Genomic DNA, 72089 nt, shown 5'->3' with positions numbered 1-72089 from the left:
CGAGCTCCTCCACCCACGCTCCCCCCGCGGATTCCAGTTTCTTTTTCAGACCGCCCACGATGGTGCGGTTGGCATTTTCCACCTGGCCATTTGCTTGAGGGTAGCACACGGCCACCCGGCTGTGAGTAATGTGCCATTCTGCACAGAACCCCTCGAACTCTTGCCCCTCGAATTGGCGTCTGTTGTCGGTGATGAGTTGTATCGGGACCCCAAAACGGCACAAAATGTTTTTGTACACAAAGTGCTTGCAACGGGCACTTGTTATGGTTGCTTGTGGTTCCGCCTCTACCCACTTGGTGAAGTAGTCCACTGCTACTATGAGGTACTTCCTTTTTCCCGACCCCATGGGCAGAGCTCCTACTATGTCCACTCCCCACCTGGAGAAGGGGATGACCGAGCTGATGGGGGTGTAGCTCGTTCGGCCGGGGTCGACTTGGAAGTGCTGGCAGGTCTCGCAACTCCGGGCGTAGTCGGCGCACTCCTTGACCATTTTGGGCCAAAAGTACCCCTGTAAGATGGCCCTCCGGGACATGGCGAAGGCCCCCTGGTGGGCTGAACAGGTCCCTTCGTGGATTTCTTTCATGACTGACCTGGCTTTGTCTGGGTACAGGCAGCGCAGCAAGGCGCCGTTATAGGACCTCTTGTAAAGTGTGTCCCCCATGACCACGTACGTGGGGGTTCGCCGTTTCACCAGCTTGGCGTCGACCTCGTCGGGAGGTAGCGTACCTGTCTTCTTGTACTCCTTGAGGTGGTCCAACCAGCAGGGAGGTCGGATTTGCACAGGTAGGACCGGGTAGGCGTCGAGGCTCGACCTCTTGAAATCTTCAATTCGGGCTATTTTTGAGATATGTTTCGGGGCCCCTTGGGCGAGCTTGGATAACATGTCAGCATCTGTATTCTGGTCTCGGGGTACCTGTAGGACGTCGTAATTGATCAGCTGCCCCAGTAGCTGGAGCACCACGTCCCGGTACCTCCTCATTCTTTCATCACTTGCTTCAAATTCACCTGTGACCTGTCCCACCACGAGTCTAGAGTCACATCGGATTTTGAGCTTCTCCACCCTCATATTTAGTGCGAGGCGGAGCTCCCCCAGGAGTGCTTCATACTCGGCCTCGTTGTTGGATAATTTAAACGCGAAGCGGAGGGCGTAGTAGGCCCGAAACCCCTCCGGTGTTATGAGGACGACTCCACCCCCGCAGCTTTTGGTGCTAGAGGACCCGTCCGTTGAGAGGGTCCACCACTCCTCGTCTTCGTCCCTGACCCGCTCCGTTGCCTCCCGGGCAGTGCACTCGACTATAAAGTTAGCCAGCGCCTGCCCCTTGATGGCGGGTCGGGGCTTGAACTGGATGTCGAACTGGCTCAGCCGCATGGCCCACCTGACCAGCCTGCTTGCCGACCCCGAGGCCCTCAGTACTGCGTCTAGCGGCTGGTTGGTGAGGACCTGCACGGGGTGGGCCTGGAAGTAGTGGTTCAGCTTCTTTGCCGTCGCATCTACTGCAAAAATGGCCTTTTCCACGGGTGTGTACCTGATCTCTGCTCCCCGTAGAGCTCGGCTCGTGTAGTATACGGGCCGCTGGACCCCCTCGTCGTCCCGGACCAGCACGGAGCTGACCGCGGCCTGCGAGATGCCCAAGTACAGATATAGGACCTCCCCCTTAACGGGTTTGGCCAGGGGGGAGCGACATCAGGTACGTCTTGAGGTCTTCGAACGCCTTCTGGCACTCCTCGGACCATTCGAAGCCCTTAGTCTTTTTGAGGACTCCAAAGAACGGCAAAGACTTCTCGGCCGACCTCGAAAGGAAACGGCCCAGGGCTGCCAACCGCCCGTTGAGGAGCTGGACCTCCCGGAGGGACCTCGAAGGTTCCATGTCCAGGATGACCTTGACCTTGTCGGGGTTGGGCTCAATGCCCCTCTTCGAGACCATGTACCCCAAAAATTTCCCCCCGTGCACCCCGAAGGTGCACTTTTTGGGGTTCAACCGTAAATTGAAGCGTTGCATAATTGAAAATACCTCGGTAAGGTCATCTGTGTGGAGGTCGGCGTCGGTGCTCTTGACGATCATGTCGTCGACGTAGGCCTGGAGGTTGCGACCGAGGACCTGCTTGAACACCTTGGCCACCATCCGGGTGTAGGTGGCACCTGAATTTTTCAGTCCGAAAGCCATAACCTTGTAGCAATAGACGCCCTCTGGCGTGGTGAAGGCTGTCTTCTCCTCGTCAGCCTCCTCCATGAAAATTTGGTGGTACCCCCTGAACGCATCTAGGAAGCTCATAAGGGCACAACCTGCAGTCTCGTCCACCAGCTGATCGATGTTGGGGAGGGGAAAGGGGTCCATAGGGCAGGCCTTGTTGAGGTCGGTGTAGTCCACGCACATCCTCTAGGTGGGCGGCTTTGGGGCGAGGACTACGTTGGCCAGCCAGGTGGGGTATATGACCTCCCTAACATGACCAATCTCCAGCAGTGTGTCGACCTCCTTTTTGACGAACTCCATCCTCTCGGCGGAGAGGTACCTTTTGCGCTGCTGGATTGGCCTGACCGCGGGGTCGACGGCCAACTTGTGTGTGATCACGTCTCGGCTGAGGCCCGGCATGTCCTCAGGACCCCATGCAAAGACCTCCTTGTAGCTCCTGATGGTGTTGATTATCCGTGCCCGGAGCTCGGTCGGGAGGCCGACCCCTACCTTCACAGCCCGGTCGGGTCGGCTGAGGTCGAGGATGACCTCCTCTGTCTCGACCACGGGCTCGGCCCGAGGTCGACCTACCTCCTCCCGAAATGCCTTCTCGGCGATGGTATGTACCTGGAGGTCCTTTTGACCAATCTGGCGGCACGCCTTCAAGTAGCAGCTGCGGCTTACCTTTTGGTCCCCCCGGGCGACCCCGACCCCAGCTGGTGTTGGGAACTTGAGGCACAGGTGCTCCATGGAAATTACGCACCTGAGGTCTTCTAGGGCGGGTCGACGGAGTATGATGTTGTGGGTGCCGCTGATTTTCACGACTACGAACTCGACTTCCCACCTCCTGGTGTGAGGTGGGGTGCCTTGCGCTCCTCCTGGGGTGCCTTGTCTTTTCGACCTCTTCCTTTTACCTGCTCCTTCTTCCTCTTCTCGGCAGCCTCGGCGTCAGCGTACCTTGCTCCCTTGTCCATCAGGTCGGTGTAGGTCCTGGGGGGGTACCTGATGAGGTCCTGGTGAAAAGCGCCCGACCTCAAGTTGTTCCGGAAAATTACCATGGCCGATTTCGCATCAAAGTCGGCGACCCCCATGACCTCTTTCTTCCACTTGCTGAGGTACTCGGCTAGTGATTCCGAGCTCCCCTGCTTCAAATCACACAGGTCGGCAATTTGCTTCTTCCGTTGTATGCTGGTGGCGAAATGGGATAGGAACTACCGGGTGAGGTCCGCAAAGGTGGAGATGGACCCCGCTTGGAGGGATCCGAAACAAGCATGCGCCTGCCCGTCCAAGGTGGCGAAGAACCCCCTACACAGGATGGCGTCCGTTGCCTCGGTGATCATCATGGCGGCTCTGTACCTGGTCAGGTGTGCCCGTGGGTTCGTGGTCCCCGAGTACGCTTTAATGGTGGGAAAGCGAAAATCTCGAGGTAAGGGCTCCTCCATGATGGCGTTTGCGAACGGGGAGGACAACACATCCTGGAGCTCTGGAGATCCGTCCCTCTCGTCGACCTTCTTTTGGAGCTCGTCCATCCTCATCCGCAACTGCTCGACCTCTGCCCGATGGGAGCTCGGAGCTCTACCATTCGTTTCCCCTGATCGTTCGACCCAGGAGGCCTGTGCACGCCGAGGTGGGACTCGGGTCCCCCGTCCTGGTGACCTCCGGGTGGCTGATTGTCGTCGTGCCTGCCTGCGGGAGCAGGATTCTGTTGGTGGAGGCTCATTAGCGGCAGGCCTCGGGCCCAACCTCTCTCGGGCTGGCACCCGGCTACCCAACCTCTCCGTGGCGGGCCTGGTCTGGTTTGACCTCCTTCCGTGGTCCTCCTGACGTCGGTCGCGTCGTGAGTCCCCTCCTCCCCGTGTGTTCGTCCGGCGGGGTGAATTGACCTCCCCCTGGGTGACAAGTGCCTGGGGTGGTCGGGTGCTTGGACCGCTGCGCCCCCGGGTGGGGGGGGGGGGGTTGAGGAGGTGCAGGCAACCTTCGGTTGACGCCTAGGTCGGCAGGTATACGCGCCCGGAGGTCCGCCACGACTCGGGCCAACCCTGTGGAGGCTTGCTCGAAGACCGCCATCCCCTCCCAGATAAGGTCCAGGTCCTGAACAGGGGGGCGGGCGGTGGAGCTCCGCCACTGCGGGGGTTGGTGAGCTGGGCCCTCAGATCTCACTCCGACCTGGTGGCGGCGGCCGGTTGGATGCTGAGGGCGGGGTCCCGTTGAGGCCGTTCCCGTTCGCGACGAGCTGGGTGTCGCGGGAACCGTTGGTGTGGCGAGAGTTGGATCTCGATCTCGTCATCGCTGTGGATGAATGATAATGGGGAGAGCGCTCAAGCTTGTACAGCAGCTCTCAACAAGAGCACCAATGATGGATTTAATTAACCCGGGGTGGACCCGAATCAATAAATCCGGATAAGAACGTAATATAATAAGAATAATAAGCGAATAATATAGAACGATGTCGTAAAGGTCGCTGGGGACCGTATATTATATTAATTGCCGTAGTATTTGGCTATTACAAAGATTCGGTAGGACAAAGTGTGTAATAATCGTATAATGTGGAATGAATTGCCCTTTGTTAGGACAAGGAGGGGGGTTTTTATACAAGCAAACCCCCCAACCGCCTCCCCCTAAATCGGGGGGGGGGGTGGTTAGATCTCACTTTGACCGGGCCCGGGCGGACCGGGTCGGGTCGGGTCCCGAGCTCGGGTGGTGCCGAGCTCGGGTAGGACCGAGCTCCCCGACCCGAGCTCCGCGTAGGTCGGCTCGGGTCGGGGCACCTCCATGGTGCTCCGGGTCCGTGTTGGCCTTGGGCACCTCCATGGTGCTCCAGGTCCGCGTTGCTCTCGGGCACCTCCATGGTGCCCCGGGTCCATATTGCTCTTGGGCACCTCCGTGGTGCCCCGGGTCCGCGTTGCTCTCAGGCACCTCCATGGTGCCCCGGGTCCGTGTTGCTCTTGGGCACCTCCGTGGTGCCCTGGGTCCGTGTTGCTCTTGGGCTCCACCATGGTGCCCCGGGTCCATGTTGCTACCCCGGGTCAGGTCGTGGGTATAATATATCCATCAGTTATAAATAACTAACAAAAATAATAAAAAGGAGAATTACATACGACGCGCTAATGAAATAATCGACATTGTATAGGGTTATTATTTATTTATTTATTATGACATATTAAAAATAATTATAAAATTAAAATGTTAAGCGTTGTCTTTTTAGTGCGAAAAAAAAAAAGATAAACTGATACAACGTCTGTTTTGGTTATTATCGACATCATATCAGTTAATAATTTTAAAAAATTAGCTTACAATGTCAGTTATTCGTAATAACTGACGTGGTAAGTTTTTTTTTTTTAAAACCGTTTCTCTCGTAGCACGTCACACAGCCCCACACCCATTTTCACCTCTTCTCTTCTCCGTCGCCCCCACACTTTGTGCATATCTATAGCTGTATGCTTGTATATATTTCTACAGATTTTCAAGAAGAAATTCAATGGTGTTCTTATTTGTTGTGTTGGTTTCTTCCAAAATCTCAATAAATATAATAAAGCCATTTGAATATGTATTATCTCAAAGATTAGTTAACATTCGATTTTTAAAAAACTTTCAATATTAAAATGACTTTGCAAAAACAAACCATGTTTATATAGCACATGTATGTATAGTAGTACAGTGGTCCATCAATAATTGCTCATTTCGATATTATGATGCACCTACCATTTCCAATTAACCTGCACAATAACAATGAAGAGGGGGTGAGAATACACAAAATACTTGCTTGCATGAAATGTATAAATTATGAATTGCATGTCTATTATGCAAATAAAAACAAATCTCAAATATTTATGAATGTTCTATTGGTGCATGCTTATTAGCTTGTCCATTTCAATATGTAATCTCTTGAAAAAATAGTTTTTCTATTCCGGAGATCAGAGAAATGTATTATGTATGTGCAATTAATATATTATGTATCTTTATTAGTTAATAAATTATGTACTTGTGTTTTGGTCTCCTAACTATTGATTTTGTACCTAATTTAGTCCTCCTGCTTAATGAAACTCACTAAGTGACTATTAAATTTGAGGGTAAAATTGAAATTTTAACTGTTAAGGGACCATTTTCTGCATTGTTTCAAAAGTCAAGGGACCAATTTGAGAATTCGCTTTTTTGTGAATTTTATTATATCTGATTTTTTTTTTTCCTTTTTAATAGCCATTTAACGGTTTTCATAAATTAGGTGCTAAATCAATACTCAAAGGACCGAAATAGGTTAGTTTTAAAGCCAAAGACAAAATTAGGTAAATATGCATAATTGATGGACCTAGGGTAAAATTGAAATTTTAATAGTTGATGGTCGTCGGTCGCTGATATTTGACCTAACTTGCCGGAATTGAATTTGGTCGGATGTTTACCGGAGGTTCGCCGGAGTTGGCTGAAATCCTAATTGACCTGCAATTACAGGTCTCCAACATGTTAGTGCGTTCCATTGCTCAAAAATAACATATTTGTGGGTTTAATTAATTACAAGTTTGAAAAGTTTAAAGACCTAATTAACTTTTTGAGTAAAGTTTAGGGGCTTATTTGACCATTTTTTCAATTTGTCATTTACCAACCACCTCTAGAAAGCACATGTTTGGTTGTAGCATAGTGCAGGCACGACACTAGTCATTACACAAGGAGATGTGCAAAAATGCATGAAAGAGATATTGGCCATTCTAATGATTTAGCATCCAGAAGTATTTATATATGTGGATATTAATTAAGTTGAAGAGTTGTGGGATGAGAATCTAAACATTTTATATGTTTATAATTGAAGTTTATTATATAATGTTAGTTGCCACCTCTCTATTTCCACCATGGGGAGTGGCCGTTAACCAGGGAGCGTTATGTTGTGCATGGTGCATACGGATGCAAAAACGACGTTGTTTTGACGTCTAACTTAAAAAAAAAAAATCAGAATTGCATAACTACACATCCATAATTTCACTACACTTTCATAATTTCATAACTATACATCCAGATTGTATAACTACACTTCCAGAATTGCATAACTACACTTCCAGAATTGCATAACTATAATTCAGAATTGCATAACTACACATCCATAACTTCATAACTACACATCCATAATTGCATAACTACACTTCCAGAATTGCATAACTACACTTCTAGAATTTCATAACTAAAAAATCCAAAACGAATGAACTAAAAATGAATAACATAATGTTGTTGCTGGGAATCGAAACTGATTTTTTTTTTTTTTAAAGTAGGGCGCACGTTTTATACAAAGCGACGTCGTTTTTGCATCCGTATGCACCATGCAGGGTGCATACGGATGCACGGCATAATTTGCCGGTAACCAGGTGTTGGGGATTTAAGTTGGTTTTTGTTACATGTATGTCACATTCATCTTTATGTTGTGGCAAACTGATTACACATAATAAGATTATTTAATTCATATTATTGGTTACCTACTGTACACCTTTCGATAGTGATTGCGAGTTTTTTTTATCACTTAACATTTTTTTTTATAACTTAGATTTCTCGACTTCATCAGACTATATTTGACTTGGACCTCAAGAAGGTCACTCTACTACTAGGGGTGAATCCAGAAATCTTTTGAGTGTGAGCAAAAAATTAAAACTAATGAAATATTTTGAAAAAAAAAAAAAAAAAAAAAAAAAAAGAACACTTACAGACATGCGAAACCATAAATATCTTTTCGGGAGGGGGCGTGGCGCGGGGGGCGGGGGAAGAGAGGTGGGGGTACCCCTCACATTAACACTAGTTTTCGCTCACTCCCTTCCTTCTAGGGGCAATTTTTGTAATGCCATCCGCCGCGGCAATTTATATCCTACACCACGGCGCGCGTTGCACTATGCGCCCAGATGCAAAACGATGTCGTTTTAATTATTATTATTATTATTTTTTTTTGAAATTTCCCGCCCTAGTGAGTGACAGTAGTTTTTACTTTAAAAAAAAAAAAAAAAAAAAAACCCGCTGTTCAAGAATGTACATAATGTTATACTAGAATACACATAATTGTATACATGAATGTACATAATTATATAACAAAATATACATACTCTTTTTAAAAGATAATACACATAATCTAACATAATACATAATAAACATAAACTTTTAACATAATACATATCAACTATTAACATAATACACACAAATTTTCTGATTCGGATGTACATAATTGTATAAAAAGAATGTACATAATTGTATAAAAAATGTACATAACTGTATGAACCAATACACATAACTGTATGAACAAATACACATAACTGTGTGAACAAATACACATAATCCCAGCAACTTCCTACCACGCCTCCTAAAACGACCCCAAAACGACGTCGTTTTGAGAGGCGCGCTGCGCACAGTGCTATGTGCGCCGTGGTGTAGGGTATAACGATTGATCTGCCGCAGTGTTCCCGTCACGAGAGATGTGATCAATGCAAACCTCCTAGTCTTCCGCCAACAGTTCCTTGCAGTACTGAATGAGCACTCTGCATGGTCCCTTAATTAGGGTTTGGACCATTGTTAATCCAAAGAACAACCTCCTTAGCATCACTCTTGTTAAAATGCATCAAAACGCGATAAAAATTTCAAAATAAAATATGAAACATAATTAATGAGATAAAATAGTTTAAATAAAAAAAAACACATTATAAATCTCGCATCTCACTATTAATATTTAAAAAAAAAAAAAACACACACACACAATGTTACAAAATAAAAAATTCAATTAGAATTAGAAATAAACATCATAAATCACGATTATAATCTCACTATTAATAATTAAAAAAAAAAGTCAAAGAAACAAAATTTTAAAAATTAATTAATAAAATGAATGTCTTAGGGTAAATCTAATAAAACATAATTATAATCTCACTATTAATATTTAAATTGAAGGCCAAAAAATGAAATTAATAAAGTTTGAACTTTAAAGTTTGTTAGTAATATTATATTTTGTGTTATATTATATAGTTATTTATTATGTGGTTTATAGTGTAGCTGACTTAGCTTGTTATGTCAGTTAGATTATTGTTAGAGTTTTGTTATAGATAGACTCTGTATGCCTATTGTTGTGTTAATGATTAACGATCCTTTTCCAATTTGGTATCAGACGCATGTTATCGGATCAAACTCCACCACTCAATCTACCCCCTCTCTTCCCTTTCGTCCGCCATGTCGTCGAATTCTTCCGAGCATACACCTTCGGCCGCCGGTGTCTCTTCGCCGGGAACCTCCAACCCATTAGCCGGTGCACATAGTGATCAGGGGCCTTCGACCGGAGCTCAAATCCCTGGCCACGTCGTTGACGGCGTCCGGCGCGCCGGTGACCCTCTCCCACATGTCGGACTACCTCTCTGCACACGAGTTTATACTCGTTGATGACTATCCGACCGGGGATAGCAGCTCCTCCCATACGGCGTTCTATGCAGGTTCAGGTTCTGGCCGTGGCTCAAATGGAGGAGGTGGCCGGAATCCGCAGCGCGGCTCGAACAATCGCGGCGGTCGTGGCAGTAATCAGCATCGTGGCGGCGGTCGCGGAGGTCCGAGGTGCCAGATATGCCGGTCTCACGGTCATTCGGCGCTATATTGTTACAAACGGTACAGTACTCCCCCACCGGCTCAAGCTCACGTGGCCGTGTCAGGTGAAATCCCGTCCGTCCCGCAAAATATTCCCGGTGATGGTTGGTATCCTGATACGGGAGCTACAGCACACGCCACACCGGATGCCAATATGATGGGTCAATCTGATGAATACACCGGCCCGGACGTTCTCCGAGTGGGCAACGGAGCAGGTTTGGTTATTTCACGAATCGGTCGTGCATCGATCCCTTCCGAGTCAAAATCATTAAGTTTAAATAATATCCTACATGTCCCGAGTCTATCTGTGCCTTTGTTATCTGTTCATAAATTCACTATGGATAACAATGTTTTTTTTTGAATTTCATAATAATTGTTTTATTGTGAAGGATTCCACAACTCGGGCAGTTCTTCTTAGGGGATATCGATGTGTCGATTTGACCAGTGGAAAGACTTATATCTGCCGTCACGTCCGTTTTGACGAGACTGTGTTCCCTTTTTCTACAGGCAGGTCACAACAGGTGTATACACCACCGGCTTTACCGTGGGCAGCTGCGCCCATCACTCATCCACCACCGCATATTCACCCGACACCCGCCCCGGCACAGAGTGAGAGTGAACCCGTTCCCTTAGCCCGGGACCCTCCACAGCTAGCTATTACTCACACTGCACCGGCTCGGACCCGCAAGCGGCGTGCTCAGCCTGAGACCCGAGATCATGTCATGCGCTTACGTCATATGACGAAGGGCACCTCTGAGCCATTTCATGCGCTCAATACAGTTGTTGATCCTACTTGTTACTCTCAGGCGGTGGGCCATGCACATTGGCGTGAGGCCATGGACCAGGAGTTTAATGCGTTGCTGCATAATAACACCTGGAAACTAGTACCTCCGGAACCACACATGAATATAATTGGGTGTAAATGGGTCTTCCGCACAAAGCGCAACGCTGATGGGAATGTTGAACGCTACAAGGCTAGGCTGGTTGCCAAAGGGTTTAACCAAGTCGCTGGCGAAGATTTCTTTGACACCTTCAGCCCGGTAGTCAAACCGACTACGGTACGGATGTTGCTTTCATTGGCTGTATCCAACAAGTGGACCCTCCGGCAACTGGATGTTCACAATGCTTTTCTGAACGGTCACTTAGCCGAGACCGTATATATGAAGCAACCCCCGGGGTATGAAGACCCCACTGTACCGGGACATGTGTGTCACCTTCAGCGTTCCTTATATGGCTTGAAACAGGCCCCCCGAGCCTGGTTTAAGCGGTTACATGACTTCCTGTTATCTGCTGGTTTTAAGTCATCCAAGACGGATGTCTCGCTTTTTTACTTTGGTACAGGTGATTCCCGAGTATTCTTACTGGTCTACGTGGATGACATCATTTTGATGGGTAATGATGCCAATCTCATAAACACGGTCCTGCGAAGTCTCTCTGCAGCATTCAAGATCCGCGATCTGGGTACTCCAGGGTTCTTTTTGGGTATTGAAATGCTCACGGCAGGCAACGATGTTGTGTTGTCTCAACGGCGGTATATGACGGATCTTCTTGGACGTGCGGGCATGGCAGATTGCAAACCACTATCCACTTCGGCTGCTGTCACTAAAGCAGCCACACCACCGACAGACGCTTTTGAGAACCCGACACAATACAGGCGTGTTGTCGGAGCCTTACAGTACCTCACTATTACCAGGCCTGATTTGTCATATGCAGTTAACAGACTGTGTCAGTTCATGCATTCACCGACGACGGAACATTGGGGTCTTGTGAAGCGAGTGCTACGTTACATAAAGGGTTCCTTGGGCTATGGACTTCGGCTAACTCCGTCCACCTCATCCAGCATACATGCCTTTTCCGATTCAGACTGGGCCGGTTGTCCCATTGATCGGAAAAGTACGAGTGGTTTTGCGGTCTATCTTGGTTGCAATCTAATTTCCTGGCTCTCGAAGAAGCAACGCACTGTAGCACGGTCTTCTACCAAAGCTGAGTATAAAGCTTTGGCTGATGTGTCTGCTGAAGTCACTTGGGTGATCTCCTTACTACGTGAACTCGGCTTACATTCTGGGGAACCAGCCATGCTATGGTGTGATAATCTGGGTGCGACTTACTTGTGTGCTAATCCCGTGTTCCATGCAAGAACCAAACACGTGGAAATTGACTATCATTTTGTACGTGACAAAGTGGCCTCCGGGGATTTTGTTGTTAATTATGTGTCCACGACAGATCAGCTAGCCGACATCTTCACCAAACCACTACCGGCGCCTCGGTTCGCAGTTCTACGTGACAAGCTCAATGTTGTTCTTCAACCACCTTGCGCTTGAGGGGGTGTGTTAGTAATATTATATTTTGTGTTATATTATATAGTTATTTATTATGTGGTTTATAGTGTAGCTGACTTAGCTTGTTATGTCAGTTAGATTATTGTTAGAGTTTTGTTATAGATAGACTCTGTATGCCTATTGTTGTGTTAATGATTAACGATCCTTTTCCAATTAAGTTTAAGTTACTTGCACTCTACAATATTGTTTCTTGAACTTTAAAGTTTGAATTATTTACAAAAATGATACTATATATATATATATATATATATATATATATATATATATATATATATATATATATATATATATATATATATTACTATAATTGCTTCAAATTCGTTAGTCGAATGTGCAACTTGTTGTGCAATATAGACCCATACGATCAGGGACGGAGGCACCTTAGGGGGTAGGGGGGCCTTGGCCCCCCACCCCCACCTCCACCCCGCCCCTACCCTCATCCTAAATTTTTTTAATAAATATGTATGTATATATTGATGTAGTAGGGATAAAATACACTTTTGGCCCCCCTCTAATTTTTTTTATAAGAAAAATCTATTAAGTTTATATTAAATATTAAATAAACTCAAAATATATATTAAAATTCAAATTTATTAAATAAAATGAAATAAATCAAATAATTAAAGTGACCATTTTTTTATATTATCTTATTTCTTTTATCAGGATTTTAATAATGAATGGCATCAAGTATACATTTTAATTTTTTTTAAAAAATAGTTATATATGTTGATTAATTAATTAGGGATTTATTGTGTGTTTTAATTATTTATTTACATTTTTAAAATGTACATTTACTAGTTTAAATGATTAGTTTCGAAATTGACAAAAATTAATATTGATTATTTAATTCATCTTGATTTTTGTTTTATCTATCAAATTAGTTAATTATGAAAAAATTTGGTGATAAAATAATTGACAAAACTTTTTATTTGATGTTAAGTGACAATCTATATTTAAATAAATGTTGTTGTTATTGTTATTATTATATTTTGTGTTATGTAAAAAAAATTCTAAAGTAACGATCGACACCTGTGTCGATCGTACTCATATAATTATGTATTTTGTACCTTATTACACATAGTATAATTAGAAATCATTATCAATAATAATCACAATAATGTATGATATATATATATATATATATATATATATATATATATATATATATATATATATATATATATATATATATATATATATATATATATATATATATATATATATATATGGTGCAATTAATTATTATGTGGACTAATAACATTGTAAATTTTCTCTACTACATTGGCCCCCCAACTCAAGTTTTCTGCCTCCGTCCCTGCATACGATCCAAAAAGTGAACACCGCACCACCATCAACAGATCCATATATTCCTTAACTCTCAAACCGACCATACCATTGGGTTCGTAACTCAAGCTCTATAAGTCAAAATGTCGATTATTATAAATAAAAAGAATTGAATAGTAATTGGGTTCGAGCCTCAGTGGAGGCGTTATTGGCTCTTTGTGTTTCAGTAGGTTGAGAAAGTATATGAACAGATACTACATTGTAATAGAGTCAGTAGCATTCAAAAAAGAATAGTAATTTTTTAAATAAAATAATAAATTTACTTTGACAAATGCCGTGAAATTGTTTCTCACTCCTGGGATCGGACAACGGGGTATGATTTTCTGGCACGCATAGACTGTTGTGGACGGGATATATGGCGGTGGGGGAGGAAGTATAATAAGGAGTTTGCACGGAAAATTGATGTATGTAAGTCCAGATTGGAAGGCCTTCGTACACGAAGGGATGATGATGGCATGGCTGAATATGGGGATACAGAGCGCGAACTGTTCTTCTTGCTAGAGCAGCAACATATATACTGGAAGCAACGGACAAAGGAGCACTGGTACAGAGGAGGTGATGTGAACAGTAAGTTCTTTCATACCTCGGTAAAAACGAGGAAGCGCCGGAATACAATCACTAAGCTCCAAACCGGCCATGCACCAAGGAGATCCACTGTCCCCATATCTCTTCCTTTTGATAGCAGAAGGGCTTAGTTCCCTGATTGAGAGGCGTGTGCAAACGGGCGAATTGCATGGGGTTCGTGTTGCACGGGGAACACCGCAAGTATCACACTTGCTCTTGCGGATGATTGCTTCTTGTTTCTTCGTGCTAGTGTCCAGGAAAGTGAATGCATGATGCGAGTTTTGGATATATATTCAGGAGCATCTGGTCAAAAGATCAACTACGATAAATCTATGGTTTGCTACAGTACGAATCTAAGGCAGCCTGACCGACATGCCGTTAATCAGATCCTTGGCGTAACAGAGGGTGACACTACTGGGAAATACTTAGGGCTGCCGTCTCTTGTAGGGAGGAGAAAGAAGCATATTTTGGGTTTCTTGAAGGACCGAATACTGACCAAGATTCGCAGTTGGAATGCTAAGTTTCTGTCATAGGCTGGGCGAGAGGTGCTGCTAAAAAACGTTATCCAAGCTATGCCTAGTTATGCAATGATGGTGTTTCTGCTGCCAGTGGGTATATGCAGGGAGATAGAGGTTCTCATGAATGGGTATTGGTGGCAGGGATCAGTGGGTTCTGGCAGGGGTGTGAGGTGGAGATCCTGGGATGTTTAGCTGTTCCGAAATCTGCGAGAGGAATTGGTTTTCGCAAACTGCGTGAGATGAACATGGCATTACTTGGTAAGCAAGCTTGGAGATTAATCAGTACGCCAGACTCCTTGGTAGAAAAAGTGTACAAAGCCCGTTATTTTGCAAACTCCTCATTTTTTTATGCTTCACCAGGTAGTAACCCATCATTCATTTGGAGAAGTCTGCTTGAGGTCCAGAGCGTTATGCGTGGTGGGTGTAGACGTAGCATTGGGGACGGCACTAGCACAACGATTGGGGGGCATGCATGGCTACCGGTAGAGGACGGACCATATATCCAAACTCATTTAAGTGCCGAGGAATATGAAGCCCCGGTAGCAAGTCTTTTTAATACTCAAGGTACGGGATGGAATGTGAGTAAAATTATGAATACTTTTGAAGCCGGTGATGCTAATTTGATTTTAAATGTTCATATCTCCATGCGTAAGCCACGAGACTCGTAGTACTGGTATTATGATAAAAAAGGCTAGTGCACAGTTAAATCGTGCTATAAGCAGTTGTGTGGTATGGTGTATGATGAAAGGCCCTGGTCTCGTGTTTGGAATTTATTTGTGTTAGGAACTCTTGTATTAGGATTTTGATGATACCAATATAACTTAGAATGTAGACCCCTAACTTTCGTTATTTCCATCGCTGCTTTCATCCTAGACGAAAGTTGCCATAACTCATCTTGTAATTCGTGTTAAAGTTAGACAAACACACGAAAACGAGTTATGTTTCTTAGTTGGGTCTGTCAAAGCGAAAAGAGACAAAGAGCACGAGATCAAAGGCTTCAACAACGAAAGATCACCTCAGGTTATCAACCATCTCGACAAGACAGTAACCTTTATGAAGATTTATCAAGACACTCATTCTCTCCCATGACGAGAAGAATGTCTCAACTGTCTGAGTTGATTAACCATCATAGGGACAAAAAGGACCTTAAAGTGTGGGACACATATACCCAGGAGCATTAAATGAAGTTGTACTATTCTTCAGAAGCTAAAAGACAAAAATCCTAAGGTTGTTCATGTCTACAACGGCTACATGTTACAAACCGCATTAATGGAGCATTTATTGCGCCAAGCTCTCCGGTCCTTACCCACTGGATAATAGGTTTGAAATTTCATCTCCCTCCAACGGATGAAATTTTCTACACCTATAAATGCCCACCTTCATCAACTTAGAAGGTGCTGGTTCTTTTCACTCGATCAATACTCTCAAGCAAAAGCTCTTGTATAAGCTCACTTTCTTACCAAGCTTTTGTGAACCAGTTTTCAAGGGGTGAAGATTTCTTAAAGAAGTTCATCAATCTTCATCTTCCACCTTGAAGAAGTCTTGCATCTTGTACGAAGCAATCATCCATCATTCAGTCAAGACTTCACCGTGTTGGAGAAATCAGAAATTACTTTCTACCAACCCCAACTCTGAAGAAGACGTTGATAGAGGCGGAGTAAACTCGCGAAGTTGAAAAACCTACAGGAAGCTGTCCGGCTTAGTGATCAAGGAAGCTTTCGTGTGTATTTGTACTAACGAGTGATAGTGCAAACCTTCCATAAGTTGTAGAAGTAGAGTGGAGTAGGCAAAGTTGGCCGAACCACAATAAAAACTTTCATCTCTCTATCTTTTTACTTTCGTGCTTTACTTTTCAGCATTGCATTATCATTCGTCCAAACCGAAAGTAATCTTATAACTTCAAACTGTGCGAAACTAAAATCAATTTAATCTATCCGCTGCGTTACAACCCCGAGAGGTTGCTATTTGCCAAAAATCGAAAAGAGTCTATTCACCCCCCCCCCCCTCTAGACTCTCGTTCTAACCCTACCGGGACCAACAATTTGTACCGCCAAAGGTCAAGCAATTTTGCTGGCAGTTGGCATCTTCCTATTCACCGACCAGGGATGCCCTACAGACAAAGAATATTTATTGTGCTTTATCTTGTCATATGTGCAGGAGGGACCCTGAGAGTGCCTATCATATCTTTGCCCAATGCCCGGAGGCGGTGCGAGTCTGGAACTTACTCGGCATACCTGTGTCGAGAGTTGCTAATGGTAACACTGTTGAGTGGTTCTTTGGTGTCGTGAAACTTTTAAGTGGTGAAAAGCTTTCAAAGTTTGTTATGGCATGTTGGGGAATTTGGTGTAGTAGAAATGAATATGTTTGGCAGGGGGTTGTTTACGAAATGCATGTTATGTTGCACATAGCAATCACCTACTGGAAAAATTATGTACACGCTAATACTGAGGACAATGCAGGTGACACGCCCACTGGAGTCCAACACTGGACCCGTCCGGATTATGGGAGGATAAAGCTCAACACGGATGCCTCCTTGGATTTGTCGAATAACAGGATGGGCTTAGGGTGGGTTCTGCGAGATCATGATGGAGTTTTCTTGGCAGCAAAGAATGTGAGGCTACACGTGACCTATACCGTTAATGAAATCGAGGCTATCAGTGTGAGGGAGGCTCTGAGCTGGCTACAAAATACAGGTCTGGGCAATGTTGATGTAGAAATGGACTCCCAAACTGTTTTTTATTCTCTTTCAGCTGCCTCTTTTATTTCAACTTTCGGACTTTTAGTTGATGATGTAAAAGAATTGGCATCCTTGGTTGATGATGTCCAATTCCATTTTGTTAGACGATCTGCGAATTGTGCTGCTCACACTGTTGCTAGGGCGGCCTTTTCTGAGTCAGATCATGGGGAATGGTTTGATACCCCACCAGCTTTTCTTGTGAACTGTCTTTCTCATGATTTAATGCATTAAGTCTTTGTTTTCAAAAAAAAATATTACTATCTTTTTAAAAATTTATAATAGTTGGCATTTTTAACTTTGAACATTGTTAGGATATAAACTTTCAATTTTCATATAAACTTTTCCAATTGTTAGGATACTCAACTTGAAATGTTTGATATTCATGACATTTGATTTGACTCGAAATCAATTTGATTTCAACTATGTAGACTTGTAAATTAAAGAGATAATTCTATTTTTGGTCATAGTATAGATTTATATATAGATAACAGCTCCTTTTAGTTATGATCATTTGCACATTCATATTAAAATTATATTAAAAAAATAATATTGATATTTGTGGCCCATGTACTTGTGCTCGGCAAATTATTGTATGGACCATGGTCCACACAATGTTATGTGGACCATAATAAAATGTACATTTTTAATATACTAAATGTACATTATTTTTGTACTGAATGTACATTATACAATATAATGTACACTCAGAACAAAAATAATGTACATCCCCTGAATATAATGTACATTATTTTTGTACTGAATGTACATTATTTTTGTACTAAATGTACATTATTTTACAGTAGATAAAATATGGTCCACACAACTTGTGTGGACCATGGTCCATACAATAATGATTGCTTGTGCTCAACTACACAAATATTGTGAGTATCTTGGTGCAGACTATGAGACTAATATAGACATTATTATTAACATATTAATGTTCACTTGAGAAGACATTCATGTTCATATTATATTACGAAGAGACCATTCAAATATCAATATGGCAATATAAGCAATAAAAGTTTGAATGTTGCAAAAATATTAGTCTGATCTCTTTGGAGGGTTAATAAGTGTTTTGCATCATGAGGGTAGTTGTGGAAGATTATGCATAATCTACAATATTAATAAGAATCAATTCAATGAGCTGAGGTTAGGCCTATATAGGGATTAAAAAATATCTGTCCAATTATTTGGTGGAATGAATGATTCAGATTCTTTGAATTTTGAAAAGAAGGTATGACATTAGTACTTTTTACAAAATTGTACTTCTTAGGTTTTGAATCTACATAATTTTGTTTTAACCTTGTCAAATCCATACATTGGCTAGGACTCGTATATAAAGTGAAAATTTTATTAAAAGTCAATAACAAGTCTAATTAACCAATACAAACTTGTCCATATCATAATGGACTTAATCAGGCCCAAGTCCCCAACCACACAACCAAACTTAATCACTTTCAAGATCATTAACACTACTTATATTTTTATTTTTATTATGATTATCTATTAAAAAATAAATATTATTACATGAATTTATTGGGCACAAATTTAGTATGAATTAAATTGGCATGCATTTCTTCAAGGGAGCTGAATATCAGTGTCAATGGTGGTACCAGCCTTCCAATAATCAGGAATGATAGCCTTTTCGGACTCTATCCATTTTTGGCCGCTGACTAAGAACCTAAGTTTAAGCTCTCCCTTTAGTGGGCTTTGCAAGTCAAACACGGTTCCATATGAACGTCGCATTGGTATCCATTTGTAGCTTGCTTTCTGCAACAATTTAGTCAAAACACCTTTAGTAAAACAAGAGGATTTTTGATTAATTACACTTCTGACAAATCAAGATATAGGTGTTTTTAAACACTAATATTAACCATTTAGACTTTAATTTTTTGTAACTAGAGAAACGCAACCACATCTGAGAGTGTGTACGCGATAAACCCATCTTGTGATTCTAGTTGGCAAATGATAACAAGGAAGTAAACCAAGTTGCACATAGATGCATAGTTGACCGGCTCAAACCAAAAAGGACAAGCGAGGTAAACCAGCCTAAATTGCTCATAGCCTGAACGGGCTTAGCTCACTAGTTTAATAGACAGTATTTGGAAGAGAGACCATTTCGGGAATTATAAATCCATTAGGGATTTTTTAAGATAAACTAGAGGATATATTTAGGATATTTTCAAGAGAAAACGATATTTGAGTTTCCCAATCACATATAACATTACTAGGCATGTTTATGATAATATATTTTCATACTTTGTTATGGGGGAGAAAATACATTTAGTCAATTTAATTTATTGACTATAAGAAAGATCATAGTTAGTAACATACTAACTTTCATACTTCTTATTTTGTGATTTTCATTCATCACATGTTGAGAAAATCCATCAAGGATTTTAAATATAAGTAACAAGTTACCCATATAAATATGTGATAACTATAACTATTAGCTACATATCTAATTTATTTACTGCTAGTTTTATTGAATAGCGGAATATAAAGTCATGACTAATATTGGGTCTCTGCGAAAACTCTCAACTCGCCTTTTATTAGCGAGTTTTGATTTGTATGCCTTAATTGTTGTTTTCTATCAAAACAGTTAGCACGCTGCAAGCGTTATACTACTGTTTTCATTTCTGGATCCAGATTTAAGTATTTATGAGCAATAGAGGCAAAATATGTTGTCGACAACTGTAACAGTTTTGTAAATATCTTTTATACACATGACAATTTTGTGTCAACCAAATATATGGCATTTCCCAAGAGTATTTGAATTTGGTTGTTCCGCTTCCCCAATATTTTAGTTATTTGGTGCACCTACAATTTTACGGGGGGTTTTCGCCTTCTAGACGAATCTCTTCGGGATAAAATTTTTATATTTCTGGAGTGGAAATTTCTATACTAGATCTAGTTTTGTAAATTCTTAAACCAATATATGCTTCTGGCAAAGTTACCATTGCTTGGTCCACAAGGCTAAATGATCTCTTTATTCAAATACTTGGGTATCAATAAAGGGGATCATCTTTTGGGCCAAGGGTGGGTCTCATTGCCTTGTGGGGGGCTTAAGTGGCTCCCCCGGTTAAAACACAGAGTTCTGTGCGGGGGGTTGACCCTGCACTCTTGGGGTGAGGACTTAGGGTTTACTCGGAGTGTAACATCTAGGGGCAGTGGCTGAATCATCTTGGGATGGCATGATGGCTTGTAGGGAAGAAATGGTGGGAAGACCAATGGCATTGTACATGGGGACATGATAGACCACGATGTTGTACCTTGCTTACCAATAAGAGGGATTGTGAATGTCTTGGTGAGAAAAGAATGAGATGCACTTAAGGAGTTGTTCAAGAATGAGACCGGGACTATGGCTTTAGCTTTAGAAGAGCTTTATGCTTGCTGCTTGGGTCTTAGGCCGAATGGCCTTGAGTTTGTAAAAGCCATGTGGCCTTGTTAGAAGTTAACTTGTAATGGCCAAGTGTTTGGCCGAATGGCCTTCTTAGGCCTTGGTAGATATAGTCATTTGAACCATATAGTTTGTAAGGTTTATGGCCTTTGTTTGTACAGATAGATCACTTTTGGACCAAGTAGCTTTTGTAGGGTTCTAAACCCATTTTGGTCACTTTGTAATGCTTGGTTACTTTGTAGGGTTCTAAACCCCATAGTTTGTAATGCTTGGTCACTTTTGGACCAAGTCAACAGTTGTAGGGCTTTGCCCCCTCTTTTTCTTCAATGATATACAATTCCTTTTGGTTTAAAAAAAATTGTAGGAAAAAAAAAATGTTTCTGGCATAATGGTAGAGATGTTTAGTCCTAGTTGGGGATTTCAACTCTTAAGATATTTTCTATGGACTTAGTCACTCCTTGGGATTTCTAGCAGATAATTTGTTCAATGTCTGAACTTCTGGTTCTATAAGGCTAGTACATGGATTTGAAAATTTGTATCAATTTCTCGGCATTTAATTAATTAGAAATTTCAAATCTCCCCCTAATGCCGAGAAAAGATCTTATAATGCAACCAACATCACTGTTGATTTCTCATGATTGGATATAGTTAGAAGGGTTGCATACTAACAAAAATTAAACGTAGATAGGGAAATGCATCATGTACTAGTGTATGTGATATGTAGTGGATCAGGATATTGGTTATTCAATTTTTGAAGGTCCCCCAAAAAATATTTCCTCTAAAAATGCTTAATTTGCTTTTCAAAAAAAAATGCCATAAATAATATGAGCAAAAATATGACATGCATGCATGGAGCTAACATCTCTTAGTATATTGTTGAAATTAGACACCAAACATTCAAAAAAAAAATGCTGTCGAATTTTCACTTCTGGTGAAAGAGTAGCCACAACTCTCATAATATAATCCCGCTCCATATCATTGTTAAAATTTTGCTTGAGCAAAGCCAAGAGCATTGTACAATGCCCGGGCAGCAACAAGCCTAGCATAATTATTCCCTTAAAGTCTTGGCAGTAATATTAAAAGCAATTTAAACTATGGGTACACATACGAAACTTATGTGGATAAGTGACATGTATAGCATGGAAAACCATTAGCATTTAGCCATAGCATAGAGATCGTGTAGCAATAATCTGTGTGGCAATTGGTTTATATATGTACCAATGGGAAGATATATATGGATAGGGCTGTTAACGAACAGAACATAAACGAACGGAGGTTGTTCGTGTTCGTTTGTTAAGGAATTTGGAGTGTTCGTGTTCGTTTGTTAAGGTTTTTGAAAATCCTGTTCGTGTTCGTTTGTTAAGCGTTCGTTAGTGTTCGTTAACGTTCGCGAACACGTTCACGAACGTGTTCATTAACGTTAACGAACATGTTCGCGAACGTGTTTGTTAACGTTCGTGAACACGTTCGCAAACGTGTTCGTTAACGTTAATAAACACGTTCACACACATGTTCATTAACAAGCACGTTCACGAACATATTCATTTATGTTCATGAACACTTAAACAAACATCTGCACATGTTCATGATCACAATTCGTTCGTGAACAATAGTCAAACAAACAACACAACTACAAAACTAATATAATATAATATGTTTGTGAACATGTTCGCGGACATTATTAAACGAACACAAACGAGCTTGTTCACGAACATTGTTAAACAAACATAAACGAGCTTGTTCACGAACATTAGTAAACGAACACAAACGAGCTTGTTCACGATCTCTTAGCAAACGAGCTTACAATTGTTCAAGCTCTGTTCGTTTATTAACCGAGCTCTAAATTTTGTTTGTTAATGTTCGTTTACCTTGACAAACGAACATAAACGAACGCTTACCGAACACGAACACGAATAGTTTACCGAAAACTATGTTCGCTAACACCCCTATATATGGATAATCAATATATATTGATTTTGACGGCAATTTTTTATATGGACAAGGAAACATAATTTTTGGGTGAGTTACACCAATTTCCATGAATGCACAACCAATTAACCATAAATAATAATAAAACTTATGGTAAGGAGATGAGTATAAAATGGCACATAATGAAGAAAGTGCAATTTGTCATACTTGTGTAGAACTGTGAGAATGGAACCAGTGCATGCTTCTCAGGCTCCCTAAGCGGTGGAAAGCATCGATGATAACTTGACAAAAAAAAGTTCAAGTGAATGTGTCTACAATATTATGACTTGCATGCTATGAAGTATATGATTAGCATTTGCAGAAGCAAGTCAAATTCCAGACATATGAACCATGAGAAATAAGGCTATGAGGGATTGCATTAGCCTTCCTGGTTTTACTATGCATCCATTGTATATATTGCTTCCTTGGATAATCTATCTTTCTCAATATATATTATTTGTACAAAGCTATAGATTACAAGCAAAATCAGACAAACAAATGTGTGACATTGAGGAGATTAAAAGGCTCAAATTTGTCACCCGTTTCCGATTGGCCGATGATCGGATGCCTGCGCCAATTCCGGGGGACAGTGCGCAGCTGCCACTTTCCGACGAACAGAGTGGGCTGACTGAGAAAGGGGATTCGGAATCGCCGCGCTTCATCCCCAAGATATGCATTTTTCCTTTGATTTTTTATGCAGTGACTGAGCCGCCGGAATGGTCTTCCAACGACGAAGGCGCGATCCAAGACTTGGAATCGCAGGGAACCTCCGATTGACCATCCGATCATTGGCGATCGATCTGCTCCGGCGGTCAGGCTAGGGTACGCGGAAACCTCTCGTCGGAGTGGGCGCTGGAGTGGTGAAGCCGGCCTCGTGCGAAGCTTTCCGATCGGGAGGCTGATGTGCCTCCGTTGCTTACTCTACCTATGAGAGGCACCGGCAGGGAATGCAGCGCCGCGGCGATGGGGAACAAAGCACATGTAAATACATTGGATCTGGATATTTGGTTCATAGAGCAAAGTGTGGATAACGTGTTGTATAATGAAGTTAGAAGAGCAAGAAAAAAGAATATACAAATAATGGAGAGGGAAGGAGGGTCATTTTATTCATCTTTTCTTTATGATACAAGGTGTGCCCATCTATATATATATATATATATATATATATATATATATATATATATATATATATATATATATATATATATAATACAAAGGATATAAATATACATAATGAGCAATCAAAGCATCCATTACGTCCATTACAATTACTATCGTGCATTTTACTGCAGTACTATAAATAATTAAAATTAAAAAAAAATATATTTTTACTTATATTATTTAATATTTAATAAATAAATATAATAATTAATAACATTTATGAAATAAATACATGACGTTTGGTTGGAGGAGGGGGAATTATGTGGGAAAAGAATTGTAATTCTATGGGAGTTGAATTACTGGGAATAAAGTAGGAATTTAAATTTCAGTGTTTGGTTGACAGGAATAGAATTACTGGAATTTCAATTCCAATGTTTGGTATACATGGGAATTGAAAGGGAATAAGTAGTATAAAGTCAAAAATGTCAATTATTGTTGTTAGACATTAATTTTAGGTTAAAAAGGGAAGGGGTAATTTTGACTCATCACTATCTTTTTTTTCCAGGAATTAAAATCCCGGGGGACATGGTTTTTTAATTCCATGAAAATGGGGGAATTGCAATTCCATGGAATTGCAATTCCCTCCAACCAAACTACGGCATTTAATGACCTTTGGAATTAAGTGGGAAGGGAATTTAAAATACCTCCAACCAAACACCCTGATAGGGAAAGAAGGCAATGGCTTTGCCTTTTTTTTTTTTTTTCAATTAAAAAAAATGAGAGGGGAAAGAAGGCAATGTCATTGCCGTTTTATGGAAATTCAAACTCATTAAAGGGTATGAGTACTTTACACAAAATAATCTAGGGTTAAAAATGCACAAAGTTGTCTTGTCTTCTTAAAATCTATACATTTTAAGTAATGACGGGATAAAGTTTGGTTAAGGTTGGGTCTGATTCAATTCAAGTCCATTATAATATAAATAAATTTGTACTTGTAGAGTTGTAGTAGATGTCATTAAAGCTAGGAATTTCTTACTAGGGATGGCAACGGGGCGGGGGCGGGGAGTATACTCCCCATCTTCATCCCCGACCCCGTCTCCGGCGGGAAATTGAAAATATTCTTCATCCCCGTCCCCGGCGGGGAATTGAAAATATTCCCCATCCCCGTCCCCACGAGGGAATTAGGCGGGGACAGAGATTCCTCATTCCCCGTCAACTTTGAGTCAAAATGTTGTTGGAAAAATAGCTTAAAATGACATGTTAAGTGGCTATTTTGTGGTACAATTATTAGTGGGGTCCACTTCTGATTTGGGTCGGATCAAAGTGGATTCGGATTCCAACTAAAAGAGCTTGAAAGGGCTTGATTCAAGCCCGAGCTCGTGTGCGCCGGCACCTGCAGGCACGAATGTCGTCCGGAATAAGTTATGCCAAACTTCGGAATCAATTTTCCAACATATGCCACTGGATGTGGCCGAAACCATAGGTCTCGGCCATGAAACCTATATGGTTTCGGCCTAACTGCCTAGAAGGTCTCGGCCATGAGGCCGAAACTTATATGGCCGAAACAAGTAGTTTCAGCCTGTGGCCGAAACATGCAGGGCCGAGACAGTAAAGGGCCCATGGCCGAAACTTGGAAGTTTCGGCCTGGGGTCAAAACTGGAAGTTTCGGCCTGCACGAACCTGTACTATTTTCTGTGACCGTTGGGTGTTCAATTCTTACTGTTACGGAATTAATTCTTTGAATTAATTCCAATCTTAAATTTTCGAATTGAAACCCAGGTTAAAGGTTGCTGTTACAGGAAGGTGGAGGGGTGCCCTTAAGTGCCTAATTAAAAGCTATTAAATCCTTCACCCCTATATAAAGAGGAGTTGGGCAGTAGATATTTACACACAAAAATTTGGAACACGAAAGTTCATCTTTTTAGCCTCAAAACCTCTCTGCTTCTACTTCTTCTTAAGCCATACTGTGTTCATAGCCTTGTCTTGCTCGCCGAATTCTTTGTTTGAATGCTCAAACATTGAATCATAGCAAGTTTTATCCTAGGAAGCTTAGGCCACAACGCTCCTAGCATCTTTGGGAGGTGGCAAATAAGGTTTTAAGGAAAGAGTGATCGCTTGACTCTTGCAAAAACCCAACACCAAACACTAGCCAAATTCTCCATCTTTCCTTCCCTATTTTTTCCAAAAAATAATAATCTTTTTAGTTGATTATTATTTATTTTTTCTACCAACGGATCCAACAAATGTTAAATAATTTTAAATTTTAATAATAAAAATTTTAAAATATAAGTCCTAATTTCAGAAATTAACATATTAACTCTCTCTCTCTATATATATATGTGTGTGTGTGTGTGTAGCATATATTACCTGTATATATAGTAGATTGCAATATATAATACTGCCACTTATATATATAGTTAATTACATATATGAATATAGTATAATGTTAGTGTACTGTTAGTATAAGTGCAATAGTGCCACTTATATAGTATTACTATTTTATATATATTGTCACTATTATATTTATTTATTAATTAATTTATTCGGGGACGGGGCAGGGCGGGGAGGGGTGTCCCCGTCCCCATTCTCCGAAAATCTTTTCCATCCCCGTCTTTGGTCCCCGTCCTCGTTCTCCGAAAATCTTCCTCATCTTCGTCTTTTTCGGGGCGGGGATCTCGTCAGGGACGGGGCACATTGCCATCCCTATTTCCTACAAATTTACAAATTAATATCTACACCATAGGATAAACTAGAGTTAATTACCGAAATGGTCCCTTGACTATAGTGAAATTACCAATTTGGTCCTTGACTAATTTTTTTAACCAATTAAGTCCCTCAATTTTAAAAATCTTAACCAATTTGGTCCTCCGTTTGTTTGACCGTTAGTCAACCGTTAACTTGGGACAAAATTGGTAATTTTGCTATAGTCAAGGGACCATTTTGGTAATTATCTTTAGGGGGGTGGGCAATTCAGTTTAGTTTTCTCGAACTGAACCGTATCAAACCGAACCGAACTAATTTGGTTTGGTAATATACAGAACAACCGAACGGTATTGGATTCTTGTATACCGAACGGTTCAATAAAAAACCGATCCGAATTATTCGGTAAAAAATTGAACTGAACCGAATACCGTTTGATTTTTTTAAAAAAATATATAATAATAATAATAAATAAATAAAAAGTAAATCCAAGTCCCACACTGCTTGCTCTGTCGTTCAGCTCATATTTTCACGGGTATCTCTCGTAAATGTTTTATTTGATTTCTTTATGGTTTGTTATCAAAAGTTATATATTATATGTTATGGTGTTTACATAGTCCATATCCAAATTCCAAAGTCTTATAACAAAATAGCAATCCAAAGTTCAAACGGTATTCGGTTCGGTTCGGTTTTTACCGAACAAATTCAGTTCGGTTCGAGTTTTTATCGAACCGTTCGGTATATAAGAATCTATTACCGTTCGGTTGTTCGTTATATTACCAAATCTAACTAGTTTGGTACGGTTTGGTTTGAGAAAACTAAACCGAATTGCCCACCCTTAAAGTTAATTACCAAAATGGTCCCTTGACTATAGCAAAAAATTACCAATTTGGTCCCAAGTTAACGATTGACTAACGGTCAAACAAACGGAGGACCAAATTGGTTAAGATTTTTAAAATTGAGTGACTTAATTGGTCAAAAAAATAGTCAATGACTAAATTGATAATTTCGCTATAGTCAAAGGACAATTTTGAAATTAACTCGATAAACTATTATAAACTGCACTAGTATTCATATCTGACGTCATCTCAAAATCCACTATTTAACCTGGTAGTACACATCAGCACATCCTAAGCAATGTTTTTTTCCTTAGTTCTCCTTTGATCTTGATGTGTATTTATGCAATTCATATTTGCTCACTCTTGAGAACAACAAAATGTATCTTTGTGTGCATGTGTATTTTAGGAGTGGGCACATGTCGGATTCGGGTTCAACCCGTGTCTAAATATGTTACCCGAAAGTTTTCAGGCCCTGTGTTTTTAAATCCGAAACCGAATCAAAAATTAACCGATTCTTTTTGGGTTCGGGTACATTGAGTCGGGCATATTTCGGGTTCGGGTGATTAAACCCAAAAATATAAATCTTTTTTAAAAAATAAAAAATTCTAAATGTTTTGAGCTAGAAAGTTAGTAAATACAGTAATAAGAACCCCCTATTACATCAAAGGCATTGAGAAAATAAAGAAAGAAAATAAAATTCTAAAATAAACCTAAAAGATCTAAATTAATAATTTACAACAAAAAACTTTATTAACATTACAATAATTTACTATTCTAATAAAATAATGATTAGAGACATGAAACATAAATAACAATTTTTTTATTTTTTTAAAAAAGCAATGAAAATCCTTGGCAAGTTCAGTTAAAGCTGTAGTTGTATTCCGATCCCCTCTCCTCAAATTCCATATTTTGCTACAATAAAGAGAACCAATATCACTGTTATTTGAAGAGAGAATGAACATAAATAGAGAAATAGAGAAATGGTGTAACAAAATAATGTAATATTAGATTGGTTTGCAGATTCAAATAGCATTACAGTATAAACAAGCTATTCCAAAAGTAGGGAGAACCAATTCATACTTATTTGTCAAAGCACAAAAGAGAACAAAGCAAGTTAAGCAACTAAGCCAAAATGGTATTTCTTTCACCAATACAAATATACAATACTTACAATATTTTGTTGGAAAATTAGCTTAAAAATGACATAAAATGGCATTATAAGTGGCTACCTTGTGGTACAATTATCAGTGGGGTCCACTTCCGATTTGGGTCGGGTCAAAGTGGATTCGTGTTCTTCGTAGTGAGACGAAGAGATTGATATATTGTACGCTCAAAACGGATAATGGGTGAATGAGATATTGATTCTCAAAGTAGACCCATTTGAATTGGGAAATGAAGGGAAATGTAGGACTTTGTCCCACATTGGTTTGGAAACAAGATTTGCCCCCCTTATATACATGAGCTCTTTTCAAGCTTGTAGAATTGTATAGCATAGAGGCTCTCTCGCGCGGGGGGAGGGGGGGGGGGGTGCAAATCAAAATCCAACTAGAAGAGCTCAAAAGGCTTGAATCAAGCCCGAGCTCGCGTGCGCGGGCACGAATGTCGTCCGGAAATTGGCTGGCCGTGCGGGCTAAGTTATGCCAAACTTCGGTATCATTTTCCATCTGTTATAGTCACTTGGTTCGGTTGTGGTGCACCGAGAGCACAACTCTCGTGCATCTGTGACCACGAGAGATGTACTCTCGTGTTGCTGGTCCGTATGCTCTCGTGTGAACCTGCACCCCAACGGTCTGAAACCCGAAAGTTCAGCCTGTTGTACAGATTAAACTCATCTGTTACGGAATTAATACTGTTTTAATTCCAATTTTAAATTCTGAGTTTAATCCTACTTAGTGGGTGACCGTTACAGGTGTTATACAATTGGTTTTAATCCCAATTTACTGCCATGTTGAATGCTATCCCTTCCAACGAGCCCTATATAAAGAAGAGGTTGGGCAGAAGCATTTTACACACACAGTGAGAAAAACGAAGGAATTCCAGTATAGTTTTCAGCTTCAAAACTTCTGCTTCTACTCTCTTCTTTCCCCAGCTTTGTTTTGTTCGCCGGGCTCTTTGTTTAGGTGCTTAAACAAAGAGTCGTAGCACGTTTTATCCTGGGAAACCTAGGCTACAACGCTCCTAGCACTTGTGGGAGGTAGCAAATAAGGTTTTAAGGAAAAGAACCTTGTGTTCGAACTCGTGCTAAAGCCTTCACCCAAACACTCAACTCTTTTCCTTCCCGGTTTTCTGTTTTCCCTAAGTTATAATAATTTTCTGTAGAATTATTATATTTGGGGATTTTTCACCTTTTTACCCAACATATTTAAATGAGATAAAAGGGAGAAAAATCACTTGAATCAACCTTATTGCACATGAATTTGTCTAGATCTACTTATTTTCAAATCAAAATTGATGTACTTGGCTATATCTACTAATTTACACGCACAGTAATACAAAAACTTCAATATTTATAGTCACCTTTATCTCCTTTAAATTTTCAATACACACACAAGTAGGCAAGCAGCAATATCCTATAGCAGGGAATATTCTTCACTTTTGGAGTTTCAGCCATGGTCAAGCTCACTGCACATTGCATAAGATCAAACACACAAATTGTTGCACATAAATTATCTGTTTATATCCTATATTAGATTGGAGAACTGAGAGGTAGGAACTGGTGATTGGCGAAGGTGAGAGATCAGAGTGATGGATGATATACTGAGATGAGATCTGAGAGACAAAGAACGGAGAAGAGAAGTGAGAGAAACAGACAGAGCCGGGATAAAGGAGAAGAGGGGATTCAGAGACGGGCGAGTGGCGGGAGAGAAAGGAGGCGGAACTGGGATCGAATCCGAATCTAATATTTTAAAACCGCGAACCGAACCGAATTACAAGCCTTCAACACAGTTTTATCCGGTTGGACCCGAACTGGGTCGAATCTGAACCGGGTCGAATCCGAACTGGACTGTATTTTCCGGGTTGGGCCCACAAAAATTCGGGTTTGACCCAAAATATGCCCACCCCTAATGTATTTGTATAGGTATAGCTGTATGCCTATATTCCTATAGAATTTCTTTTTCGATAGTGTTCTTATTTGTTGTGTTGGTTTCTTCCAATATCTCAAGAAATAAAGCCATTTGAATATGTATTATCTCCAAGATTTGTTAACATTTGATTTTAAAAAAAAAACTTTCAATATTAAAATGACTTTGCAAAAACAAACCATGTTTATATTGCACATGTATGTAGTACAGTGGTCCATCAATAATTGCTCATTTAATTTCGATGTTATGATCCTGCACAATAACAATGAAGAGGGGGTGAGAATGCACAAAATACTTGCCTGCATGAAATGTATAAATTATGAATTGCATGTGTATTAAATGTATAAATTAGAATATTTATGAATGTTCTATTGGTGCATGCTTAGATTGTCCATTTCAATATATTTTGAAATGTATTGTCTTGAAAAAATAGTTTTTGTATTCACAGATCAGACAAATATCCATAGGTTTAAAAACATACAATTTCTAAAGTAGTATTTTAATTTCTTTTCTTAAAATAGATATGGTGTTATAATTTATACAAGAAATTTTATAATGCCACATATATAGGATTGGGAGCAAATGAAAGCAATTATTCTTGTGAGAATTGTGAACTACTTATTGTATATCTTGTAATGTTTGATTGTGTATTCGCGCGTGCATAACTAATTGTACGTACATCTGAAAAAAAGAATATTATTAAAACACATTATAAAGTATTTTTTTTTTTTAAAAAAAACACATTTTTGTAATTACGATTGTGCAATTTATAGTGCATTTTCTTCAACTATTGATACCTAATTTGTGCAGTTTGCATTCTTCCAGAAGAAGCAAATACAGTGCTCCTCCAGAAGTACTCCTTTCGGAAGAAGCAAATACAGTGCTCCTTCCAGAAGGAAGGAACACTTCCGTCAATAGTTAGGTGAAAAATTGGACGACAAGACCAAATGTGATACAAATTACATAGTCATGCACCTAATTAGAAAATTTTAATAGTCAAGAACAAAATGTGATTCATGTATAATAGTTAGGGGGCCAAAAGTGATATTTTTTCTATTGTATTAGTAGACGAGAGAGATCATTCGGCGCAGGACGCATTACTACCAATTAGGTAAGGGTCGCAGTTGTATGAGAGCATCTCACGGATCCGTGAGATGTAAAATGAAAATGTAATACTTTTACATTTTGATGTAAAAGTAAAAATTTCTCTATTTTATTAGTAGATGAAATGTAATATTTTTACATTTTGATGCTATATAAAAGTATTACATTTTTCATCAAAAAGTATTACATTTTCCCTTATAATAAGTAATGTTGGCAAGTGTTTTTTTTTTTTTTTTTTACTTATAAGGAGGTGTTTGATTGGATAGAAAAAATTTTCCATGGAAAATGTTTTCCTAAAAGTGAAGGAAAATGATGTTTTATGTTGTTTGGTTTGATGGAAAACATTTTTCATTTGGAAAAAGTTTTCTTTAAAAATGAAGAAAACCAATTCCTAGCTCATCCTAGGTATTTTGTTTTCCTTGGAAAAAGTTTTCCATGAAAAACTAATATGACAATTTTACTCTCACCATTCTTTATTAATTACTCTTATTATATTATTATTATTGTTGTTGTGTAGGGTTATATTTGTCATTATACTCATTATTCATTACCATTCCAAACTCAACCAAACAATGAAATTCATATTCACAGTAATTTCTTTTCCACCAACCAAACAATGGAACCTATTTTCTTGGAATTTATTTTCCATGAAATTTCAATTCCATTTCCATTCAATATTTAAGAAAAAATGTAATACTTTTAAATCAAAATGTAAAATTATTATATTTTTCTTCAAAAGTATTACACTTCCCATATAACTAATAAGCATTTTATTATTCCTGATTAGTATTACATTTTTCATTATTAAATTTTTATCTTGACGCGACTTGTCTCACGTATAAAGATCCGAGACACAATCTTACACAAATTTTTGACATTAAGTAATGATTAGTGCCCAACGGGGCTTAAACTATCCTCAACCCGGAATGTTTATCACTTTTAAGGGTGAGGTGGAAAAAAAATTCATTTTCCTTTTTGTTTCAATGCCACATTGTTTATCAAGGTTGCTAATGACAACTTTTGTTGCCAAATGACAATTTTTGTATTTTTCTTTTAAAATTTTATTATTATATATTTATTTATTTATTTATTGAAAGTAAGGTCACTTTTAAAAGTGAGAGAATATTACAAAGATGTAAAAAAAAATAGTAAATTAATTGTAAATTTGATAATGTAAAAAATAAAAATAAGGTCCAAGTCATAAAAATGAGAGGATATTGTATAGATAAAGATAATCTTATTTTACTCGCTACTTGCAATTAACTCCTTAAAAAAAAAAACGTAATGATTAGTTTTGTATCCTGTGGCTCTGATTGGAGTTGGGAAAAAGTTTATATGAAAAGTGATATTATTGGGTGCGTATTAAAAAAAATATAAATATATTAAGAAAAAAAAAAAACAACAATTTTGGCAACTGCCTAAGCTACAAAGTAAAACGCCCAATTGTGATTGTGAGGCTGAGGTTATCCCCAACTCGGCAGCCCAACAATGTTCTGAGATTTCCTTTCTGCATTTCCTCAGCCAACCACAATGGCCGCCATGCCCCTTTTCTCATCGCCTTCTCCATCTCACTTCCCCACTCTTGCTCCTTCAAAACCCCATCTTTCCCAACGCCCACTCTTCATCTCTCTCAAAAAGCCCAAGAATCTCCCATTCTTGATTTCCGCAAGTGCTGCTGCTGCTGGGAATGGGTCCGGCTTGGCTTCTGTGGAGGAGCAAGAGACGACGGTGGGTGAGGCTCCTGAGGCTAATGGGAAGGCCTTGAACTCCAACGGGTCGCCGCCGGCTGTGGCTGTCGAAGCTCCGGCGCCGGAAGTGGTGAGTAAGTTCCAAGATCCGAGATGGGTGGGTGGGACTTGGGATTTGAGTCAGTTTCAGAGTGATGGGAAGACCCATTGGAATTCTGTGATTGATGCTGGTGAGCCTCTCCCCTTTGTCTCTCATTTCTGATTTTATATCATTTTATGATTTTAGTTTATGATTTATTCATGAATTGATGAATTTCCAAAATTTGGTTGATTATGCTACTCATATCAAGTTTGATTATACAGAATTTTCATTGCTAATTGTCTTCCTATATTAAGCTAATGGTTGGACTAGTTGGACTGATTACTTATATTTATAGTGCTCAACACGCCCCTCATGTGTGCGGGTGAATACTAGATAGACCTTTGGCACGAAAGGAAGTCTGAGCTGATAGTTGGATAAACATTTATTACTTATATTTACGATATTTATGGTGCTTATTGTCACATGTAGGCATCTTTTGATACAAGCATTTAGAAGCAAGTGTTTAAGAAATGTATGGTGGATTTTAGCATAAAAGGAACCATATGAGAGGTGAAGATTGGTTTTTTTACTTAGAAACACTTCTAAAGATTAAATACTTAAAAAGATAAGTGGGAGAGCTTCTCAGACTAACCACTTCATACTCTCTTGTAAAGTCGACGTGAGATTGTATCAGTGTATCATAAATTTAACAATGGGGTTCGCCTGGTGGAAGGGGCTACGCCTCTCAATATGGCATACAAGAATTTGAATCTCTATAGGGAGTAGTTCTTTCTAAAAAGAGCTCGACACTATCTAAGATCTGATGGCTTAATTTCAACTCTTATTTTGGGCGAATGTATGGTTTGGATTCAATGTTTGATCTTTTCCCTTCCTTAGTGATTATGAACTATATTTTCCATTTTTCTTTTTCTTTTGCCAGATGTTATTGCACAATCACCAAATTATTAGTTTGCACTACATAGCTCTATTCTTTGCTTCAGCTTTATGTTTTGCAGTGCGGTTTGAAGCCAAAATTTAATAATTCGCTAACCGGTCTGTTCATATGCAGTTGTGTTTCACTCTCACTGTTTTTCACGTTTCCCTTTTGAGTTAAGAGAGTGCAATGTGTCATTAAACTCTCCCTTTCCATTAGGAACCATTTGTTTTATCATAACTTTAGATGAAAATGTGTTGGGGATTGTGTTCCTATATTATAAATATACCCAACCACCACAACATTCAGCGTGTAGATTTTTCTCTTGACACATAATTATGCGACGTTAACTATATTGCAGAGGCTAGGAGGAGGAAATGGTTAGAAGATAACCCGGAGTCATCAAGTAATGAGGACCCCGTGGTTTTTGACACTTCAATCATTCCTTGGTGGGTATGGATGAAGAGGTTCCACCTTCCCGAAGCTGAACTCCTTAATGGTTTGCTCCGAGACCCTTTTCCCCTCGTTTCTTACAATTCCAAAAACGCGGGTTTTTGCGAGTTGTTTTACGGTTCATCTGAATAGAGCTGCAATATAATGGTGAAAACTTTATGCAGGGCGGGCTGCAATGGTCGGGTTCTTTATGGCATACGTGGTTGATAGCTTGACCGGGGTTGGCCTCGTCGATCAAATGGGCAATTTCTTCTGCAAAACGCTGTTGTTCGTAGCTGTATCGGGTGTCCTCTTGATCAGAAAGAATGAGGACATAGAAACACTGAAGAAGTTGGTGGAGGAGACAACTTTCTATGACAAGCAATGGCAAGCAACTTGGCAAGAGGAGACCCCTAAGGATTCTTGATGATGAAGAGAGTTTAATTTATTCTCTTTTTAACTTTGCACTTTTTGCAACTTCTTGGAAATTTGTATTTTGGAATATATTCCACTATGTATGTAACTTGCATTTATACTCTTTTGTATTGTCAATGGAGAAATAGAATCCTTATTAGGACTTATGTATTCTAGTTAGATTAGGTCTATATATCCCGGTCTTGTTGTGATTCTTATATTCTGTTTATTATGCTGTATTCTGTGACTTTTGATTAATCAAGAATATTCCGTTCATATTTAGTATTAGTTAGTTAGGATTTTTTTTTTTTTAGGGTTTGTCTATCTCGGTCTTAAACTAGATTTGGTTTAAGACTTAGTCGAGTCTCTATAAAATCAGTCTCGATGATTAAAAGACTAGCCACTTTTTAAAATTTGGATAGTGTAGTTCGTTCTAATCTATATTTTGTATTATGTACGATTAGATTTAACCTGTTTAAACTGACATAAAATATAAGACAACGAGTTTACGTGACTCGAAAATTAGTTGTTTCGACAAGCTTTAGCAAACTACATAGTTTACATGACCTTCTTTCACATCTAACATTTACTACAAAATCAACCCCCAAATTATCCTATGGAGTGTTCTTTTGTTTGGACTTTGGAGCACTTCATTGGATAAAATGTCCCTTTCTGTTGGGATAAGGTATCAGGCATGATCCAATAAGCAATAACCTATTTCATATCTAATCTAAATCCAATCTATCTAAATCTAATTTAGAATAAAATATATAATAAATATAAGTAAAAAACATATAAAAATATAATGAATTTAGGTTAGTACTCTTGATTTATGTTTGTATTTTTATGCTTATTGAGTGTAAATCGTGCTACAAATATTATACTATTATTTTTGTTGAACAAAATTACCCTTACATTGTTTAACTTTCGTTAGTGTATATTAAATGCTACCATAATTATATTTAATCATTTACTATATCTAAAAATTTTACTTTAACAATTATTAATCATATCATAATTATTACTAAATTATCAACTATAAATTGTAATAAACTGTGTATTTTATGACTTTAAAAAAAAATTATATACTATCATTTTTGAAAAGTTATTTTAATATAACTATGATTTGAACATCGAGTATTAATATTGTGTATTTTTTTTTTATATTACTGGCTCTATTACAATATAGTATATGTTCATACATACGTTTTCAACATATTGAAGTACAAAGAAGTCAATGCGTCCGCGGTTTGAATCTGTGACCTTCCATTTGGAAGAGCCACAGAGATTGCCAATGAGTTACAAGTTACTTGGTAATTTACTTTTGCATATTGCGCGTAGAAAAAGATTAGTGATAAGATAAATATGGCTTGCCAATCAGCTGCCATAAATAGGGGTGTGCATTCCGACGGTTCGGATGGCGGGGAGGGTACTCCGATCGGATTTTGAATTTCAGTTTTGACTCCCCAATCAGTTTTATTTTGTTGACTTATTCGTTCGGTTATAACGTTTTTCGGATTGGATTGGATCGGATCGGTCAGATATCCGTTAATTTTTCGGTTTTAAAACAATGTACAAATCAAATTAAAAACCAATAACATAAGCTCATTAATAGAAAAAGTTAAACATCTACCAATTTAGTATGTAACTGAATAAATAACTGCTAGTGTAATAGACTAATACTGTAATACTAACTTAGTAATTAGTATTACTAAGTAGTCTATTAACTAATACAAAGAGTCTTAAGTGTCTAAGACTCTAGCAAAACTTACAAAAGTAAAGTTGATAGTGTTAACTGTTACAGAGTCCAGACCAAATCTCCAAAAGGATCAAAACTCTACACGAGTGTTAACTGTTAAGTGTAAAGGATTTAAGGATCAAATTTACAAATACACAACTACTGAACACTTGATCAGTCTAAACTGAACTACTGAAGCACCAAAATCACCAAAATCTGCAACAATCAGCAAGTGTTAACTCCTAGACTTTTAGACAATTAGACATACCCTTCTTCCTGTGAATTGTGACAACTGACAAGTTAGTGAAAATAATTATTACACAAGCAAGCATTAGAATTCTAAAAAAAAAAAAAAAAAGATGAAACACAGAGAATGGATTATATGTTTATATCAATTTTGGCTCAGTAAGTATTTTTTTTTTCCATATCATTTGGATTAAGGGCAAGTTGCTTCAATATAACTAAGTATAGAGCAACTCACCAACTTAATCCTTTTCTTTTCAGATTAAAGGTGGAAGCTTCATCATTGTCAAATGCCAACTTAAAGGGAACAAACATAATAAAATAGACAATAGTTCATACATTACCAACCAAATGCCCAAGGGACTGGACTACTTGAGGCAGAAACTTAGTAAAAGTTATCAGGCCTTCATACTTACAGAGTTACAGTCTTACAGTTACATATGTCCAGGCATTCAAGCATTCAAGCCAGTAACTAATAACATCAGTCATTCAGTCACAGTGGGCTCAAAAAATACCAAGTGGGATTAGATTGCAATTGAGTCAAATACTGTAACAGATTGCAATAAAATCAAGTAAGTAAATCAAGTAATGTCAAGAATAACATTACAGGAATTGTAGCAAGTGTAGAACCAAGAGACCTCCCACTTTCACCATCACCACTTAACTCTGCAAAATAAACATACAAGTATTAGTATAAAACAGTAAAAAACTAAAAACAGTAAAAAAAAACTAATGACTAAACTACTAAAGACCTAAAGTTATACCTTGTTCAAACCTCTCCAACTCTTCCACACTCTCCTCAATACATAAAGGAGTATTTTGCATTCTAAGTCAATCTTGTGTACACACTAATGCTTCCACAATTTTTGGAGTTAATGAACTCCTTAAAGGATCCAATACTCTCCCAGATGTACTGAAGGCAGATTCTGAGGCAACAATTGAGATTGGAAGGCTATGACATCCCTAGCAAGCATAGACAGAACTGGAAACCTAGCAGAGTTGATCTTCCACCATCCAACTATATCAAAAGATTCATCCTCTTCAACTATTGCCTCACTCAAGTACATATCCAACTCAGTTTGTTTCTTACCCTCAGACTCCAATCTTTGTTTTTTAATTTGGGACTTGAGTAAATGTTGTGGCTTCCCAACCGAAACAGAAGAGGCGCAGAAGGGACAGAACTCACACTAAAAGAGGCAGATGTAGAATAATCATCAAATAATTCAGTCAGAGCAGCAACTACTTTGTCATAGAATGGTTTACCCTTTACCTCACCATACATATGATTAAACTGAGTAGACATATACTCTAACTTGTCTCTAGGGTCTAGAATGTTTGCAAAAAAAAAAAAAAAATCATTAGATTTATTTTATCAACATCACCCAATACTTCTCAAATTTTGCCTTCATATTTTTCCACATCTCACCCACTGACCCACCAGCTTCCACCATGCCTTTCAATAAGCAGTACAGATCAGAAATCTCAGTAAAGAATGTGTTTGAGGTGACATATGAAGAACCAAAGATTCTAATGGTCATGTCATAAAAACACTTCAGTAACTGGACCAAACTGCCAACAGATTCCCAGTCCATAAAATCAGGAATTGAATTACCCAAATCAGACTTGAAAGAACAATCAGATTCCAAAGATTCAAACACTTTCTGGTAAGTTAATGCAGACTGCAACATCAAATAGGTAGAGTTTCATCTGGTTGGAACATCTAAACACAAAGAAGACATTTGTTCAATACTCAACCAATCAGCCAAATCCCTGAACTTCTTAAGTCTAGCAGGAGAGTTTCTAACATATCTGACCACCTCCCTAACCTTCTTAACAGAACTATCACTGTCTTTTAGAACATCTTGAACTACCAAGTTCAAGATATGGGCAATGCATCTCATGTGAAGATACTTTGCCCTCACAGTAGATGATCCCCAAGACACCAATTTTTTCTTTAGAAACCCCATAGTAGTGTCATTTGATGAGGCATTATCAACAGTCACAGGAAGCACATTTCTAAGTCCCCACTCTAGCAAACAATTTTCCAGGGCTTTGGCTAGATATTCACCTTTGTGAGAGGTAACAAGGACCAATGCAAGGATTTTCTTATGAAGCTTCCACTCAGAATCAATGAAATGGGCAGTTACTACCATGAGTTAATTCTTTGGATAGATGTCCAAGAGTCAGTAGTGATACTAACCCTATGACTGCTTCCCCTTAAAAATGACTTTAATTTTAGTTTCTCCTCTTCATAGATAACTAGGATGTCCCTACTTATAGTCCACCTAGATGGAACTATAAACATAGGGCAAACAATAGCTATGAACCTCCTGAAACCTATTCCATCCACAAATCTAAAGGGGAGTTCATCAATGATTATCATTTCAACCAAGGCTCTCCTAATTGACTCTTGATTAAATACCCAGGTCCCTATTTCCCCCACAGTAGGCTGTGCAGAATCAGATGATGTAACAACTTGAAATGTTAAAAGAGACTACCTAGTATCCTTGGAGTGAGAATTTTTTAGACAACTCATCATGTGGTTTTTACAGGAAGATGTACCATGTTTTTTTTACTCACACAGATAGACTTTTGCACAGTAAATACACTTGGCTTTTACAGCAACACCATTATTGTCAAGAATTTTCTCAAAATGATCCCATACTAAGGATCTGGCCTCAACCTTCTTCCTCTTCTTTTCAGGAACTGTAGCAGGAGGTTGCACATTCTGCTGTTCATTATGCTTAGCAGTTTGGGCTTCCACCCCTGAAGGTCCCTCTATTGAAGAGTTGGGAGGTTGACTACTAGGCACACTGATATTTCCCATCTAAGAAATAGTTAACTATCAGTAAGCCATACAATTACACATTTTTACACAATTACACAGAAGCACGAAGCATGAAAGCAGAAATCATTCCATAATCAGACACATTTTGTGTCATCATTTTCAAAGAATACATAATTATTATTTTTTTAAAGTAATTTAGTTTGTGTAATTGTGTCACCATTTTCAAAACCATTAAGGGCATACATCCATAAACTTGACATTTTTTACTGAAATCCAGAATCAGGGTTTTAATTTCCCTTTCAAGAGAGGCAGAGATTGTTATACAACTCATGGCCTCATCTGCATCACTCATCAGGAATCATTATCTGGATTTCAAAACTTAGGGGCTTCCATGTAACACCCCTGATTTTACCAAAATTTAAAAGCTTAATTTAAAGGAAAAACAAGTTAAACATCCATTAAGATAAAGCGGAAGCAAAGTCTAAGTACGGAGGTGCTATGCCACACCTATCTCAAACATAGGTGCACAGGCTAAGTCTAAACCAAAACCTCAATAACAAAGTCATAGGAAGTAAGGCACACAGGCCATAAGTCAACTAAAGGAATGTAAAGGAGAACTAAACTAGCTACAGCCAGTAGCACGCTCTCCAAAGCTACTCAAAACCTGTAAAAGCAATAAAGATAACACCCGTCAGCGAAAGATGCTAGTACCACAAATACGCATTAAATAACATAATATATAGATATCATAAAACCATTTGAGACAGAGGAATACAGTATATATCACTTTGAAACCAAGAGAGGGAACACCAAGAGACTCAACATAACACTCTCAACAAAGACCAATCATCAACAACAATCAACAAGTCCATAAGGACAACAAGCAACATACTCAACACTAGACGCAACCTACCATAATCAAGGTAGAGTTCACGATAGACATGATCATAAGCAATGAATACAACAAATCACACAATGACAAGTTTCACGTTCCAACCTTATGCTCTGTTCCAACCTTATGGCTACCCCCGACCTTATTTCAGTTCCAACCATAACCTCTTACTGCCACCCTGTACTTCTGAGTCCAACCTTATTCCGCCTGGGACCGTCGTCCCCCACCAATCTTTACCATCAATCTCATAGTATTACCACTGATCTCTCAGTACACGAGGGTACCATTAAATAACACAATATTACCACCGATCTCGTGAACAAAGCTCAAATAATATTACCACCAATCTCATTCATAGTCACACATAGTCATTATCAAGAGAATTGCAGCTCATCAATAACTCAATCAAGTACCAACAACGGTACACAAGATGTACAAGTTCACATCATAGAATTCAATCAAGAGGTTCCAATGAAAGACATGAAACGATACTCAACCACGACAATGGACTTCAATTCAATATCAACATGCACTACTACAAAACACACTTACCACGACGGTTATTTTTATAAATACACGGCGGTTCTTGAAGTGCCGTGTAAGTGACCGCCTTTGTAAATAAAAACTTTCTACGGCGGTTATTTGAACCGCCGTGTATACTTCTAAAACACGTCGGTTGCTAACCGCCGTTTAATCTCACTATGTATGTCGTGTAATCTCAACAATTATATGTATAGGCGGCGCTTTTCTTGAGGAACCGCAGTCTATTCATATGTATAGACAGCGGTTCAATATAAGAACCGCCGTCTATACATATGAATAGATGGCGGTTCAATGTAAAAACCGCCGTCAATACATATGAATAGACAGCGGTTCAATGTAAGAACCGCCGTCTATACATATGTATAGACGGCGGTTGTCTTGAGGAATGGACAAACAACACATACTAGTATCAACGACATCATCTCTAGCATGCTCATCAAACGGGTAAATCAAAACGGTTCCAACGAACCTCAAAGACTCACATTAATCCAACGAATCACAAAGTTAGACCATAAGCATGATTCAAGACACCAAATCCTAACATAGATAGTTAGGACCTAGTTCTAGACATACGAAACATCAAGGAGACACACAAAAGCTCATCAATTCAACAAACGGAGGCCAATACATCACATACCAAAGGGTGGAACCACGGGGAAACAACCGCCCGTCACACCTCAATACACGTACCCAGCTGGTGGAACCGCGGGTGGCACCTCTACTCACCGGTGCACAACCCACCACCCGCGGGTGGAGCGGCGGGTGGACAGCCACCCGCTGTTCCGCCAGCGGGGAACACATGTACCCCAAATAATTTCCTTCGGGGAAATTCATCTCCAAGGTCAAGTTCAAGTCCAAAATACCCAAAATCTCACATACAACAAGGAAATGACTTGAACACAATAATAACCCAAAGAATAGCATTTAAGGATCCTAGATACAAGCTCTAAACATGCATAAACACAATATTATGCATCACATCTCACATTAACACCAAGAATCATCAAATAGAAGTCAAGAATCATCATATCAAGTAGAAAATAGGTTTTGTATAGCATGGGTTACCTTTATAGACCAAAAGACTTCTTTCTTTACCCTCCTAAGCTTCTCCTTGAAGCTCCTCTTCAACCAAATCTTCTTACACAACCAAAACCACAAGGAAAACACTAATCTTAGATAAAGGCTAGGTAAAGCTAATTAAAAACACCAACTAATCCTAGATCTTAACCTTCCTTAAGCTTGGGAGATGGAAATGTGGAATCTTGGAATGATCCCTAGCAAGGATGGAGGAGATTCTTCTTAGCTTGGAGAATAAGCCAAGTTTTTCTTAGAGAGAAGGTAGAGAAAGGTTTTCTTGCCAAAGTGGGAAAATGAGGTCTAGGCTTGATATAGGGTAAGGCTCAAGGCCAAGCAAATGTGAAAAGGCTATAATGCCCTTACCTTCCCTAGAAAAACTTAGGAAGACCGCAAAGAGTTAGGTACAACCATCAAAGCTAAAGGTCCACCTTTTGACTTAAATCAGTTGACCAAGGAGTTAGTCAATTTAAGTCCTCCGACTATCAATTTTGAAAATTGATAAGAAAGTCCACAAGGATGACTTAGGATTAATTATCCAATTAATCCTATTTAAAGGATAGGATTTTCGGGGTGTCACATTCCACCACATTAGTATATCACAATTTCTTATACATTATGGGCAATTAAGTGAATGACATGCAATCTGCAAGACTGGAACTTCTCAGTTCTCAAGTCTCAACAGATTCACACTTCATAATGCACAACATTTATATGGATTTCACACATAGGGGTTATGACTTCCACCAAAAATACAGAAAAAGTCACAAACAAGGGACAAGTGAGTAGTGACATGCAATCTGGAACTTCTCAACAGATTGACATTATCACAGTCCACATAATCATAGAAACCCTAATCAAAGTATCAGAAAATTCACAAACAAGTGAGTAGTGACATGCAATATGGAACTTCTCAACAGATTGACATTATCACAGTCCACAGAATCATAGAAACCCTAATCAAAGTATCAGAAATTCACACATTATCACAGTCCACAGGATCATAGATAGGGGTGTGCAAACTTCGGATAATTTTCGGTTAACCGACCGAACCGACAAAGTTCGGTTAACCGTTTTCGAACCGAACTTTTTCGGTTCGGTTAATGGTTAAAGGAATTTTAAAACTTCGGTTAACGGTTAATTCGGTTCGAAAGGTCGGTTAACCGAATTAACCGAACGGTTAACCGAAGTTTTTAATATATATATATATAAATAATAATATAAATATAAATATTAATTTGAGGTTATGGATGTTTGGAGTTTATAATTAATGTTTTTGTTATTTTGTTATGAATTTATTATGATATGTATTTTATTTTAATTGAATTTATTATTTTAGGTGTTATATTTAGAATTTTAAATTTTAGCTTTAAAAAGTTCGGTTAATCGGTTAACCGACCGATTAACCGAAAAAAATTTCGGTTCGGTGAATTCGGTAGAGCAAACTTCGGTTCGGTTAACGGTTAAAGGAAAAAAAACTTCGATTAATTCGGTTCGGTTAAAACGGTTCGGTTAACCGATTGAACACCCCTAATCATAGAAACCCTAATCTAAGTATGAGAAATTCACAAACAAGGGACAAGTGACATGCAATCTGGAACTTCTCAACAGATTGACATTATCACAGTCCACAAAATCATAGAATCACAACTAACAACAACGTATCACAATCTATAAGACTATAATCTAATTATGTATAAGATTAGGGTTTAGAGATTACTTCGTTTCTCCAAATTAAACACCCGAGAACAAAGGGCTTCGATTCCGAGCCTGCAATCTACAATCCACCGCACCAGTCGATAACACACTGAATAACAGAATAGGGCTTCCACCGAACAATATTAGCTCCCACCGGAGACTCACACTCTCAGTCTGTAAGTCTATAACTCTAGAAGAGACTCGGAGAGAACGAGAGAACTGGAGAAGAAAGAATTAAGAACTAGGGTTTTAAATTTCAGAGTAGAGAGAAGAGAGAACGAGACTACGAGAGTCGAAAGAGTTCTCACGAAGCTGCGCAAATGACAAGGGTTTCAGCTACAAGCCCTAAAATGCAACATATATACTAAGCTTACACGACGTCGTATACCTAAGGGTATACAAAGTCTAACCCTAAATCTGTTTGTCGGACGGGTTCGGGTGAAATTTACAACCCCCAAACCGCCTTCTTATAACCGGCTTCTGAGAACGAGTTCGGATCGGGTAAGCTTATTCGGTTTCATATTCCACACCATTGCTCCTCCTCGGGTTCGGGTCGGTTGGTTTGATCGGGTTTCTCGATTTCTGCACACCCCTAGCCATAAACCCTCAATTGGTTTTTGTAGTTGGAATGAACAATGGCTTAAATCTTAATGTTAACTCTTTTACTTAAAAATTAACTCTTTCAGTTTCAACTAATGCTAAGAGGAGTTCTTTAATTTATTAGCGATTATAATTAAAAAATGAATTTTATAAAGGCTCTATGTTCATGTACAATGAGAAAGAAAGAATGTAAACAATTTATAAGGAAAAATATAATATTTTTGATGAAAAAAGTAAAACTTTTTACACCCAGTTGTATTTGGCATTTGTTTACGGGTTAATGCATCTTGTTTGATTTGGATTTCAAAAGTAATACTTTTTACGTCAAAATATAAAAGTATTACATTTTTTTTTTATATATATCATTGGAAGGGGGGTACCCAAGCTTTTACATTCTAATGATTCAGAGACAGTGTTTCGCGCCATCTACGTATCCCAGAGGCATCATCATCTAGTAACCCTTTGATAAGGTCGGGGGGTCCCATAAAACATGTAAACCTCGAGGAAGATAGGAGAAAGCCTTTGAAAGTGTATCAGCTACTTGATTTTGGTCTCTTAAGATTGGTAAAATCTGCCACGTCTCCAAGTTCCTTAGTTCTTTTCTACATGCCTCTAGTATGTTGTGTGGTGCTATTCTAGGCCTTGCATTGCTTCTAATGAAGCTTATAATTCCTTCCGCATCACTTTCGAAAAGTATTACATTTGCCCTAAAAAAAATATTGTGTTTTGCTTGATAAGGAACAAGTATTTTATTCATGATTTAATGTTATATTTGTTAACATAAGTATTATATTTACATATTAATCCGATCAGACTCTATCCGTCTCACAAATAAAGATTTATGAGACAATTTCACACAAGGTTGTGACCCTATAGTTAAAGAGCTGAGCCCTAGGAGGAATCTCAGACGATTCCAAGATTCAGTCTGGCAGCTGACTCATCTCCCACCTCAGAAATGCAAACCACAACACAACAGGACAACCTCAAATGAGCCCTGGGAAACACACTTGCAAACATCCCCGACCAGTATCACCAACTCAAACAAACCTCTCAAAGATGCAATCTTTTCATCTCTTTCTTCTTCTCTCAATCACCCTCGGTAAATCTCTCTCCAATCGCAAATTTCACTGCTTTTTTTTTTTTTCTCTCTCTCTCTAATAACCACATAATAATAGTAATAATAGCATTTGCTTTGTTAATTTAGCACCATTATTGAATACAGATATGTCGATCTTGATGAGTTCTTTCAGGTTCTGTTAAGATTGGAGTTGCCCAAGAAGGGTTTTGCTCTGCACCATCAATCTTGAATGCTGATTCCAACTCTAGACCACTGTATTGGAAAGTCACTAACCCTACACTCTCTCCTCCTCACCTCCAAGGTCAGTGTCCCATTTGATTGCAAAGTAAAGGAAAAGTTGTCTAATTCCCAGAATAAGAATTTTATATTTAAGCCTGTACGGGTAGCTTAATTGGTTTCTGGTAGTAGATTATGGGCAAGTATGCAAAATCGAGCCTGGACTGTCAGTGTTAGAGTTACACCCAATGTAGTGGATTTCTCGTGGGCACCCGGCACACTGCTGAGTCACTCCACAAATCCTGTTAGGCCGGGATGTGGGCCCCGAGGCGAGGGATTTTGCCTTTTGTGGGCAAGTACGCAAGATCGAGCCCGGGCTGCTGTAGTGTGCGGTGGGCTTTATGTAGGCACCTGGCACTATTCATTCCGGGCTGCTGTAGTGTGCGGTGGGCTTTATGTAGGCACCTGGCACTATTCATTCCGGGCTGCTGTAGTGTGCGGTGGGCTTTATGTAGGCACCTGGCACTATTCATTCCGGGCTGCTGCGTCACCCTGATTTACCTCCTCCGGGGGAGGGATTTTGCCTTTTGTTGGCAAGAATTTAATATTTAAAATTTTTTGATTAAATATTTTGTGAGGAAGAAATTATTTGGATTTTCTGAAATTCTATATTCTGAAAGTGCTGTTATGTTCTTGCCCACATACATATACTTTGTTTGTTTTTTGGTGTGATTTTAAGAAGGGTATAGTTGTTTAAGGAAGTTTGGAGTTGGGACACATTGCTGAAAACTAAATGTGATTATGCTTATTTGCAGACTTGCCAGGTTTTACTAGGAGTGTTTATAAGAGAGACCATGCTTTAATTACTCCCGAAAGTCATGTGTTCAGCCCTTTACCTGATTGGTATGCTCAATCAAACATTTCTGAGTATTCTGTCTCGATTCTTCAAAAGATTCTAATCGATTGGCTTCGTGAAATAATCCCACAGGAAAAACACCCTCGGGGCGTTTCTAATCACACCCGAAATGGGATCGCATTTCGTTATGTACTTGGCAAAGATGCAAGGTTTGAGTTTTTCGTGATTGCTTGTCAAATTTTCTTCGGTTGATGAGTGTTTGAGCTGTGGTCCATTCCATTGAATGTTCAAATTGCAAAAATTGTTTTATGTAACCCCTCATCCCCGCTTTTCTCCGTTTCCAGAAAATTCAATATCAGGGCTTCCTCCAAGCGGTGTCGAAAGGTGCAAAGGCTGTTATTATACTCAATTTTACAACTTCCGTCTCAGTAAAAATTCTATTTCCAATTACTGTTGAGAAGTTATGAATAATTAATTTATTTTACCTTGCTTGTCAGGTTCATATTTGTGGTTGAGGGCGAGGTAGTTATGACTAATGTGTCTGGGAATAGCCACAAACTGAAGGTAACTATTTTTCAGACACCGAGCCATTACTTTTCTGAGCTTTATATATACAGTTAAAGCAGTTATCGGGTTTCTATAAAACATTCTTAATAACAATGCTTTATATTCTCTCATTGGAAAATATATATTTTTTAGTATTTGAACAAAAAGTCGAACCTTTTTGGCCTAGGTCCCTCTCATTCTCTTATTTCTGTCAATGGGTATCTTTGGAGCTTTTAATGTCTTTTATCCGTTTTATGCAGGTGGACTCTTATGCCTATTTACCTCCGAATCTGGAACACGCTGTGAAAGCTGATGCATCTGCAACCCTCGTTGTATTCGAGAGAAGGTATGTTTTTATTTTTACCGAGCATTTTAGAATGCTCGTTGAGTATCTCTACCATTTCTTTCCACTTCAAGCACTATAAACCTTTAGTTCAATTGTATAAAATGTACTGGTGGCCCGTTTTACTGCATAAGGACTCGAATCTTGTTTTTTCGTTTAGATATTCCAAAATCGAAAATTACGCAAGCCACCAGATTGTTGGTTCGACAGACAGGCAACCCCTCCTTGAAACCCCGGGCGAGGTAAATATCTATCTTCTGCTTTTTTTTTTTTTTTTTTTTTTTTTGGTTTTGAAAACTGATTGAAAGAAATGATTCTAGTCATCGAGTTAAGTTTTGTTTTTATCAGAGCAATTATTCATCGTTTTTTCAATCTTTTTCAGGTCTTTGAACTGAGGAAGCTTCTTCCGACATCTTTAGATTATGATTTCAATATTCATGTGAGTATCAAATAAATTTCCGGAATCATTCAGGTTATCCAAAAAGTAGCGAGTTCTCCCCCAAAGGGGTGGAGCGGGGAAGGCCTTGTTTATCGTTTATTAATTTCCGATCCTTTAATCACTTTTCCTTCCATTCTTTTGCTGCAAGATCATGGATTTTCAACCGGGAGAATTCCTGAATGTAAAGGTAATCTTTTCTTGTGGTGTTGAAGCTGTTGACCATTATGTTAATACGGCTTTTTTCTTTTTTCTTTTTCGTTTTTTAGATTTTCTGTATACTATACAAGCGTTTACCGCCTCAGCCTCAAATTTCTAATTTATTATAACATTTCTCACGCTTTTGGCTGGTTGGCAGGAGGTCCATTACAACCAGCACGGTTTGTTGCTTTTGGAGGGGCAGGGTATATATCGATTAGGTGATAGCTGGTAAGCACACAGATATCTTGATTCTGTAGTTGATGAGATACGCTTTAAAGCAGCGTTTCAATCTTTTATTCAATGCCTGTCAGCGCTTTCTATTACTTTTCATACTTTTAGACCCGTAAAGTTGTGAAATCTTGTCGTGATATTAGTCATTGTACTTGGCTGACAGGTATCCTGTTGAGGCTGGCGATGCTATTTGGATGGCACCGTTCGTGCCCCAATGGTAAGTTGCGGTACATATATAGGACATTATAGATATCCCGAGTCTGCAAAAGTTTTGTATGAAGTGTGACTTGCTTGCTCGGTTTTCAGGTATGCTGCTCTGGGTAAACCTCGCACTCGCTACTTGCTGTATAAAGACGTAAATAGGAATCCGATTCTTTAGAAACAATGAGTGAGATATGCCACTCTCTATTTCCATATGATTTCAAGAGTATTTATCTGTGGGATACTGAAACTCAGCAACCTGTAGTTTTTCAATCCTATTTTTCATGATGACATTATTGAGCAAATACAATCCTTTTTTGTTCATTTGGATGTTTGAGTTTTTGGGAATGGCTCTATCTTACTTAGCATTAGCTATATAACTCATACAAGTTTAAAGCAATTCAAGAATCGATGAGATAATGGATCCCGACTAACCTAGATATCGCTTTAATCTGGTCCAAAGGTATCACAATTTAGTCTCGGACATGATCATCCAATCTATATCTAGATAGTGGGGTTGGGGGGTGTGGGGAACCGGGGTTTGCACCTTGTGAACCGGATACCTACCAATGGCAGTCTAATCGTGTCTAGATGACTTTGGGAGGTGTGAGGGAGCGGGGTTGCACCTTGTGAATGGAATACCTACCAATGGTAGTCCAATCGTATCTAGATAGTGGAGGCACCTTGTGAACCAGATACCTACCAATGACAATCTAATCGTATTTATATAGTGGAGTTTGGGTGGTGTGGGGAAGGGGAGCCGCACCTTGTGAACCGGATACCTACCAATCGTATCTAGATAGTGGAGTTGGGGAAGGGAGGTGTGGTGGAGGGGGTCACACCTTGTGAACCAGAAACCTACCAATGGTAGTCCAATCGTATCTAGACAATGGAGTTTGGGGGTATGGGGGAGGGAGGTCGCACCTTGTGAACCAGATACCTACCAATGACAATCCAATCGTATTTAGATAGTGGAGTTTGGGGGGTGTGGGGGAGGGAAGTCGCACCTTGTGAACCGGATAGTGGAGTTTGGGGGGTGTGGGGGAGGGAAGTCGCACCTTGTGAACCGAATACCTACCAATCGTATCTAGATAATGGAGTTGGGGGGTGGGGGAGGGGGTCGCACTTTGTGAACCGAATACCTACCAATCATATCTAGATAGTGGGGTTGAGGGTGCGGGGGAGTGAGGTCTGCACCTCCTCAACCAGATACCTATCAATGGCAGTCCAATCGTAGCATTAGAGCTGTTACAAACTATAAGTAGATAGTAGCATTAGAAAATGGATCTTCCACCTGGTAATTGTAACTCTGTTATAACAAAATTTCTTACAAGAACATTATTTCTCTTACAAGTTAATATCAAGAACCATCAAGTCTCATGATCTGATTCAAAAACCCAATGCATTTTGCGCGATCAAATTCAATGAGATCTCAGAAAATGTTGGTGAACTCAATATTATTATGCTCAGAAGCTGTACACAGTGAGCTTCCTTCAAGGCAAACCTTATGCTATGTTACATATAACTGTCATGGCTACAGAAGCTACATATACCTCTCAATGATGATAATATAAGTTACTAAAACTAGTAGCAGATTCAGCATTTTGCACTAACCTGATTCATATATAGCATCATAAACATCAAATCCAAACTCATATCAATGGAGAAATCCTGGACTATGATTCCTGCCCGTGCTCGCCTCCTGTCTTCTTCGCCTTTTTGCTGTTCTTGAGCTCACTCAACACCGTCATGAAACAATCCACCATCTGCTTCTGGGATTCGAGTATCATCTGGCTCTGCTTCATTTCCCGCTCCATCCTCATTTGCTCCATCTCCTTCGCCATCTCCATTTTCATCTTCTCGATCTTCATGAACCCTTCTCCCAAGAACCTGATCGAGGCAGCGATTTGGTCGACGCTATCGACTGAATTCCTCTCCCGTTTACACCCTACACCGCTGCTGCCATCGCTGATCCTCTTCCCTACTCTAGGCAAACTAGACGACAGAAACCTATTCGAAGAGACGCCCATGTCGTGATTGGAATCCTCCATAGCTCCTCCACCATTGTTTCCCCTGACATGAACTGATGAGTTTCTATCAGCAAACACCCTCATTATATACTCTTCGCTCGGGTTGATTCCATTGTACTCGCTGAGATTCGAGTTCATCCCCCTGTCATGCTTCCCCATTTCCTTGTTCACAACATCAAAGCCATTCTTTAGCTCACCATTGAAACTGCTTCTCTTTGGTTTGAATCCAATAGGGATTGGAATTCCATCAATTCTGGTTTTCATTCCAAAAGGATTTTCCAAATGCAGAACATCAACTTGCTCTTTCTTGCTGGCTGCAACATCCAAATACGAGAGGTAGCCATTTGGAACTCGAGCCCCAAAATTCTTTGGTGTGATCTCTTGATCAAAGCCAAAATTAGGGTTCGAATCTTCAATGGATTTTGTGAGTTTTGAGGGATTGAGCTTTAATTTCAGAATGTTCTGATCAATCAAGGTTTTTAAACCAAAGGCATTACCGGAAATTGTTTGTTTATCGGGCTCTTGATTGGATCTAGCGGCGGAAACCACGGTGCCGTTCTCCATGGCGTCCATGTTCTCGAAGAAGAACCAATTGGAGAAGAAGCGGCCGGCGGGATAGGACATCGATCGCTGTTTCTCGGCGCGGTAACGCTGCCGGAGCTTCTCCATCTTGTGCCGGCACTGCGCGGAGGTCTTGGCCGGCGACGCGTCGGGGCAGCGGCTCACCACCGTCTCCGCCACCGAATCCCAGTCCGCCGTGCGGAGGTACCCGCGGCGGAGCGCGTACCACCTCTCGCGGTAGGCCTCGATCAGGGCCAAAGTCTCCTCTTGCGTCCAACACGGCGCCGGAAATTTCCTCCCTGGCTTCTCCTCCACCACCACCGCAGCCAAGTCATCCACGCCGGCTTCCGGCACGGCGTCAGTCGTCTCCGACATCTCTCTCTCTCTCTCTGTCTGTAAAAAAATCAAGTGATTACGCGAGCGGCGCACGTTAGCAACCTCGGCTTCGGCGTGACTGCCTTCTGTTTAAAATAAGTGTCCCTGCGGTGGCCCTAACTCCGACAGCGGCGGCGTTAATGAATCACGGGCAACTGACATAGCGGCCAATCCAATCCTCGCCTGAGTTGCGCGCACGTTAGGCGAGTGGGGCGTAGGATAGGGATAATTGGTGGAAATGGATCTTGGGAAAGGGGAGAAAGAGAGAGTGGTTTGTTATATTGATGGGCAAGGAGGGAGGAGCAGCCACAAAAGAAGGTTTTGGGTGGGTGGAGGGTGGTGGTGGTGGGCCGTTGAAACACACGCTAGTAAAGTGGATGCAAGCACTGTTGGTGTAGATGAGATGGGGAGTGGTTGAGTAATACCCCATACACAATATGGACTTTTATAAATGTTATTGTTACAAATACTATACATAGGTTAGAGCGTACTCGAAATAAATAAATGTTATTGTTATAGTGTTACCTATTTTATAGTATTTATTTTACTTTATTATAAAGAAAATGATCAAATAGGCTCCTAAATTTTACACCAAAAGTCAATTAGATATCTAAATTTTAAAAAAGTTTAGTTAAACTCTCAAACATGTTATTTTTAATTAATTAAGTCAAATTTATCGATAATTATACTGTTGACTATATATTTTGCCATTAACTGGAGAAATCTTACCAGAAAACATCACCATCGATCAAATGATCGCCTTCTCCGGCAAAGGTGACCAGTAAAGGTCGTCTTTGCGCGAAGAAGGCGACCTGAAAAAGTCGCTTTCTCCAGGAGAAGGCAACAAGAAAGGTCGCCTTTTCTGGAGAAGGCGACCAATTGGTCGCCTTTCGCCGGAGAAAGCGACCAACTAATCGCATTCTCTGGTAGACGGCGATCGGCGACGACTGAGCTGATGAAGTGCACACCCTAGATATATACTCTGATATATAATATATATTGATGAAGTGCACACCCAAAGTTGTCGCTCTGACGTAGTGGGCCAAAAAAGCCTGTTCTTTGATGGGCCTAGGTTTTTCTTGCCCGCGGGCTAAGCAGGCCCTTGCCACCTTTTTTTGTTTTTTGTTTTATTTTTTGTTTTTTTTTTTGTTTTTTTTTTTTTTGTTTTGTTCTTAAGTTGTTAATTTGTTGCTTTGTTAATTTTTACCATTTATATATCATAAAAATAATTAAAATATATAACTTGTTACATAACTACTAATTTAAAATTTAAAATGTTAAACAATACTCGTAAATCTAAAGTTCATAGTTTAAAATTATAAAATAATAAACAATAATTCTAAAGTTGATCAAACATTTTTAATAGAGTAAATACTCAAAATGGTCCCTCGACTATAGCTAAATTAATAAATTGGTCATTGACTTTCAATTTCAACCAATTAAGTCCTTAACTTTGTAATTTTAACACGATTTGATCCTCCGTCTATTTAACCGTTTGTTGACCGTGAACTCTGAGGATATATATGTAATTTCATGGTCCATCGTCCGTTTTTTTGAGGTTCCAGTTACATTTTCAGACCGCACTGTTACATTTGAATCCACTGTCGAAAGCAATATGCCAAATCCTATCGCCTTTCTTCATCCTCCCTTTGGATTCAATGTAGTTGAGTTCATACCAGACCGAAGAAGACGACGTGTTTTCGAACCACAATCTGCCAAGTCCACGTGCTCCGAAGAGAGTTGCAGGTTCTTCTGGAGATTGTCGATGACGACGCAGCCATCGGCGTTGATGCAGAAGTGTTCGAAGGCTTGTTTGAAGTCTGGAATGTAGGGTTTCCATTTGGGATTGAAGATTTTCCGGCCGACGATAGACCATAAAATTACATATATATCCTCAAAGATCACGATCAACAAACGGTTAAATAGACGGAGGACTAAATTGTGTTAAAATTGCAAAGTTAAGGACTTAATTGGTTGAAATTAAAAATCGAGAACCAATTTTTAAATTTAGCTATAGTCGATGGATTATTTAGGTATTTACTCTTTTTAATATATATAGGGTCAAGTTACTGACCAGTGACCAGTCACGTTAGATTTGATTGATCACATTATAAAGAATGAATTATGTGTACTCTATATATATATATATATATATATATATATATATAATGTTTTGCAGTTGCTAGGAGGTGATTAATTAGTTGGGTGGTGGGTGGATGGTGACTAATGGTGGCGGGAGGAGCAGGTGGGCAGCGCAACCCCACACCCACTCCACCAATCCACCACCACACAACACACTAATTTGTCCCTATCTCTCTCTCTCTCTCTCTCTCTCTAGCTATATATACATACATACATCTCTCTCTAGCACGTTCCAATTCATGATTTATCAACCCTCCAAAGTTCAACCAGTTGGTGGTGATCCGGTAGGTGGGGTTTAGTGGCACTCTACCGCTGCCCCCACCCACCACTCCAAAACATACCAAACCCAACATTATATATTCATCCACTTAGGTTCACTTGCTCTCCTCTCCACTTTGTTGGGCAGTAATTAAGTGGCTCAAATGTTGTTTCTTCGGAAAGCCCAATGTGGTTTTGTTGCCTTTGACTTTCTTGCCCTGCCCTAGTGCCCTCTCTTTAGCAATCATTATTATGTCGAACATGGTCCACATAACCGTGTGAGTCATACTTTCAAATAATTTTCATTTAATACATAAATAATGTACTTTTAATATATTAAAAATATACATTGTATTTATAAAAATTACATTATTTTGTATAATATACATTCAGTACACGAATAGTATATTTTTAGTATATTAAAAATGTAGTCTGCACGGGCATAGCTCAATGGTTGGCAGTATTTGGGAGAAGAGACCAAGGTTCGAACCTTGGCGGTGGTAGTGCGAGGATTATGTCCAAAGTGGACATATCCCTTGTGCGCACCGACATTTGGCCATGTCTACTGAGCCATTGAATCACTATAAATGGCTCTGTCTGCTGAGTCACTATAATTTATATTCTCACAAATATTTTGTCAGACCGAAATGGCGAAATGTAGAGGCCTTTGAGATTAAGGATTCAACCTTTTTAAAAGAAATATATTAAAAATTGTACTTTTTGTTATGATTCACAGAGTATGGTCCACACAATATTTTGCCTCTCTTTAGCCTTTAATTAATTACATTAAAGATATTTTGGCCCCGACTTGCGAATCATCATCAAAGTAAGTGTACGTGCTCTCAAATTAATTATTAGAAGAAATATATTATTGTTACTTACTCTCCCTTTTAAGGTAACTTTTGTACTTTTACTTGTTAACATGCCAATATTTATAGAGAAAATTATCAAATAGGTCCTCGAACTTTAACTAAAAAGTCAATTAGCCCCTTCAACTTTTTAAAAGTGCAATTACACCGATTAACAGTTCATTTTAATGCAATGAAGCCCAAAAACCAGTAAATGACATGCTATCACATGTCATTAGGAATCCGGCCACCCTGCGGCGAAAAATTCAGGCAAAAAAGTGACTGACAACCACTGTGGTCGCTTTCCTGCCGGAGAAGGTCGCCTTCTCCGGCCACTTTTTTGTCTGAATTTTTCGCCGGAGGGGTGGTCAGATCCCTAATAACTTGTGATAACAGGTCACTTACCGATTTTTGAACTTTATTGCATCAAAATGAATTGTTAATGGGTGTAATTGCATCTTTAAAAAATTGAGGGGGTTAATTGACTTTTTAGCTAAAGTTCAATGATATATTTGATTTTTTTCCCATATTTATAACAAAAAAATTACCCCAAACTATTTACAACAATCAATTGCATCCTCAAACTATCAAAATAAATAAATAAATAATCATAAGCTCTTAAACTCTTAAAAAATGCAATTAGAATCTTATTATCTATAAGTTACCTGTTATTGCAAGTTATGTTAATATGATTTTCGCATGTAATTGGAAAAAGTGTCAAATTGACCACCTAGGTCGAGTGGACAGTGCAATTGGGTCCCCTAAGTTAAAAAAACTTCATTAATGTCCCTTTTTTTTTTTTTTTTTTTTTGAAACAAAACAACAAACTTCATTAAAGATTCAATAAACCGACAATACAAGATGGTGGGTTATCCACCCACATCCCCTAGACAGATTCAGAAACGGTTGCCCGAGCAAGCTCATGAGCCACATGGTTCGCTGTTCTCCTGACATGGACCACGGTAATAGTCCCTATGTCACTAGCAATCGATAAACATTGCGTCACATATGATCCTACGTACAAAAAATCAATACTACGTGAATTAAAAGCATTACAGAAATTTAAACAATCAGATTCAAGGAAATAAACTCTATGTTCTTGTGTCTGTAACCAAGTCAAAGCTTCTTTAGCTGCAATGACCTCTGCCAAATACGGATCGGTCACACCTTCAAGCCACCCGCTTCTTGCTGCTACAAAAAGGCCGTCATGATCCCGCAACACCGCCCCAAAACCAGCACCATTTGCGAACACAGCCGCGTCGATGTTGCACTTGATTACGTTGTGGGGTGGTGGTTTCCAAACATCTGCTCGGTCAGAGGCGCCAGCCGCGCAATGAGCCTTTGAATAAGCTATCTCCCAGTTGCTAAGAGAGCGACTTACTTGCGCACGGACCTCCTCCACCAACGGTGGTTTGTCGTGCCATACGACATCGTTCCGGGCTAGCCAGAGGTTCTAGAACACTGCCGCAAGCTTCACTGTCGCAGAAGAGGATTGTTGGCCTATAACGGAGTCCATAAAACTGAGAAGGTCTCTTCCCAGCATAATATCGTCAACCCCCCAAAGTCGGCTGACCAAAGAATCCGGATGTATTAGCAAACGCCACCCTTGCTTGGCCAATAATGCTAGGTTAAATTCGTGTAGCCTCTTAAAACCGAGACCACCCTCCGCCTTCGGTCTACACATTCGGGCCCAACTGAGCCAATGTAACCCCCGATTGCCCGTGCCACCGCCCCCCCCCCCCCCACCAGAACCTGTTGAACACTTTTTCAAGGGTGTCACAAACACGTATCGGTAACAGGAAAGTCGACATAGTGAAGATCGGGAGAGCTTGTGCTATGCTCTTGAGGAGAACTTCTTTACCTGCGCGGGACAAAAGTTTATGGGTCCACACACCAATCCGGGCCCGTACGGTTTCCTCGATGTAACGGAAGCTAGCTGTTTTGTTCCGACCCAGTACTGATGGGAGTCCTAAGTATCGACCCAGATCTGGAACAGCTTTGAACCCCACACAATCCGTGACCAACTAGCGCATGTGATGTTCGGTATTTGCACTGAAAATTGCACTTGATTTCTCAAAATTTATGAGCTGCCCCGAAGCCGAGCTATAAGTGTCTAAACAGGCTTTGATTGTTAAGGCTTCGTGCTGAGTGGCCCTGAAAAATATTAAACTGTCGTCAGCGAAAAAGATGTGAGTGACAGCCGGGGCCCCCCGAGCCACCCTCACTCCATGAATATCACCTCGGGGCTCTGCCTGTTGCAGAAGGATTGAGAGTCCTTCCGCACATAAAATAAATAAATAAGGCGATAAAGGGTCCCCTTGTCGGATCCCAAGGGTAGGACAGACATGACCCATAACCACCCCATTCACCAAAATCGCATACTTAACTGTAGAGACACACATCATTAAAAGATCCACCCACCCCCTGTCAAAACCCAAAGCCCGTAACATCCCCTTTAAGAACGCCCATTCCATTCTGTCGTACGCCTTAGCCATATCTAGCTTAAGCGCCGCCCACCCCACAGCCCCACTCGTCTTTCTCCTCAGGAAGTGACCAATCTCTCCAGTCACAATTATATTGTCTGTTAGCAACCTCTCGGGTACAAACGCACTCTGCGATTGAGACACAACCTGTTGTAGGCTCCCTTTCAACCTATTTGCTAGCATCTTAGCCAACACCTTGTAGACAACATTACAAAGTGCAATGGGTCGCAAGTCCGAGACTTTTTCCGGTACCTTTTTCTTAGGGATAAGGACGATGTTTGACTCATTGAGCTCCGACGGGAAACTCTTGGTTTCCACACATTTGATTATGAACATGGACAAATCGTGGCCAAGTACCGGCCAGAAATGTTTTAAGAAAGCCGGCGTCAAGCCGTCCGGCCCAAGTGCCTTTTCAGGAGCCATGCCGAAAAGAGCCATTTTTACGTCCAAGATCGTGAAAGGCTGTAGCAACACGATGTTCATGGCATCTGTTACTCGTTGCCGAACACGATTAAAAAGGTCGGGACTGCTAGACCCAGAACAAAATATGTTTTCAAAATACCTGAGAATTTCTGTGTTCATCTCCATTCCTTCAAGCCATGCCCCATGCTGATTCTTGACACGAGTAATTGTGTTACGCTTGCGTCGTTCCGTAGCGGTTCTATGGAAATATTTCGTGTTAGCATCCCCGTGTTTCAACCACAATTGTTTGGAACGCTGCTTCTAAAAAATTTCCTCCGCCCGAATCAATTTTTGAAGCTCTCTCTCCGCTGCCCAGAATTCATCCACCCCAGTAGGTGTACGGTCCTCTTTCAAACGTGTCAGCGTCTGCCGAAGCAGTTTTATTTTGTTTCCAAACTATCGAAAATGTTCTCCCCCCCAACGCCAAAGCCGGTCACTACACATAGTAAGCCGGTCCTGGAAACCCTGACCCATCGGCAACGCTCAAGCCTCCTCGACAACCTTCCCACACCCCTCCTCCAAGAGCCAGGCTGATTCAAATTTGAAAGACCGCCTAGCTGAACGGATCGGGCTCGTCTCCAGATCAACAAAAATCGCACAATAATTAGATTCGAGAGTATATATACTGCTAAGGTTGTCCTTACCCCTGCAAACATCTCCCACTCTCAAAAATGGGTCCCACTTCCACATCATCCCATTTGCAAATTATCTACTATTCACACTACATCCCTGCAAATCCAATCAACCTTCAAAAGTGGGCCCCAATTTCACATCACTTTAAAAAATTAATATTTTTTTCTTAATAAATATTATTTTGTCTTCAACATTATTTATTTATATCAATATATAACTTATATTTGAATATTAAATATAACAAATGTGAAAATAACTAATTACGTATGTATTAATGGAAATACTAAATGTATGTATTAATGAATTAATTTATGTATAGTAATGAATGTATGTATATCAATCTTACAAAAAAAATGCATCTTTATCAACATAAATTTTAGACATGCAAGTCAATGTGGAAATGGAAAAAATAAACCTCATGAAACAATATATGAAGCGACAAGAAGAAAGGCTGCAACAACAACAACAAACTGAGAAAAATAGACTTCTCATTCAGCTTATGCAACTAGATACATCAAGTATGAACGAAACGCAAAAACAATTGTACGATAAGCAAATGAAGAAGTTTTTAGATGAGTAAGTATGGTGGAATTAATTTGTATGCATTGTATTTCTAAATCAATGAAATGTTAGGTTCTCTGTTAATATATTATTTTATTAAAAAAATATTACACATTAAATATAAAAAAAATTAATATGGAAAAATACAAAACAAAAAACAAATAAAATAAAAGAAAGGAAACAAAATTAAATAAACTAAATAAAAAACTAAAAAAAAAAACTAAAAAAAAAAAGTACAAAAAGCTGCCGCAACGCTGCAGCTTTTTGTACGGATTGCAAGTTTGCATGCAGAGCAAACTTGCAATCCAACTCACTATTTAAAAAAAAAAAAAAACACACAAAAAGCATACATGACATTGTCCAACTCATCTTGCCAATATGATATTGGCAGGGGTAAGGACAGCCTAACCCTTGCCTCCCTATGCAGCTCCATCCATTCCATAGTTGCCACGACCCTATCCAACCGCTCTTCCACCCACGTCTCGGTCCCTCGGCCTTTTTCCCAAGTAAACTTACTCCCCGTCATTCCCAGATCATGCAGTTGGCAGTCGCCCAATGCGTCATTGAAACCTTCAATGAGCGACGATGGATGCGGATGAATGCCCCTCTTTTCAGACATACATGCGATATCGTTGAAATCTCCGGCGACCATCCATGGTAGCGGAGATCTGTTCTTCAGTTGGCGTAATAAATCCCACTTGATGTGTCGCCGTGTCCTGTCAAACTCCCCGTAGAAACATGTGAGTCTCCACACTGGCTTTCCCGGAACGGTCACTTCCACATCAATGTGGTTGCCAGAATAACTCAAAAGCTTCGCCACATCCGAGTCTCGCCAAAACAACGCGAGACCCCCACCCATACCAACACGCTCCACGCAAATAGCTCCCTCAAAACCCAATTTCACACGTACCTGTTCCACCTGAGTATCTATTGCTTTTGTCTCCATCAAGAAGACAAACAAGGGTCGCTGCTTGGACACCATGCCCAAGAGTTCTTGAACTGTCCGAGTGCCACCCATTCCCTGGCAGTTCCAACTCAGAAGACTCATTGCTCAGGGTGAGTCTGGTCCACCAGACCCGCCTTCTCCAAAGTTTTCGATGTCTCCGTCATCTGTACATCCTCTGCACATGCATCATCGGACTGGTGTTCCTCCTCCCTCCTTCGTTTGAGATCTCCGTGCAGCGCAGTATTCTCTTCCATCGCCACCAGGACGGCCGGTGGAGGCCCAGTAACAGAACTGGCATTCGCCAATAAAGGCGACGTCGATGGGGATAGTAGCCATCTTGCCCCGACTGGTTTTACCTGTCGCCGAGGCCCTACTCGCATCCATACACCAAAAGGGAAGGCATCCGGCAGAATGCCCTGTTCGTAGACAATTTTGCAAAATTTATCCGAGTGACCCAGGCGCCCACAGCAGTAGTAGAAGGTACCCAAACGCTCGTACCGGAATGTGAGCCATTGAGAGCCCCCATCCCGTCGCAGCAGCTTCATGCGTCTCTTCAGGGGGGTCGAGACATCCAGCCGCACCCTAATCCTGTAATAGCTCCTCCACGCCCCTCCGAAATTGAGAGGATCGGCCGCCACGAAAGACCCAACGTGATCACCAATTTTCTGAATGAATTATGGGGAGGCAAACATCCCTGACAGTCCATGCACCTGGATCCCAAACGAGACGGAGTTCAGCACGACCTCCTCCGGTCTGGTACCCATCGGTACTTGATCACACACTAACAGCTGGTTGTCGAAAGACCACGGGCCATCCTCGATCACCCGTTGCAGATCCTTGGGGTGCGGGAACTGGAACAGAAAAAGATCGTCGGAGAGGGTTACCGCGAACATGCCCATGACCGGCCTCCAAACTGAGGACAACACTTATTGCATATGATCGACTTTGATCATCCGATCGGTGAGGAAGCGCCCGACCAGATTGTGGTGGATGGTTGCGTCCGGCATCATCGGCATCTCCGGCGCTGCCAAACCCCCCCGTCTCCTCCTCCACCAGCGACAACTCCGCGCATTGTTGTTCGATCGACCGCGTATCTATGGCGCTCACTATGTTCTGGTGCGTCAATAACGCCAAAAGAGCACTGATAAATAAGAACGCTATAATCTCCATCGGAAAGGAAACAAATCTTTATAACAGCCCTAGAGTCATAAGGAGAATACTCTCTCAACCCACGATCGAGAGAGAGGGCCACTAACGGGGAATCAGATCGGCGATCACGATCGGGGAAGGCGATATTTGCGGAGCATTTGCGAGAGCTCTACTATCACTAATGTCCCCTAAATCGGTAAAATTATTTAATTAAGTTCAAATTGACTTGTTTATCATGTTAAATGCATACGGTGTTGACACGTGTCCTTATTATTATTTTTATTAAAAATATTATTTATTATAAATTAATTAAAATAATAATAATAAAAATAATTAAAAAAATTAAATTAAAAAAAAGAAACAGCCACCAATTGTCTTCCTTCTTCAAGGACAACCGAACGGCCACAGCTGTTTTTTTTTTAAAAAAAATTCTTTTTAATTATTATTATTATTTTAATTAATTTATAATAAATAATATTTTAATAAAAAATAAAATAAGGACATGTGTCAACACCGTATGAATTTAACCTGATAAACAAGTCAACTTGGACTTAATTGAACAATTTTATAGGTTTAAGGGAGCTGAATGAAGCTTTTTTTCACTTAGAGGTCCCAATTGCACTATCCACTCGACTTAGGGGGCCAATTTGACACTTTTTCCCATGTAATTTTGTGGTAACGTGGATGTCACGTAGATGATTTTAATTAAAAAAAAGAACATTTTTCTTTATTTAAAGAAATTTATAAGTTATGCTAATGTGGCTTTTATGTAGCATCCATGATTACAAAGAAAATTACATGGGGAATTTCACATTAACATAACCTGAATAGTAGGTAACTTACAAACAATAAGGTTTTAGTTACGCTTTTATTTAAAGAGTTCGAGAACTAATATTGATGTGTTTTTTTTTTAGTAATTCAAGGACGCAATTGACTTTTCTTAAATAGTTTGAATGCCTAATTGGCCCTTCTCTAACATATTAAATAAAGAAGTTCTTGAGGTCTTACCGAATATGAATAAAATTAATCTCGGTGTGCATGTGATTATTATTATTATTATTATTATTATTATTATTATTATTATTATTATTATTATTATTATTATTATTTTTAAAGAGAATTCCCCTTTTAGTATTATGACATTGTATCATTTGATACTGTAAAAACTCCTTTTCATTTCAATGCTAAATAACATTTCATGTATATATAGCTTAAAATTGAACCCTTTTTTTGTAGCCCCATTTTATCTTTATGATATGGACAATTATAGTATTGTATTTGGTTAAAAGCCCATGAAGAGGCTCAAGGTCTATTCATGAGGCCCAATAGATAAGAAATCAATCGTTATATCCTATACCACGGCGCACATACCACTGTGCGCCGCGCGCCTCCCAAAACGATGTCGTTTTGGGATCGTTTTGGGAGGCGCGGTAGGAAGTTATTGGATTATGTGTATTTGTTCACACAGTTATGTGTATTTGTTCATACAGTTATGTGTATTTGTTCACACAGTTATGTGTATTTGTTCATACAGTTATGTGTATTGGTTCATACAGTTATGTACATTTTTTATACAATTATGTACATTCTTTTTATACAATTATGTACATCCGAATCGGAAAATTTGTGTGTATTATGTTAATAGTTGATGTGTATTATGTTAAAAGTTTATGTTTATTACGTATTATGTTAGATTATGTGTATTATCTTTTAAAAAGAGTATGTATATTTTGTTATATAATTATGTACATTCATGTATACAATTATGTGTATTCTAGTATAACATTATGTACATTCTTGAACAACGGTTTTTTTTTAAGAAAAAAGTACTGCCATTCACTGGGGCGGGAAATTTCAAAAAAAAAAAAAAAATTAAAACGACGTCGTTTTGCATCTGGGCGCATAGTGCAACGCGCGCCGTGGTGTAGGATATAAATTGCCATAAGAAATGGATTGTTATATTATGGACCATTATCCTGCAAGATAAATCAAATTAATTTTTTTTTTTTATATACAAATAAAATCTATACCTACAAAATCTATCTATCTACAAATCTAATAAGAGCCAATAATGTTAGGCCCTTAACTAAAACAAAAAATGTTGATGTAATTGTTTTTTGAAATAAATGATTCATATTATTTTAATTTTAATATTTTTTTTATGATTTTTCTTATTTACCCTCTATTATATTATTTTCTTTTCTTAAATAACACTAGATTCCGTTAGTACAAACTTTAGTAACAGAATTTTTTCAAATATCTTTTTACCAATCGTTGATATAATTCGCTGGTCAAATCCGCTAATATAATCCGCTAACGCTAACCGCTAACTGCTGATTGTCAAACAAGGACATTGCAAGGTAGTTTCTCACTTCAATTTGTTGTGTGATTTGAATTCTCTCTTTGTCAACAAATCCCTCAAGTAGTTAATATAACTGGTTTTATTAATTTAAATTTTTAAATTTTTTTCATGGTATTAATAAAATACTTGGTAATAAATATATAAAATTATTTTGTATTATAACTTTGATATTTAATTAAAAAAATAGTGCACAAAAAAGATAATAGACAATGTAGTGAATATAATCAATTGATGAATTAGAATGTAAATAATTTTTACATTGGAGAAAAATAAAGACAATATAACAAATGAAATTATTTCTCTTAATTAATTTATTGATAATGAATAATTATTTTTTTAATAAAGACATTGTAGGGACAATGTAGTGAATATAATCAATTGATAAATTTAAATATAAAGAATTTTTATATTAGAGAAAAATAAAGACAATATAACTAATGAAATTATTTCTCTTATTTAATTTATTGATAATGAATAATTTTTTTTTTTTGAATAAAGGCATTGTAGACACATAATTCTAAATTAAAGAAATGCATATGTATTATTTTTTGTTGTAGCTACTAAATTATTATTTAAATTAATTTAATAAGAGAAAAATAGAGTACTAATTATACCAACTTTGATTGGGATGTGATTCGAACCTAAGATCTTTCTTATTGAAATCAATGGATAAGTTAACGGTGAACTAATAGAAATTAACGAAAAAGATAGTATTTAATGGAAAAGTTAACGGATAATCATATTCATTAAGGATAAATTAGGAAATCTCAAGGAAAAATTAAAATCTGATCAATCTGAGCCATTCATTTGATTAAAATCTGTGACCGCCATTTTTTCTACCCATTATAGGCCTAACTCTCTTGGGCTCTTATTAGTATAGTAGATGTGACCGCCATTTTTTCTACCCATTATAGGCCTAACTCTCTTGGGCTCTTATTAGTATAGTAGATATAGTAGATAGTAGATATTCCCTTAACTATTTATTATTCTTAACTTACTCATTAGTTTCTATAAGAAAGGTCTTAGGTTCGAACCTCATCTTAATCAGAGTTGACATAATTGTAAAATATATACTACGAATATGTTAAAATATTTGGAGTATTAAAAAAAAATACTATATAAAATTTAACATAAACTTTGGTCAAATGATTAGCCCGACTAAATACAAAACATTCAAAGTTGAGCATCAAAGATTATAAATTATGAACTTTGAAAATTATTTTTTTGCATTAAAAAAAAAATTAGATTAAGTTTTTTTTTTTTTTTTTTTTTTTTTGCTTAATTAATCTTCGTTTGATTATTTAGAACAAAACTCAATATTTCAATTATGCTTTTTCAATTATTGGAATGATTTAGGTCATTATGGTATTAATATTTTTTTTTTATGTCTTTTTATAACGGTACAATTGTACATTACTTTACAAATATTATACTATTATTTTTTTATCGGACAAAATTATTCTTACATCATTGTCAGACCTGCACGACCTAATTACAAAGTTGTTGATCACAAATACAATTACACCTGGACTCTAAAACGATAGGACAATTTTCCAAAGAATTGACCATGCTACATCTCACAGGCTCAAATTGAACAAGTTTACACATCATTCTTAGAATTTTATTATGAAAGCTTCTAAAAAAATTGTAAGTTAATTTTTATTATATCATTATAACAATACCTATTGTAATAATATATTTTGAATTATTTATTAACTTTATTTATTGACATCAATTGTAGTAATTTTCATTGACAAACTCCCAAAACAATTTGTTTCAACAACGAATGTAAATTAAAAAAATCAATGACTTTAATGTTTTTTATGGTACGCCACTTTATTAGTCTTATTAAATTAAATAAATTGGTAGCTACAACAAAAAAGAAAAATACATATGCATTTAATTAATTTAGAATTAAATATCTATAATGTCATTATTCAAAAAAAAAAAATTATTCATTATACAAAATTTAAAAGAGATATAATTTTATTAGTTATATTATATTTATTTTCTACAACCTTTCAAAAAAAAATTATTTTCTACAATTAAAAGATTCCTTACCTTCAATTCAAATTCATTAATTAATTATATTCACTACATTGCCCATTGTCTTCTTTTTACATTATCTTGTAATTAAATATCAAAGTTATAATACAAAACATGTTATATATTTATTTACTAAGTATTTTATAGAAATATAATAAATATTAATATTTTGTTCAATACTTTCACATGATAATCTATGACGACACACATCTCACAACACATGAAACATGTAGGGAAAAACTACCACTGCCAAATATCAATATACACTTGTAAGATAAAGAGTTCATAATACAACTAAGATCTCAGTCATATACACAGCAAGAAAAATATAAAACTTCCAATACCTTAATCTCATTGCATGATGATGCCCTCTATGCTACCACCAGTAACCCAATCGCACATGACATACTACCAATAAAAAAAGGGAAGACATGAGATGTACTGAAGATGAAGACAATGATAATGCTACCTAAAAGAGAATTAAGAAGACTTAGAGAAATTTAAACCATAACAAGAGATGATGATGCACATGGTGTAGGAAAGAAGAAAGCAACTCGCACATGCCATTACCTACTGATGAAGATGGTACAAATATCAAGTAGAAGGGTAATAGGGTAATTACACCCTAGTGGCAGTTATAACTGCTGGACCTTAGCTTTGTATGCTTCAATATATAATCCAGTGTGTAAACGAATGAATGCAAGTTTTTCTCTCTGAAATGAAAATATCTCTGCTCCTTTTCCTTCTTTCAGTAGTGTAACCACTTTTCCGTTATGGTATCAGAGCGGCGGTCCTACCTTGCTGCTGTCACAGGCTCCGGCGATGCTAGCCAAGGTGAACAACACAATGCTCAGAACAATCAGTCGCCGATCATGACTCCTTCTACGGCGATCCTGCAACAGGTCCTGACACCGACCACAGGAATTTCGCAGAGGAGTTCACCATCTCGCAATCTCAGACGTCTCAATGCGGAGGAGTTGGAGAATCCACTTTCCCTTAGCGCTAATGATAGACCCTGTACTGTGCTGGTGAGTCCACCATTAGCAGGAAGCTCCAATTATGGAACATGGAGCATCTCGATGCAGATATCACTTGAGGTGAAAAACAAGTGGAGCATCGTTGATGGAAGTTTCTCACCTCCGAGCAGAGACCAGTATCAGTACGCAGCCTGGAGACGTTGTAACCTTATGATCTGTTCCTGGCTATTCAAGTCCGTCTCTCCTCCCATAGCGCAGAGCGTGATGCATCTAGACAGAGCCAGAGACGTGTGGGAGGATCTAAGGAGGAGGTTTGCACAACGAGATGCTCAACGCATTTCTCTTCTACAAAACGAGATCTACAGTCTGCGCTAAGAAGCCATGAGCGTGAATGAATATTACACCAAAAGCAGAATACTCTGGGAACAGATAAACAGCTTGAGGCCGATTCTCTTCTGCAAATGCGATCCAAGATGCTCATGTGAGCTTATCGATCAAATCCGAGCAGAACGAGATGTTGATCAGGTGATTAGATTTCTGCAAGGTCTTAATGATGATTATAATGACTTAAAATCAAATGTTCTTGTCCTAGATCCTTTGCCTGAAATATATAAAGTGTTTGTGATGGCCGAGAAAATGGAACGACAAATCGCTATGAGTAATCTAAGTGCAGGCAATTTGAATGTTAGTCATGCTAATGCTGCACAAGTAGATCAGAATAACTCCTTGTCTGATGATCTGCTAGCTGCTTCTATAAACTCCTACAATGGAAGAAAAGGTGGCAATGTGAAGGCGAAATGCACTTTCTGCAGTATGACTGGGCATACCATAGACAAGTGCTACAAGAAGCACTGCTATCCGCGGTGGTGGATACCGGGATTCAAGTCCAAAGGGAAACAACAAGGTAGCAGTGCACTTACAGGAGATCTGGGAATATCCTCAGAGCAATTGCAGAAAATCATCTCTATTTTGCAGCCTCAGAATAATGCCTCTCTAAGTCCGGGAACCAGTGCTGCAGTTTCCCTAATTCCCAGCTTCAAAGAGATGCGTTCTGATGACAAAGGCAAGTATCATACAAATCTTATTAATTCTCTCTCCATATGTCAGTCCTCTTGGATTCTTGACTCAGGTGCAACAAATCACATTGTGTGTTCCATGGACTTCTTTGTTGATCACTACAAAGCCACTGGAGTCAATGTTAATCTGCCAACCGGACAAATCATTGAGGTTGAACACATAGGAAACGTGAGACTGATGGAAAATCTGTGGCTAAAAGAGGCATTGTACATCCCCACGTTCAAGTTCAACATTATCTCGGTCAGTAAACTCATACAAGACACCAACTGTAAACTGACTTTTGTGCCTGGATTGTGTTTGATTCAGGAGAGACATGGGGTGCTGACTGGTATAGCTAGAGAAGACAAAGGTTTATACCTTCAATGAAGTCTCCAAGGCTACCAGAGAAGCAAGTTGTGTCACAATGCACTGGAGGCAATCTTTGGCACTAAAGATTAGGCCATTTTCCCTTAAACAAACTGCACTTGTTGAAAGATATTACTGTTTCTGTTAATAAAAATGTGGCGTGTGACGTTTGTCATTTTGCTAAGCACAAACGTTCCCCTTTTCCTTTAAGCATCACTTCATCAAAAGCTCTTTTTGATCTAATACATGTTGATATATGGGGACCTTTTCCCATACAATCCTTACAAGGGAAAAGATATTTCCTAACCTTAGTTGATGATTTTTCTAGATTTACATGGATACATCTGATGCAAAGTAAATCTGAGACAAGGCAACTCATAAAGAAATTCCATGCCTTTGTTTTCACTCAATTTGGGGCATTAATCAAGGTTATTCGAAGTGATAATGGACCCGAGTTTAACATGGTTGATTTTTTTTTTCAGAAAAAGGGATAGTTCATCAACGATCTTGTGTTTATACTCCACAGCAAAATGCGGTTGTTGAGAGGAAACACCAACATATTCTTAATGTTGCAAGGGCATTACGATTCCAAGCTCATCTACCCCTAAAGTTTTGGGGACATTGTGTTATGCATGCCATCTTCATAATAAATAGACTCCCTTCACCTATTATTGAGGGATCAAGCCACTTCAAAAGACTATATGGCAAGGAACCTGACATCACTATCCTCAAGGTCTTTGGATGCCTATGTTATGCAGCTACTCTGTCTCACACAAGACATAAAGTGGCCCCAAGAGGTAAGAAGTGTATCTTCATTGGTATTCCAGCTGATGTTAAAGGTTACCTCTTGTATGACATAGAAGATCAATCTACCTTTGTGTCAAGAGATGTGGTTTTCTATGAAGAACAGTTTCCAATGAGTACTGAGGAGTTGTCTGACAAGAAAATAGAGCTGATGTCTGAGCCTTCTCTACCCTTGATCCCTACTAATGCTACTGATGTTTTTGGTTCTGTTGAGCCATATGATATATCTTGCAGCACGCCTACACTCCTATGCCTACTGTTGACTGTGCAGTTCCACAAGCTCAGTCATCTAATCAAGATAATAGATGCATATCCACTAAGCCACATGATGATGGTAATAGCCAAGAAGAAAGCAGTGAATCCCTTGAAGCATCCAGTGAATCTCTTGGACTACATAATGCTGAGCCTCCTGTAGTTATTCAAGGAGATCTTGGTGATCCACAAAATATTGATGAATCTAACAATATGCCTCCTGTACCTCACAGTATTGATGTGCCACTTATTATTGATAAGCCACAGTCAAGGAGGCCTACAAGAAACAGACGAGCACCATGCAAACTTGAGGACTATTATTGTGATACAATTATAGAAGGGAGAGTTTCACCTCACAGCCTGTCCAAGGTAATTTCCTACAGCAGCCTTACCACCTCTCATAAGCTCTTCTCCATGGCAGTTACCACTGTCAAAGAACCACATTCATATAATCAAGCCATAAAGTCTCAATGCTGGAAAGATGCAATGGCAGCAGAAATTAGAGCTCTCCAAGAGAATAATACTTGGGCCTTAGTTGATCTCCCTCCCGGAAAAACCCCGATTGGATGCAAATGGGTTTATAAGATCAAACTCAAGGCGGATGGTACAGTGGAGAGGTATAAGGCTAGGCTAGTAGCCAAAGGTTATACTCAACAACTGGGAGTGGATTACATCGAGACATTCTCTCCCGTAGCTCGACTGACCACCATTCGAACCTTCTTGGCACTGCAGCTTCACAAGCCTGGCATGTTCACCAATTAGACATCAATAATGCCTTCTTACATGGTGATTTGGATGAAGACGTTTACTTGCTTCTACCTCCCGGTTTTGAAGGTGAAAAGCCAAACCAAGTCTTCAAGCTTTTGAGGTCTCTATATGGTTTAAAGCAAGCTAGCCGGCAGTGGAATGCAAAGCTTAGCAGTGCCCTCACTAATATGAAGTTTGTGCAGTCAAAGGCTGATCCTTCCCTATTTACAAAAGGTGCTGGTAAGGATTTTGTTGCCATACTTGTCTATGTGGATGACATTTTAGTCACAAGTCCGAACATGCTGCTGATTGAAGATCTTAAATCCTTTTTGGATGCGACTTTTAAAATAAAAGATTTGGGCACCTTGGGATACTTCCTAGGAATAGAAGCTCACAGATCTAATGAGGGGTTGAATCTATTTCAACGCAAATATGCTTTGGATATATTACATGAAGCAGGTTTCACTGGTTGCAAACCCGCAAATACTCCTATGGTTCCAGGTCACGTTCTGAATAAAAATGATGGTACTCCTCTCAGTGATACAAGCAGTTACAGACGATTGGTGGGCAGATTGCTATATTTAACGGCAACAAGGCCAGATATATCATTCTCTGTTCAGCAGCTGAGCCGATTCGTGGATTCTCCTACAAATATTCATATGATTGCAGCACACCGTGTTCTACGGTATATCAAAAAGGCTCCTGGCCAAGGAATTTTTTACCCACGAAATAGCAGCATGCATCTTAATGTCTTCTCGGATTCAGATTGGGCTGCGTGTTTGGAAACAAGAAGATCAATTACCGATTTTTGCATATTTCTTGGCTCATCTTTGGTATCTTGGAGGTCGAAAAAGCAAGCAATAGTATCGCGTTCCTCATCGGAAGCTGAATATAGAGCCCTTGCTGCCACCGTTTGTGAAACACAATGGCTTATCACCTTACTCAAAGATCTTCAGCTCAATCTTGATAAGCCAGCAACCATCTTTTGTGACAATAAGTCCGCCATTGCCATCGCTGAGAATCATGTTTTCCATGAACGCACTAAGCATATAGACATCGATTGCCACATAGTCCGTGAAAGAGTTGCTCAAGGATTAGTTAAGCTGTTGTCTGTGTCCTCCTCTGCTCAGATAGCCGATGGTTTTACAAAGCCTCTCCTAGCCTCCATGTTCTATTCTTTCATATCTAAGCTTGGTGTTCAAGATCTTCACACTCCAGCTTATGGGGGGGGGGGGGGGGGGGGGGGGTAACAAGAGATGATGATGCACATGGTGATAGGAAAGAAGAAAGCAACTCGCACATGCCATTACCTACTGATGAAGATGATACAAATATCAAGTAGAAGGGTAATAGGGTAATTACACCCTAGTGGCAGTTATAACCGCTGGACCTTAGCTTTGTATGCTTCAATATATAATCCAGTGTGTAAACGAATGAATGCAAGTTTTTCTCTCTGAAATGAAAATATCTCTGCTCCTTTTCCTTCTTTCAGTAGTGTAACCACTTTTCCGTTAAACCAAAAATGTATTTATTTAGACTATCACTTTTATTTAGACTATTGTGAATATAGAGTTCAAAAATTGTGAACATACATAGAGTTCAAAAATTGTGAATATAGATTTAAAAATTGTGTTTTTTTTTTTTTTTTTTTTTTTTGGTGCAAACCACATTGTGGTCCGGGTCTTTCTATGTCCGTTTAACGGTCCAGGTCCACCCGTCAAAAATTGTGTTATAGTGTTGATATAATTGTGGTATATAGAGTTCAAAAGTTGTGAATATTGAGTTCGGTAATTTTGTATATTGAGATCTAAAATTATGAATATTCAGTTCTAAAATTGAGAATATAGAGTTCTAAAATTATGAATATAGAGTTCTGCAATTGTGAATATTGAGTTCTGTAATTTTGTATATTGAAATCTAAAATAGTGAATATAGAGTTTAAAAATTGTGAATATAGAAGAACGAATTCTGAAGACAAACGGCAAGGAAGACAGCAATTTTTGTTTTTAAATTCAGACAGCGTCGTTTTGAAACAAAATGACGATGTTTTGGACCCGAGTCAACCTTGCAAGGTGGACCCGGGTCCATATCATAATTTGCCTCGTGGGAGTTACGACTAAAATAAGAAATATTACGTCAAACGGTATAACTAGTAGCTAGTAGCGAATAACAAACACTGAAAAACTAAAAAAATGAGGTGTATACAAGAAAAATTTATAGTCACTATTTGAGAGTATGCAATAAATAAATTCTACTATTGTATAATATAGTCTCAAAAATCATGCTTCACTTACTCACGGCCTCTTTCTGAGCCAAAATTCCTTTTTACTTCTACCACCGAC

The 72089-nt window shown here is 39.1% G+C and overlaps 6 protein-coding genes and 1 long non-coding RNA gene across 7 annotated transcripts; 5 read left to right on the top strand and 2 right to left on the bottom strand.

Annotated features, from left to right (window-relative positions):
- The first annotated feature begins 24857 nt into the window (after positions 1-24857).
- Positions 24858-31716, top strand: LOC109174812. The gene is made up of 3 exons (XR_002053183.1): positions 24858-24951; positions 26297-26300; positions 31706-31716. It is a non-coding gene; the product is annotated as an uncharacterized LOC109174812 (long non-coding RNA).
- Positions 31717-32883: 1167 nt separating this feature from the next.
- On the top strand, positions 32884-35172 carry LOC109174888 (light-harvesting complex-like protein 3 isotype 2, chloroplastic). The gene is made up of 3 exons (XM_019324129.1): positions 32884-33373; positions 34521-34658; positions 34777-35172. Exons 1-3 carry the CDS (start codon positions 32986-32988, stop codon positions 35016-35018), a joined length of 768 nt encoding a protein of 255 aa, XP_019179674.1. The 5' UTR covers positions 32884-32985; the 3' UTR covers positions 35019-35172.
- Positions 35173-37870: 2698 nt separating this feature from the next.
- LOC109174849 (zinc finger BED domain-containing protein RICESLEEPER 2-like) lies at positions 37871-39813 on the bottom strand. The gene is made up of 4 exons (XM_019324076.1): positions 39567-39813; positions 38813-39132; positions 38369-38665; positions 37871-38173 (listed from the first exon to the last, which is right to left on the bottom strand). The coding sequence occupies exons 1-4, from the start codon at positions 39811-39813 to the stop codon at positions 37871-37873; spliced, it is 1167 nt and encodes a 388-aa protein (XP_019179621.1).
- A 5662-nt stretch (positions 39814-45475) lies between these two features.
- Positions 45476-49019, top strand: LOC109174807 ((S)-ureidoglycine aminohydrolase). The gene is made up of 13 exons (XM_019324044.1): positions 45476-45680; positions 45832-45960; positions 46691-46778; positions 46864-46940; positions 47076-47115; positions 47229-47295; positions 47538-47623; positions 47781-47862; positions 48003-48059; positions 48208-48246; positions 48415-48485; positions 48652-48705; positions 48795-49019. The coding sequence occupies exons 1-13, from the start codon at positions 45569-45571 to the stop codon at positions 48865-48867; spliced, it is 975 nt and encodes a 324-aa protein (XP_019179589.1). The 5' UTR covers positions 45476-45568; the 3' UTR covers positions 48868-49019.
- A 1099-nt stretch (positions 49020-50118) lies between these two features.
- On the bottom strand, positions 50119-52083 carry LOC109174886. Its single transcript, XM_019324126.1, has one exon. The coding sequence runs from the start codon at positions 51653-51655 to the stop codon at positions 50366-50368; it is 1290 nt and encodes a 429-aa protein (XP_019179671.1). The 5' UTR covers positions 51656-52083; the 3' UTR covers positions 50119-50365.
- Positions 52084-66318: 14235 nt separating this feature from the next.
- On the top strand, positions 66319-66897 carry LOC109174848. The gene has a single exon (XM_019324075.1). The coding sequence runs from the start codon at positions 66319-66321 to the stop codon at positions 66895-66897; it is 579 nt and encodes a 192-aa protein (XP_019179620.1).
- A 62-nt stretch (positions 66898-66959) lies between these two features.
- On the top strand, positions 66960-68093 carry LOC109174856. The gene is made up of 2 exons (XM_019324086.1): positions 66960-67047; positions 67139-68093. Exon 2 carries the CDS (start codon positions 67147-67149, stop codon positions 67963-67965), a length of 819 nt encoding a protein of 272 aa, XP_019179631.1. The 5' UTR covers positions 66960-67047; positions 67139-67146; the 3' UTR covers positions 67966-68093.
- The last annotated feature ends 3996 nt before the right edge of the window (positions 68094-72089 follow it).

Source organism: Ipomoea nil, unplaced genomic scaffold (assembly GCF_001879475.1).
Source record: "Ipomoea nil cultivar Tokyo-kokei standard unplaced genomic scaffold, Asagao_1.1 scaffold0666, whole genome shotgun sequence".
In the NCBI taxonomy this organism is placed as follows: domain Eukaryota; kingdom Viridiplantae; phylum Streptophyta; class Magnoliopsida; order Solanales; family Convolvulaceae; genus Ipomoea; species Ipomoea nil.
Note: the sequence above shows the minus strand (reverse complement) of the source record. Positions and strands in the feature narration are given on the sequence as shown.

Excerpts from the sequence above, each read along its gene's own strand:
- LOC109174888 (XM_019324129.1), top strand. The coding sequence starts at position 32,986 with ATGGCCGCCATGCCCCTTTTCTCATCGCCTTCTCCATCTCACTTCCCC. Across the intron at positions 33,374-34,520 it reads GAATTCTGTGATTGATGCTG|AGGCTAGGAGGAGGAAATGG; the intron begins GTGAGCCTCTCC and ends ACTATATTGCAG. Across the intron at positions 34,659-34,776 it reads CGAAGCTGAACTCCTTAATG|GGCGGGCTGCAATGGTCGGG; the intron begins GTTTGCTCCGAG and ends AACTTTATGCAG.
- LOC109174849 (XM_019324076.1), bottom strand. The coding sequence starts at position 39,813 with ATGGGAAATATCAGTGTGCCTAGTAGTCAACCTCCCAACTCTTCAATA. Across the intron at positions 39,133-39,566 it reads CTGTGCAAAAGTCTATCTGT|TAACTGCCCATTTCATTGAT; the intron begins GTGAGTAAAAAA and ends AACTCATGGTAG. Across the intron at positions 38,174-38,368 it reads CAAAATTTGAGAAGTATTGG|TGTGAGTTCTGTCCCTTCTG; the intron begins GTGATGTTGATA and ends TGCCTCTTTTAG.
- LOC109174848 (XM_019324075.1), top strand. The coding sequence starts at position 66,319 with ATGGTATCAGAGCGGCGGTCCTACCTTGCTGCTGTCACAGGCTCCGGC.
- LOC109174886 (XM_019324126.1), bottom strand. The coding sequence starts at position 51,655 with ATGTCGGAGACGACTGACGCCGTGCCGGAAGCCGGCGTGGATGACTTG.
- LOC109174856 (XM_019324086.1), top strand. The coding sequence starts at position 67,147 with ATGGCCGAGAAAATGGAACGACAAATCGCTATGAGTAATCTAAGTGCA.
- LOC109174807 (XM_019324044.1), top strand. The coding sequence starts at position 45,569 with ATGAGCCCTGGGAAACACACTTGCAAACATCCCCGACCAGTATCACCA. Across the intron at positions 47,296-47,537 it reads GGAATAGCCACAAACTGAAG|GTGGACTCTTATGCCTATTT; the intron begins GTAACTATTTTT and ends CGTTTTATGCAG. Across the intron at positions 47,863-48,002 it reads TCCTTGAAACCCCGGGCGAG|GTCTTTGAACTGAGGAAGCT; the intron begins GTAAATATCTAT and ends AATCTTTTTCAG.